Source organism: Mytilus galloprovincialis, chromosome 4 (assembly GCF_965363235.1).
Source record: "Mytilus galloprovincialis chromosome 4, xbMytGall1.hap1.1, whole genome shotgun sequence".
Taxonomy (NCBI): Eukaryota; Metazoa; Mollusca; class Bivalvia; order Mytilida; family Mytilidae; genus Mytilus; species Mytilus galloprovincialis.
Genome location: NC_134841.1, coordinates 36,781,701 through 36,853,789, shown reverse-complemented (window position 1 = coordinate 36,853,789; position 72,089 = coordinate 36,781,701). Strand labels below are relative to the sequence as shown.

General features: G+C 32.4%; 3 protein-coding genes and 1 long non-coding RNA gene across 4 annotated transcripts; all 4 read right to left on the bottom strand.

Annotated features, from left to right (window-relative positions):
* Positions 1-32,925: 32,925 nt before the first annotated feature.
* LOC143072042 (uncharacterized) lies at positions 32,926-38,757 on the bottom strand. Its single transcript, XR_012977022.1, has 4 exons — positions 38,582-38,757; positions 37,846-37,907; positions 36,551-36,620; positions 32,926-35,865 (listed from the first exon to the last, which is right to left on the bottom strand). It is a non-coding gene; the product is annotated as an uncharacterized LOC143072042 (long non-coding RNA).
* Positions 38,758-48,851: 10,094 nt separating this feature from the next.
* Positions 48,852-54,745, bottom strand: LOC143072040 (uncharacterized). The gene is made up of 6 exons (XM_076246817.1): positions 54,608-54,745; positions 53,915-53,984; positions 53,021-53,475; positions 52,347-52,406; positions 51,187-51,405; positions 48,852-50,586 (listed from the first exon to the last, which is right to left on the bottom strand). The coding sequence occupies exons 3-6, from the start codon at positions 53,466-53,468 to the stop codon at positions 50,405-50,407; spliced, it is 909 nt and encodes a 302-aa protein (XP_076102932.1). The 5' UTR covers positions 53,469-53,475; positions 53,915-53,984; positions 54,608-54,745; the 3' UTR covers positions 48,852-50,404.
* Positions 54,746-56,251: 1,506 nt separating this feature from the next.
* On the bottom strand, positions 56,252-63,747 carry LOC143072041 (uncharacterized). The gene is made up of 6 exons (XM_076246818.1): positions 63,605-63,747; positions 62,822-62,900; positions 60,527-60,875; positions 59,465-59,526; positions 57,080-57,197; positions 56,252-56,634 (listed from the first exon to the last, which is right to left on the bottom strand). Exons 2-6 carry the CDS (start codon positions 62,880-62,882, stop codon positions 56,586-56,588), a joined length of 639 nt encoding a protein of 212 aa, XP_076102933.1. The 5' UTR covers positions 62,883-62,900; positions 63,605-63,747; the 3' UTR covers positions 56,252-56,585.
* Positions 63,748-66,292: 2,545 nt separating this feature from the next.
* On the bottom strand, positions 66,293-70,547 carry LOC143070575 (uncharacterized). Its single transcript, XM_076244818.1, has 4 exons — positions 70,392-70,547; positions 68,919-69,060; positions 68,568-68,629; positions 66,293-66,849 (listed from the first exon to the last, which is right to left on the bottom strand). Exons 1-4 carry the CDS (start codon positions 70,444-70,446, stop codon positions 66,686-66,688), a joined length of 423 nt encoding a protein of 140 aa, XP_076100933.1. The 5' UTR covers positions 70,447-70,547; the 3' UTR covers positions 66,293-66,685.
* Positions 70,548-72,089: the final 1,542 nt, after the last annotated feature.

Below are 72,089 nucleotides of genomic sequence, written 5' to 3'. Positions count from 1 at the left end.
AAACCATTTAAACGGAAATATAGGTTTAACATTTCCATTATCAACTTCAATTCTGAGAAAAAAATCATAGAAACTTGATGAACAGATGTAGTTACGTGACTTTAATTCACCTAAAACGTATACAAGTACAGTGACCGATAGTTCACCAAAAACGTATACAAGTACGGTAACCGATAATTCACATAAGACGTATACAAGTACAGTGACCGATAATTCGATTTTTTTCATTAAATATTTAAAGTTTATTCCTGTTATCGTTGTGTAGGATTGAACATTAACCAGGCTTCTATAAATTTATATTGCCAAGTGAGATGTTATATTTTATTTATTTATGAAAATTTGTCTTGTACATGAGACTAATGATGTTCAAACATTAATCAACACTGTGTTTAATTGCACTCCCCAACCTTAATCTTAACAAATTTCATTAGTGTTTTCCTGTGAGGGTCAATTTTACTAATGTCTTCGGTCATTATTAGAAAGTAAATGATTAATTTGCTTGATCTGCACGACATCGCCACTGACCAGGTCAAGACCTTTCAATCCTCATAATAATTGTTTTCTCTCATATTAGTAAGACCTTAAGAAAGCGGAAAAACTTGAGAATAGAGATGCTAATAATATGGACCAAGGGAAATTAATCATGAGATTTTCTGGAATATTATTACCCTAGGCATATTAACAAATCGGATTTGCAATTGCCAATGCCGTTAATTTGTGCAATATATCATACCATTCTTCAATTCACCCTTCAGTTAAATCTGTAATGAATTCGTCACCTGTAACTCGATGATAGATTCATATAATAAAATAGTCATTAATGTTTTATATATTCCATGTTTCTCACTTATTTCAATAGTTTTGGTATTTGTCAAAACGTTTCAGGAAAATTGGAAAGTGAATCATTTCTTATGGCCTAGCAATTTCATATTACGGATAACTTGATACGAAAAGAATATCTCTGCATGCCAAATGAAGCAGATAACTGCTACAAACCGTAATCTAAATCTCTTATTTCTAAAAATATAAGACACATATTTGCAGACTTTATCTCATCTCTTTTATATGTTTCACACTTTATGTTCAATAAACTTTCCAATATGAAACCGAAATCTGTTTATTATTTGATCATTGTTGAGTCGCTTTATTCTAAGTCTAACATTGATTGTTGTCTGCTTTAACACACAATAGTAAATAGTCAATGCATAAGGAAATTTAGATAAAATATAAAACTGAATGTCCGACACTTAACAAATAATTACATACTATAGAAGACGTTATCAGTAAAGAAGTCACTGTGGGTTCGTTTATTTTCGTTGGTACCAATTTCCCTAGATTGAGGAAAACTTTTTTTGGTGCATTTTATTTTTCATGTTTTTGCCAAAGTTTGCATATAACCCTATAGAACAAATAAATTTCGTTGAAAACTTTATTTTTTTGGTTCGTCTACACCAACAAAATCAACAAAATTGATATGCTATGAATGATAATGAATCAACTGTTAAAAGAATATCCCGAAAGTAATAGCCATATGGATCTAAATAAAATAAGCAGACTTAGCAGTATATTGTTTCATTTAATTTTTTCAAGTTCATTTGGATAGATGCGATCAACATAATCACCAACTTTTGTTTGTTTCATGTCCTCAGGTATATAGCAGAGCATGTAGTTAGAGGATCAGAGGATAATGCTCTTTCCTTCTTTATCAAGTCTGCTTTATATAAATTAAGGAGCAACATGTCAAGAAGATGAGAGGTTTGTCTTTAATTTTTGGGTTCCAGATGTTAAACCATATTGTGCGCAGGGCATAATATAATATGTGGAGTGCAATATAGGTCCTAGCTAGACAAAATTTTTGCGCATTAACTAAGTTGGTTTGGTTTCTGTGAGAGGTCGTGTTTGATGTCTAGAGAGAATACACAAATCAAAGTATTCTCGTTTTTTTAAAGCCTTGGATTTATGACATCGTATAAGACTACTTCAAAAGACTAAAATATATTGCACTTATGGAATAAATCTACATGGAATGGCATACTTTTCTTTAGAATACGACATCAAAAAAAATGTAACCTTCTCATAAGAACACAATGCGCGATATTTGGTTTCGCCAAGGGATCCTCTGACGGTACATACCTCGGAACCAGGTATATTCAAATTACACACACTATTGAAACAGATGCAGTGAAAATAAAAAAGAAGATGTTGTATGATTGCCATTGAGACAACTCTCTACACTAGACCAAATGACTCAAAAATTAAATACTATGGGTCACCATACGGCCTTCAACAATGAGCAAAGCTCATACCGCATAGTTAGCTATAAAAAGCATCGAAATGACAAATGTAAAGCAATTCAAACGAGAAAACTAACGGCCTTATTCATGTACCAAAAATGAACGAAAAACAAATATGTAACACATTAACAAAAGTAAAACCCCTGAATTACAGGCTCCAGGCACATACAGAATGTGGCGGGGTTAAACATGAAGCCTGTTGAATAGTCTGATTAATTCACACGGAGATAAAGAATACATTACAGGTGAAATATCAACACATACATGAGTTTATAAAACAATAGAAACCATGAAATTTTATCGTTAGAAATACATAACAATTAGACTCAATCTACATACCAATGGCTACACGTTTAATGTGATAATGGAATTAAATAAGTGTCACAATTATATCATACACTTATACACTGGAACACAGTTCAAACAGATTATTGAATGACAATGGAATTCCTCGATGGAAAATCTACCGGTAGAAAACCAACAGAGATGACTACTTGCACTTTTTCTTTAAAAAAATCCAAACATCGGTAACAATATTTGAAGACTGTGAAAAAGTCGTCGATATACATAATATATATAGATTTATCTGTATACATTTGTGTTATTTGTTCGATTTTTTTTTAGGACTATCGGGAAGGGTAGATTGTTTTTATAGTAATGATGATGCTACAATAGATCGAAACAAATATGCAGTTGAAGAAAAGTCAATAAATATTAAAGAAGGGCAATTTACATTAGTCAACAGCATAGTTTTATCTTGATTGTTGATCAAATTCAATTGGCAAATATATGAAGTGATCACAGTACACAATATATGTATAAGATATTATGGGTATTTAAGATACATGTACTCTTTGATATGTAAACAACTATTATTCAGCTTATTTGTATGAATGCATCGGATTTACCATTTTTGAATGTTGCTACTGCTTATTTATTTATTATTTGATACATCCCATTCCGTAAGGACGGAGCCATGAACTCAACTGCCGGACGGATCACAACCTTTGAGGTTTCTTAGATTAAGATCAGACACTTTTGTAATTCTATATTTAAACCTGAAATATAAATATAAATATAAATCAAATAATTATGTTATTTATACAATGTGAATGGGAAAGTTAAACATCAGTTAGAGATCAAATCTCCCTGTCTCCTCCCATTTTATGATTATCCATTAGTTCACCCTCCAATATATTTATGTAACTTGTTGTTAAGCTAAAAAAAAATTAAACCCATCACTAACTCTTAGTGAGATAACCTTTGTGCAAACACAGAATGTGGTAAGGGTTCCGTTCGGAAGCTTTGATTTCAAGATCTAGATAAAATATTTCATTTTGTATGATTCCTAGCTCTGAAAGAGGTAATCCGATTGTCATCAGTTGTCAGTATAATTCACATTTCCGAATGAATTCAAATGCAATTTCCTATCTCCATATCGATACTTATTTGAAATATAGCTTCTGAACACTTTCCTGATACCTGATATGTATACCTCGGGTAAAAGATTTCAAAGGATAAAATTTGGCTTTGATGTCTTACTTGATGCATGTAGGAAGTACATAGGACATGTTTCTGAGAAAGAAAAAACAACACGGTATTTCCGATATATCCGTTTTGTGTGTTAGAATGTGACTAATCCATTTCTAGATATTGATTGGGGTTTAAGCTCTCAGTATGACGTCTGCCATGTTCAATACTTTACTCTATGACTAGGACCTAGAAAATGCTAGTTTATATCTTACATCGTTACACTTAATTAAACTATTTGATTATATTTCAAAAAATATCATTGATTTTTAGTTATCTCTACTTGTTAGAGTCAATAAAGACTTAATTGCTGAAGTACGGGTATCTGTAGATAAGGTTATGAGTTATTGATACAAATGACATTCTAAATTTGCATTTCACATTTACGAAAACAAATTTGAATTTAATATCAATAGGAAACTTTGTAACATAGATTCAAAACTCAATATAATAATGTTGAGCAACTTCAATTATATGGATTGAATCAAAATAACACAATGAAGAAATTTGCATACCTTCAATTATTTATACATAATTACTTTAGAAAACGTAAGTGCAAGCAAGTTAATTTATTGAAATAAAGCTGAAATCTATGTAAACGGGAAGTGAGTGTAATTAAGCAGTCGTGTCTTCAAAAGGTAATCGGATGACAGACAAATTTTATATGGTAATTAGGGTTTCTTTTTGTAAAAGTAATGATTTTAACACTGAAGTTTTGTCAAAAAAAAGAAAAAAAAAAACGTCCTTAGTTTTCTCGTTTGTTATTTCGGGATCTTTTATAGCTGACTAGGCTTTATGAGCTTTGTTCATTGTTGAAGGCCGTACGGTGACCTATAGTTGGTTGTTAATTTATGTGTCATTTAGTTTCTTGTGAAGAGTTGTCTCATTGTCAATGACACGGTTTTTACACCACATCTTTTTTCACATTTAGAAGAGACAACCTGATTATAAAAAAGGCCTTATGTTAAATTTTAGTATGCTTAAAGGAAATTCATGCGATTGTCAGAATACAGACCTAATGATAATGAAAATGGCATTAAGTTCTAATAAAAGTACGTATGCAAAAAGTATTAAATGTTAGATTAATTAAACATTTAATTGAAAGTTGATGTTTACTGATTTGTTCAGTTTGGTGTTTGATAACATGGCGTGCTTGAAGCTGAAAATGACCTTGGTTTTATCTTCTGGTTTGTGTTTAATTTTTATTTTTTATTGTTATGATGAAAGATGGAAACCCTTTGTACTTCGAAAAAAAATCTCTGAACAATTGAAACACTGATTTGGAATTCTTCTGTGGTATTTTATTGTCAATCAGATTTGTATTGTACAAACAATCGTGAGGTTCTTAACTTTTTAAGTTACCTTGAAAAATCACAAATGAATTAAGTAACCGTTTTGTCAAATAAAAGACTTGATATTCATGACTGAAAAAGTCGGAACATACCAAAAGGATATTCAAACTCATCAGTCGAAGAAAACAGATAACTCTATGGCAAAAAACGATAAAAAGACAGACAAATCCACAAAAATCTACAAAGAAAACACTGAGCAACACGTACACTGTCAAAAAATGGGGGTTATGTTGGTTTCAAATTTTACTTATGCATACGTTTAGAATTTCTCCTATCATCAGAGTTTTGTACTGACTCTGTACCTTCTCGTTTCTTTATATACATAAACATGCATGCTAATGACAAATAAAGCAAAATAATATACAAACTAGAAGAAACAACACATATATTGAAATATAAACATCAAGAAGTCAATTCAGAAAACTCAAGCAAAAAGAATCAGAAACCCCTGTCAATATTTCATGTTCTTTTAAAGGGTTAACAATTCTTGATTTACCTTAAAGAACACCACGACTCATAACACGCATATTTTTTAATGCTGTGATTTAACAGTAATAATCATACAAGAGAACGAAAAGGTTACAAGTCAGGAATATGGCCGTTGTTATATTATTGTTCGTTTCTGTGTGTGTTACATTTTAACGTTGCGTCGTTTGTTTTCTCTTATTTTGAGTGTAATTTCACATTTCGATAAGACGTGTCACGGTACTTGTCTATCCCAAATTCATGTATTTGGTTTTGATGTTATATTTGTTTTTCTCGTGGGATTTTGTCTGATGCTTGGTCCGTTTCTGTGTGTGTTACATTTTAGTGTTGTGTCGTTGTTCTCCTCTTATATTTAATGCGTTTCCCTCGGTTTTAGTTTGTTATCCCGATTTTGTTTTTTGTCCATGGATTTATGAGTTTTGAACAGCGGTATACTACTGTTGCCTTTATTTACAACACATTTTTCTTTACGTATGCAATACAAATGTTGCAAAAAGGGCGACCAAGTAGCACAAGTATCAATTTGTGACCTACAAAATATGAAAGAGCCAAGAAAAAAAGAAGCTCATAGTTTCTTAAATATTTTTACAAACTTGTGATGTAATATAACTAATTGAAATATTTTGATATTTGATATCCGTAAATGACCATGTGTTACAGATTTCAACTATTGCAGAGTGATGAAGGCTGTTCTCCCTTTGAAAAAAGAATCATCCTTTCTTATATCTATCATTATAGCCATTTGACAGAGCTGAGTATATTAAAATGATTATCATGGGTGTTGCGTATTTTTTATGCGCATCTGGTGCAGGAAAATTGGTACCGTTAATGTTATTACTACTACTAGATCGATGCCTCTGCTGGTGGACTGTTAGTCACCGAGGGTATCACCAGCCCAGTAGCCAGTACTTCGGTACTGGCATGAAAATACGGATTTTTTGTGTTATTAAACTTGGCTGTTACAAAATGTTAGAAATTATTATAAATTTAAGGAATGTATCTCCCTCATGCAAAGCTCTGATTCCTTTCACGGATTTGGCTATACTTTTTGGATCTTTTGGATTATAGCTCTTTATCTTTTATATAAGCTTTGGATTTCAAATATTTTGGCCACGAGCATCACTGAAGAGACATGTATTGTCGAAATGCGCATCTGGTGCAGGAAAATTGGTACCGTTAATGTTATTACTACCACGGGGTCGATGCCTCTGCTGGTGGACTGTTAGTCCCTGAGGGTATCACCAGCCCAGTAGCCAGTACTTCGGTACTGGCATGAAAATACGGATTTTTTGTGTTATAAAACTTGGCTTTACAAAATGTTAGAAATTATTATAAATTCAAGGAATGTATCTCCCGTATGCAAAACTCTGATTCCTTTCACGGCTTTGGCTATACTTTTTGGACCTTTTGGATTATAGCTCTTCATCTTTTATATAAGCTTTGGATATCAAATATTTTGGCCACGAGCATCAATGAAGAGACATGTATTGTCGAAATGCGCATCTGGTGCAGGAAAATTGGTACCGTTGATGTTATTACTAACACTGGGTCGATGCCTCTGCTGGTGGACTGTTAGTCACCGAGTGTATCACCAGCCCAGTAGCCAGTACTTTGGTACTGGCATGAAAATACGGATTTTTTTGTGTTATAAAACTTGGCTGTTACAAAATGTTAGAAATTATTATAAATTAAAGGAATGTATCTCCCTCATGCAAAGCTCTGATTCCTTTCACGGATTTGGCTATACTTTTTGGACCTTTCGGATAATAGCTCTTCGTCTTTTATATAAGCTTTTGATTTCAAATATTTTGGCCACGAGCATCACTGAAGAGACATGTATTGTCCAAATGCGCATCTGGTGCTGGAAAATTGGTACCGTTAATGTTATTTCAGATATTCACTTGTGTAAGATACAACATATATCAAAATATTTTGTCATCAAGTTTATCTGCAAAAGGGATTAAATATGCATGCATGATCGTTGTATACAAAAATTGATTCTATAAAAAAAGAAAAAAATAGCAATACACGTGTTTTACAATTATGCACACTACAGGTTTTGCATGAAAACAGTATTCGATTCGACGCTTACGGTATGATTCTAATAGTTGGATTTTCAAATATTTTACATTTCCACTGTGATACTTAAAAAGAAATTAAATTGATTCTTTAGTATTCTTCGTCGTGAAGTATTAATATAAAGTTCAGGTTTCAGCTGTTAGAGGCTGAATTGAAACGTGTGTTATTTGTCATGATATAAAATTTAATTAGGTTGTTAACACTTCGTAGATCAATGTATTGTAATTGTGCAACATTTTAATCAGTTATGTGTATTGAAGCACAAAAGACTCCTTTGTAAGGTGAAATTAGAGTTTATTTCACACGAATGCAAGATGACATCACCAACTTATTTTTTTTTACGAAAAAGAGAAAACCAGTCCTCACAGCTAAAAATATTTTAATGTGCGACAACAAATTAAACAGAAATCGTGGATACTTTTTAGTCAAATAAAAATTCTAATTAACCTTTATTAAGGTTATGGATAACTAAAAACAGTTTTAAAGATGCTTTAACATGATAAATGAGAAACTATTCTGCATAGGAAGAATGACATCAGTTTATGAATGAAACGTAAGTGATTTATACGTGTGGTTTTTTAAAACGACAGTTCAATTCTAGGTTAGAAGATGGTTACTTTGTGGAAGTATGTATAGCACATACAATTATCAATTATTAATAAATCATAGCCACTATTCATTCTAACAAGCATTACTATCTTTAATTTATGGTTTTATAACAATTGATTATTCTAGCACCAAAATGGTCTTATGGAAAACAAATAATAATAAAAAAAACATTACAGTAGATTGTATAGATACTTATCACAGAAATTTTATTTTGCATTTGAGGAAATAAATTATTGATGCTTCAACGGATGATCAAACAAGTTAGAGAGTTTGATTGTGAAAATGTTTTCTGCTACTGAAACAGGTGAATAAACTTCAATATGTGATGAATGATAAGGTATCGTAGTGCACAGTTATTTCACACTGAAACAATGAGAATTTAAATTACCAATATGTATATTCTACTATCAACACTATCGATAAACGTTTTATTGTTCAGAGGAGAATGTATAAAACAAAACCATAAAGGTCTTTGTTTCATTAATTTATTATTATAGATATACATATGGTGATATACAGATCGAATGTTCAATTGTTGTCAGACAGTTAGCTTAGTGTTCGTTTAAATGTACAGTGGACTGTTTTTTTGATATGAATAGAACTTATATAATCTAATTTAAGAAAGTAATGCATTTTCAGTCAGCAATCCAACCTATTATAAATGCAATTTTTAAATCAAATACTTTCTATGTGACGTGAACACTTCACAACTAGATGAAGCTTCTACCCGATGTTGAGAAAGTTCTTTATCAGTCAAAAAACTCAGGGTACCTATATGTTGAATATGACCTACCGAATAAGACTATTTACCGGGTTTGAAATAACATGTATGAGTAACACGATGGGTGTCACATGAGGAGCAGTATCTACTTACCCTTCCGGAGCACCTGAGATCAATCCCAATTTTTGGTGGGGTTCATGTTACTTAGTATTTAGTTATTTGTTGTGTCATGTGTACTATTATTTGTCTGTTTGTCTTTTTCATTTTTAGCCATGGCGTTGACAGTTTATTTTCGATCAATGGGTTGGACTGTCCCTCTTGTGACTTTCGGCCCTCTTTTGCATGTAAGATTATTTAAACTCATTACTATTCAGAACATGCGCATTTATCGAAGAAAGTCAGTGTAAGTGTATCGTCAACACAGTTCTAAAGTCCATCAATCTTTCAAGATTTATCTTTATTGTTTAGTTCATTTTTTGTACGAACAAATGGCGAAGTATAGTTGAAGCCATGATTTAGAAAACCCCGTTAATGCTTTAACATATACGATTAAACCAAGGGTTACTTGTGGAAAGGATCGAAATCTCAAAGTATACCATTATTATGAGAATGATTGTTTGAGAATATCTTCCACAAAGATCGATAAGTTTCACTTGATTAAGCAAAGAATTCCGTCCTTTTGTTTTTGATATGATCCGCACAGGAACTACTTAGTATCTCCTCATACCACAGTGCATTCATATAATTCTAAATGTCCTCGATTACTTTTCTTTTAATGTTTTGTGTTTTTCTCATTTCATTTTCATTTTCTTTTTCTTACTGAACTGGTTTTGTATATACCAAAATTTAATCAGGTAATTAAACTCACCAAATATACCAGGCGTATTTTGTGCGATAGACGTGCGTTTCGTCTATAAACGACTTATAAGGGACGCTCGAATAAAACAGTAAAAAGGGTCAAATAAAGTATGAAGTTGATGAGCATTTGGTGGCCTTCAATTCCGAAAGGTTTTGAAAAATATAAGACAATTCATCAATACCAATGCTTCATGAAAATGGTAATTAAATGCTTAGACATGTGAAAATTACTGTTTCCTATCATATAATGATGATGTTACATAACCTATTAGGACTCAGCAGCCAATTGTACATGTTGTATAATAGTAGCACATTGAGTTTCAACATGTTGGTGTTATAATTTCAAGAGCACACAAGTTCACCCATGGTGTTGTTTCTGCGTATTGTTTAGATGACAACTGTTGACTGTCTTCAATTATATTGTCCTTGTCCCCATACAAAGAAGGACGGAAGATACCAGAGGTACATTCAAACTCATAAATCGAAAACAAACTAACAACGCCATGGCTTAAAGTATAAAAAGACAAACAGATAACCGATAGTACACAAAATCTATTATAGAAAGCAAAAGTCTAAGAAACAGGAACTCATTCAAGTACTGGGGGTGATCACATATGCTCCTGGAGGGTAGGCATATCCTGCTCTACATTTGACCCGTCGAGTTGCTCATGTTAGTACACACCCGGGTATATTAAGTCTAATTCGGTAGGTCTTCTTTGTGAAAAGGGGACGGGATTATTGTTCGGACACTAGGAATATATCCACTTGGATACGGATATTCAATCCCGGTGAACCAACTCGTGATGGCGTCCGTTAAATTTACAAAAGGATGATTTCGACATCACTATTTAGAACTCTTTGTTTAATAGCTGCATTGTGAGCAGCGACCCTCTACCAAGGAAATAATGATAGGAAATACAAGCCCAGGAATATCGTATCATTTTGGAGTTATATACTCCGTATGTAGGCGCTGCTTGAATATTGCTACATAGAAATTGAAAGTTTCAATTGGAATGCTGAATTCCTCTCTTTGCTTTCAGGCGACCCTCATTGTCAATTTCTTTATAAATATTTTGATATGAGCGTCACTGATGAGCCTTATGTAGACGAAACGCGCGTTTGGCGTACAAAATTATAATCCTGGTACCTTTGATAACTATTCTAGATGTAAGTCAAGATATGTGGCAGACTTAAATGGTATCTTCAGTTCAACATAGTAACAATTTATTTTTCAGAGAACAACATCTACATAGAAGAAAGTAAGTTACAGGCTACTACTTCTTATTTCTTCATAAGAAGTTGCTGTATGAACTCAAGAAAAGATGATATAAAGGCCGAGTTCACTTGAAACTCTCAAGTTAACTTTATTTACTCGGGTTTCAACAATACGATTTTACTTGAACCATTCGAGTTAACCCTCGTACTCTGGTTCCAACCCTCACCGAACCAGGGTTAAACTCGAGAAACTCTTGAATGACGTCAAACCAATGAGAATATTTTTTTTTCATGCTTGGTCAGGGCCTAACCCTAGAGTTACTTAGACTTGTTCCGAATATCAACTCGAGTGCGTTCACGTGATAATCTATTAACTCTGAAGTCGATTGTAGAGTTTCAAGTGAACTCGGCCAATGTGTAATACTTTGATAGGGCAACAAACAAAAATTAACGAGTTCATACGTCGATATAAAAGTCGTAACCAAGATGCACCTGCCTAAACAATATGTCAAGTTTTAATCGCTCCAAGACTGGAACAGCTATGTATTCATATAACAGAGACTTTCGAAAACCCAAATTCTTTTGATAATTTCAATTTAGTTAGTAACAACCAATTATGAGGTCTCTAATATGACACATTAATAAAACTCAATTGTTTTGATATTAAAACCTTCAAATTTTAAAAAGAAAATTTAAAAAGGTTGTATCATGTTCTTTAATTGGTCTGGTTTTATTGTAGAAGCATAATGTTCAATAAAGGCAACAATAGTATACCGCTGTGCAATAGTCATAAATAGATAAAGCGGAAACAAATCCGGGTTTCAAACTAAAACAGAAGGAAAGACATCAATTTAAAGATGAAAACAAAGGAACAACAGAAACGCTGAATTGCAACAAAACAATCGCCAATATACCAGTCAGTTAAAAATCCACTTAAGAGAGAGAAAACGCGTGGTCTTCTTAGACAGGTGGTCTTTTAATACAGGTTCAATTTATATGAAATGTACTTCATGTTTTTGATTAAAACATGTTGTCTCTTGAGCAGGTTTGAATGTACATAGAAACGGACTATTTGATAACAACTGTCAAGTTCCTACTTGGTACAGGACATTTTAAGGAAAAAATGTGGGTTAAAATAGTTTTTTTGAAACAAAGTGGTCTTGATGTTCTGCAGCAATCTCAGACCTGTTTCAACTTTAATCATTCATGTAGCAAGAATTTAACTCTGTATACTACTAACTTCTAGTTAGAGTTGTCGGAAATGTTTGAAAACAACACCGATTTTTTTCATTGATCGAATCCATATGATTTATATTGACAAACCTCAAGTACTGTGTTATATATTTATAACATGTAGCTAAACATTTGTACTATAACTGTTGTTAACAAAATAAACGGAGCCATTACAATCATATACACATGTAGACCATTAACATTGAAAAATACATTTCAGTTGATACTAAGGAAATTAGCACAGTAATGTTGAGTCTTTGTGAATAATTAACATCCATTTGCTTCCCAGTTTGAGATAAGGAATATAACATGCTTTTAAGCTATTTAGATGCATAGTGTAATTATTTTGTCAGCTCAAACCTTTTTAATTATGTAAGACTGTCTGTTTTATGTACCAAATTGTCTAACTTTGAAAAAAACGATCTTATTCATTTCTTATAGCATCAATTAATTTGTGTAAATGTAAAAACATTATAAAAGAATATACGTTATTTAAGAATTATATTTCAAAAACAAAATGAAAATGACGATGCAAAGGGGTAATAAAGGTCTTCCTTATTCTAAAATGTGCAATAGGAAACAGAGACTACAGGAAATGGAACAACAAACATTGTGTGTCTCCTAAATATAACTATTAAAAGATATGACATAGTTTTACGTCATATCAAACATTATGTCAACTGTTTTTTTTTTTTTTTTTTTTTTTTTTTTTTTTTTTCACTCGTAAAAACACCTTGTTATGTCAATTGTATACCTAAATGAACAATTATAACTAATATAGTATTTTGGAACATAACACTCTCCTAATCCGCAGTTTGATTTGATTTGTAGCTTTCGGTGATACGTTTAAAGGGTATGTTTTAGGGCTTATGAGAAAACATTAATTTGACGCAAATTATATTATACTCTTATCCAAAATTACGAATAAAGAGTTCAAAACTTTGAAAATTAACCTGTGTTTAGTGTTAAGATTTGACATTGACGTCATTCGAGTAATAATAATGGAAGATTGACTAGTTTAAGCAAAAAGCACGCTATTTCATTGCAATTTGCTTAATTGAAATATAGCACTGTATAATTAGAATACACTTTATTGTTAATTTCTATTTTGGGATTGGCTTTTGCATGTGTGTCTCAAACAGTCAAAACTGGTGTAAATTCGTCATTTGATCGACAACATTGTTTTTAATGTCCGTACAAGGATGTTTTACGCTTACTATAATGAATCGTGGTTTTGTTGATGTTTACAAAAACAAAAAATCAAAGACAATTTGAGATTTATTAAGATTTCTGGCTGTTAAGCTCCAATTATGCAGTCCATTTACATAGTATCATTGTTTGTAATAATAGGAATTTTCATTGAGTTTAGTGTATGCATGATAACGATTTCGGTGCACAAGACATTTTGCTTCAGGAATGTCATTCAGAAATGGCTTATCTTTTTTACTAAGCTTTGTAAATGGACTAGAGCAACTTCACCACACACAGTACCATCTATTCGGCTTTTTTTGTTGCTATAAAGCTTTTAGACAGGTTTTTGTTTCTTTGACACATTCTCGATATCCAGTCTCAATGTTTTAATATAACTACATAACGTCCATACTTTTTAAGCAAAGCAGCGATCGACACAAGGCATCACGAACAGCTAAAGGTGGGTTAGACATTTATGTTTACATTTAAATATTGGCGTAGAAATTTATTGATATGAGTTTGTATTATAAACTTTACAACAATCAAGCTGTGAGGTATTCTTTCCAAAGTAAGTTGTACAATGTGTTACCGTGATACCTTACTCATTTCATGTAAATGCCAATGCGTAAAATTAAAGTTTTTCTTTGTACGCAATTCTCGAATAAGTAATTTGTGCAACTTGGAAATTAAATATATACGACCCAGCAACAGCAGTTGTATAAGCAATTAAAATTAATGGGATTTATCGTAAAATAACAATTATATAATTCCTTCAAAGATTAGGAACAGAAAAAGAAGTGGTTTGATTACAAGATACTTGTGAACATACAAATTTATTATCACTTTAAGATTAAAGTGTCTCAGACTTCTTTAGAAAAAAAGCACATGAACGTTCCTTTTCTACATTCTCTATGGATTGAGCGATAAATATAATTTGTAAAAATCGAAAACTTCTTAAAATGTTACTGTTCTTCATTGTTTAATCTAGCAGTAATGAAATGAAGTTTGTTATTTATGGATACCATGACTCTCAATTGCAAACTGTTATTTTAATATAACATTGAAACGAAGAAATACAGTTGAATAAAAAAAATCCAATTTTTCGGAAGCATCAAACGAAAAGATAAACGTTAGTTCTAGTAAACACAATGCTTTTAATTTTATTTAAAGAAATTATTTGGATGAATGATCGCTTTGTGATTTAGTAAACTATTAATCTGTTATTGTTTACAACTAACTTCACTTAAACTAATTAACTAACATAACTTTGAATATATATTTCACAGAAAACGACAGATATATTCTAATTGTCGTAGCCACAAGACCGTCCTTTTTTTCTCGAATGTGACCTACCGAAAAAGACGTATCCCTTTAATTGTACTCCGACGAGTTACATGTGGACCAGTATCTCCTAACTATATATAGCACCTGTGATCACCCTATAGCATTATCAGTTCTTTTCCGACCTATTATCAGTTTGATTATTCCACTGGTATGTTTGGCCGCTCGTTAAAGTTTGCTTATTTCAATTCCTGTTAATCACCTTTGTACTTGGAATTCTTTCTTATTCAAATAAACAGTAGACAACGCAAACATAAATGTATAAAAGTATTACCCGTATGTTTACTAGAACTAACGTTTATCTTTTCTTTTGATGCTTCCGAAACATTGGATTTTTTTTTTTTATTCAAATATTCCCATTCTTCTAGAGGTCACACATATATATGTTTCAATGAAAAAGAAAACTCATTTTTCAGGGCAGCACCAAACAATTGGAAAAAAGGAGTTTTATAAATAACATAATAAAATAATAATAAATACTTTGTTTGTATATATTGAAAGACGAGTTTGAATGTGATTTCATCATCAGGAGGATATCTTACCTACAGATATATAATTATTGTAAAAATTAGCACCGCTTTAAAATGTGCATACGGGAGATTCTTCAGATGATTACTGACACCTGCGTCATAACAGTATAATAGTTATAAGCAACATTATAGAATGGTAGTAAAACATTTTACGAGATAGTTACAAATATTTTAAAAGTCTAAAAAATTCAATAACGTTCAAGTAACTTAAAAACATTGGTTACATCATAAGAGTACATAAACCTTACAAGTTAAAAGATAACTGATGGTTTATATGATATATCGCATGAAATATATCTGTCAAATATTAAAAGACATAAACATTAAAATATTGGCACTTAGTTCAAAATTTTATGGATTTCAATTTTTTGAAATATTTTAACATTTATTTAGTAAAAATGACATTTAGACATAAAGTCTGAAAGGCATCATGCTTTTCCAATCTTGTCTAGATTATTATTCTAGTCAGCATAATGCAGGTCACCCAGATTAAACTACATGAATTGTAGTTGAACTAAGGGACGCTACTCTGAGAAGGAAATTGTGGGTGTATAACTGAAAAAGGCTAACATCACGTGAACAATATGTACAAGTGTAATGTAACAACATATCAATCTTACATATATCATTTGTTATCTGCCTCGTTCGTTATAGCTTTTTATTTATCAATAAAGTCAGACAATTTGTTTTAACAAAACATTTGAAATGTTGTATTGCTTGCCCTTAACAAACACAAATGATTGTTACAAGTTAAAACTACAATTTCTTCAATATTAGATAGGTATAATATCTATATTGGTCGTCCGTTTAGATATGATATAATTGTGTCCCTATTCATGGACTATTAAAAGCACATTTTGAAAGAAACTGAAACTTTAAGTTTCTACTCAAGTTCTTTGGAAGATGTATTTTTATTTATTTTTTGTTTTGTTTATTAATTTGATTTGTCAGATGATGTTTCACTTAACTTTTTAGTTCAAGCTTTCAATATAATTACTATTTTCATTTAATTTTGAATATAAAAATTGCAATTTCTTCTGTTAAGTATTTTTGCAAATATTTTTAGTCATAGAAATTTCTGTATAATAACCCAATAAAACGGTGTTTGTATTATATATAGAAATAATTAAGAAAAAAACGAAATTGAATATTAATCAAAGTTGTCTAAAAAGCATTTAACTTGAAATATGTATTAGTTCTTCTATGATTTGATCGGCTTGTCCTCGAATAAAATGATATTAACAAAATTTAATGCTTCGAAGATTTGATTTTAAAGACATTATTGGAACTAAATATTATTGAATCTCTTTAGAGATTCCCAGATGACGTATTTCTATGGTGAATTAACAGAGTAAACGATCCGTAGTGATTTTGTTTTACCCTAATGGATATATTCTTGAGTCAAAAGTACTAGACGAACAATCACCAAGAAGATGACAATCAAAATCACACAAACGAGGTTTTTTGAGTTCGGACAGGTATTTTGGTTTCGAAGTGGTTTTTTTTCTAGATTAACAGACTATCGGTTTTTCCTGTAATCCTTTTGTATATTTTATGTTGTGCTGTCATGAGTTGGCTAAATGAAAACACAATTTTACATGTCATTGTATAAGAAAAAACTATCGGTACATCTCAGATCTTTCAATTTTGAAGATGTTTTATGGCATTCACTCTAACGAAATTCAACCTGTTAAACTAAATTTTACAAATAACTAATACTAACAATGGACAATGCCCTTTTCTGCAAATAAATATCTATATCATTACCGGGAAGCTTAATACTACAATTTATGATAAAAAAAAAGATGATTTTTCAATCCTAACGGTATTTATTTATTTGTTATTGTGACGTTCCCTTGTCACCATATTATGGTATGGGTATATGCCATCTTGGTCGGTTTGCACTTGTATGTCTCACCGTGTTAGTTTTTAACGACAAAAATCTATGTATTACTGAATAATTATTACACCAGGGTTTTCGATATCACAAACTAGTCAAAACATCTAAAAAAAATTATCATCTGTACAAGGACATTATTCGTAAATATAAATCAACATGCAGACACCTTGTATGTTCAGTTATTTCACGTCGGGTGCCGTATACGGTGCAGGAAATGCTTACCTTCCGGAGCACCTGATTTCACTTCCGGTCTTTAGTGGAGTTCGTGTTGTTTCATATTAATTATTTATAACTGTTGATGTAAATGTCCTTTTGTTTTTACTCCTTGGTTTTGAAAGGTATTGTCTAATTTAGTAACGTTTTCCCAAAATATAGTTACAATACTGTTGTCAGGTAATATTTTGGCTTTAATATTGATTCACGTATAGGGTCTTTGCATCGAAAGTAAACAAATTTATTCTTAAACTAGTTGTTGACATGATACGGGTTACGTTCTACTCATATATTTTAATAAACCCCTAACGTCATGGGTTGTACTTGATATTCATATGAAGAAAACACAATGTTTCAGTCAGTTTAATTAAGGGCTGGATATAGTATGTCAGTAACTGCTAGGAGTCCTTTGTTAATTAAGGTATCATTGTCATTTTGTTTAGTTTCTTGTGTTGCCTATATTGACATGGGACTCGGACTTCTTTTAAACTGAGCTTTACTGTGCGTATTGATGTGTGTTTGTTTTTCTACATTGGCTAGAGGTAAAGGGGGAGAGTTGTGATCTCACAAAACAGATTTTATCCCGCCGCATTTTTGTGCCTGTCCAAGTCAGGAGTCTCCGGTCTTTGTTATTCTTGTATGATTTTCAATTAAGTTCATTTATATTTTTAGTTAAGTATGACGTCCATTATCACTGAACTTGTATAATTTTTGTTTAGGGGTCACTTGAAGCACGCCTCCGGCTGCTGGATTTTCCTGCTGTGTTGAAGACCATCGGTGGTCTCCATCTGCTTTCTGCTCTGTGTGTTAAAGAGACAAGAACCAAACTAAAGCGCAGAAAACACCACAAGACCACAAATGGACCATCGCAAGGAGAAATCCCGCACCTGGAGACGGGAATTAGCTGCCCCCTTAGATAAAAATGTATACTATTTCAACAAAATGAACGCCACACTTGACTCAGCTGGAACGTATAAATGAACTAAAATTAAAACATACAAGACTTACAAAGGATAAAGGTTCCTGGCTTAAAACAATAAGGTGAGGTTAAACATGATCTGTGAGACATTAACCCTCATCTTTATAGCGGAAAGTAAGGTTAAAGGATATAGCTTACTTCTTATCTTTCTACCTAAGAAGTTCCTGTATGAATTCAGCCTTTTAATAATAAAGAAACAAGTCGACAAGAAGAGGCGCACAATTGGTTCCCATTATAATTCCGACTGTCTGCTGAAAAACATGTTCTCCAAACATAACAAATATCTTGTCAATCTAGAAATCAAGCATCCTGATAATGTCTGTTTCAGAGAATTTTTTGTTTGAGTTAGAGTGATTCGTTAAACATTAAAATATTTGGTTCACCTGTATCCATGAAATCAACGAAATGTGATAGCAAACGAAGAATATTGATTCCAAAGCATAGTAAATTGTGAAATTACAATGACACTGTTTGTTTTCTGTTAACCAGTGTAATTCCTCTAGCTATAACCACTAATGGAAAATGAATGCAAAAGTAAAGTACGACATTACATAACAAGCCGTTTAATTTCACTTAGAATCCATACTTTCTGTATCATTCAGAAATAAATTACATTGTCAAGTACCAATTAAATTTAGTTTTAAGGGTTAATTTTACGATTTATAAATACGGTTTGTGCAAACGAACGGCTCCAGGCAACCAATATTCTTGAATTATTGCTACAAGATCATTTAGACCTTGGGGATATATTATTTGTAACTGCAAGTCGTCGACATGATTTGAAAGGTGTGATGCAAGTGGATTACAGTGAAATTTCTTTGAGTCTGTGTAAAAGTTAAACCATTGCCGTGTTGATATGAAGTATGTACAAAGATTGGTAAACGTATGCGTTTACAAGTTTTTCCGACACAATTATACTTGGTTGACCATTAATGGAATGTCTGTGTCACAAATGACCCCATGATGTATGCTCATTCCGTCGTACATAAAGCTGCATATTGTCTTCTTTTTCTTGTAATGGTCGAGTTTTGACCTGTTATAAGAAACAATACAGGCGTCTTACATTTTTAGTGTTAAAAAAAAACTTCCTAAAAATACCGCTATACCTTCCATTTTGGGGGGGTTATTTTGGGGGAGGGGGGTCTTTTTATTCAAGATTTTGTCTGATCCACGACTTTTGTTAACCTAACTGGAATATTCTTATATATTTTCTTTTCATTGTTATATCGCTTTGTCTACCACTTTAACTACCACTTTGTCGATACCTCTGCTTGTAGATTATCCGTTTCTGATGTTATCACTAACTCAGTACTTCAGTTCTAGCATATATACATACGAATATCGTTTTATTAAAATTCATCTTACAAAATTACGGAAATAAGAAAGGAACGTATCTCTCTCATTCAAAGCTCTGTTTCATTGTTTATATTTTGCTTATTAAAATGCCTTTCGGTTCAACCACACCCTTCGGCATTTTTATCGAGTTTGAATTTTCAGATGTAATGTCCTCGAGAAACAAAATAGAGAATTGATTGTTGAAATGCACATCAAGTGCAGTACACTACTGATATCGTAACGGAAACAAACATATCACCTATATTGTTTTCAAAACGTATACGAATTATTTTAGTAGGATACAAAACGGCTATAAATCTTTTAAATTATGACATATTGGTTAGTGTGAGTTAAAATACAGACTCAAAAATACAATAAAACTCACTATGTACTGATTCACATACTAGTATGTATAATACCTGTATAACATCAAATTGTGGTAAAAGATTAACTTTATTGTATAGCTTTGTTATAGACTTCATGTATATCGGCTGGCACATACATGTTACAAAACACTTATACACGACAAAGTATCCCTCTTTAAAAACCAAACACTTAAATAAAACAAGCAAAACACAATACAAAACACAAAATAATCTCAAAACAAATTAATACAAAAGAAAACAAAGCAGAAGTAAAACCATAAATATGTTACACTTTAAAAAAAAAACAGGATACTTTTTGTTTTGAATTTTCCTCAGAGTTCTGTATTTTTGTTAAATTACTTTTTGCTCGCCTATCTCGTATATTTTTTTTACATTAAGAAATTTTGGAAAACTAGTACATATGATAACAAATTACAATGCATATAGCTTTGTGATTTTTGACAGTCATGCTTAATCAAGATAAAGCTCCATGAACCTGTGTCATATGTATCTGTTGACGTTTCGATTCAAAATTGTGTTATGTCTTATCGTTTCTGGTTAAAACACTGTAGTTTCTGTATATTTCATGTATATCAAATGTGTCAATATAGTCGAGTTGATTTTCATTTTCCATGGATAAGGTATTGTGTTAGTCCAAATAATAATGACGTCGTCACATTATTTGTCTAGAATAGACTTTCAATAACAACATAATCATGATATTTGTTTTATTTAGTCTTTTGGAAATAATAGTAAGAATTTCTAGATTATAAATTCGTTAACAAATACGTCACTATGCTCTGTTGTCATAATGGAAGATGCTCGTTGTTATTCGTAGGTTTATATGTTGTAACGGCTATTATATTGACTGTCCCTCTCGTATCATTTGCCCGTCTTCTATCATATTATTTATTTCTGTGTTTCTCTGTGCTGAGTGTTCTTGCACTTTTTTGTGCTGCATTTTTTTCACGGAGCGATGTAATTTTAGCGATATTTTTACCATTGCCATATGAGTGGGAGCTTTGGTGAGCTATAAAACCAGGATCAACCCACCATTTATTATGGTTTCAGGAACAAAATAATATCCTGTACCAAGCAGGGATATTGCAGTTGTTTTCAAATAGCTCGTTTCTATATGTATGTTGGCGTTTGTTTTGTAGCATTAAAGCATGTTTCTGTTGTTCCCTTGCTTTCCTCGCAAGTTGATGTGTTTCCCTCAGTTTTAGATTGTAACGTGGATTTGTTTTCCCTTATTCGATTTATTACTTCTGGACAGCAGTAAACTACAGATGCCTTTATTCAACAATGCAGTGTGTACCAATTATAAACTAGATGACAACTATATATGTTTTATTAAAGTCGCATACTAAGGGTGAAGCTATGAAATTTTTTATTGTCAGTTACTCCTGTTTGACAAATGTGTTCAATGTCAAACGAAGCTTAAAAACAATGGTCATTCGGTAGATTAACTTCATTAGTTTAAGGAACAAAAAAATGTAAATTGAAAATTATTGTACCCACTTAGGAATTGAAAATGGTAGACTTTCAACCTTTAGTTGCGAATGAATAGTTTTAGTTTGATGAATATGATTCAATTGAATCATCTGCAGCTTCAATGATAGTTTTGGTTCATTACAATGGACATTCAACCTTCAAACATAATTATTTTGACATAAAGCCGATAATATTCATTGGCGGTTACTGTACTAATTGCTTTACCAAATACTTTAGTAAGTAAATAATACAGCTATAAATATTTGACGGACATTTACAGATGGAGCATAGAAATGTGTTTTGATCGAATACCAGAGTCCTTCAAACAATCTGAATTATTGATAGCCATAATTTATTTTTCTCTGTTTATATAGTCAATCATGTGTTGATACAATTATACTCATTTATGATTATTACTATGGAAAATGCTAATATCAAATTCTAAATAGGAAACGCTTACTTAAAATTTTATTTAGTACGAATGAGTTCATACATAATGATTGAATTTCTTTTTTTTTTTTTTTTTTGTACCGAACCTCTAAGTAAGGATATACCTCTGCATTTATCCTTAGGTTACGAACAAATAAACACGACAAGTAAATACCTTGAAAGTTACAGTTAATAACATTTTAGTTTGGTTGTTGAACAAAGATTTATCTGGTTGGAAAAGTATGTGTTGTTCTTTTGGGGATATTGGATAATGAAAATGTTTAAAATATACACGTTTGTCCATTTATTTAGACCTGTAGGAAATTATCCGTTTATTGGCTAATCTGCTAGCAAATTATGTCACTTAATTCAAGAATAGGTTATTAAATTATCGACCCACGTTTGTTTTTAAAAAATAAAAAAAGAAGTGAATATCTAGCATACGAAGTTGGTTATTCGAATAACAATCATTATGGCAATCGCTTCCTGTTTGCTATTCTTTACTTGTGTTTGATTTATCCTATTTACAAATACTGCGGATGGAAAGTTCACATTTACGTGAGCAAAACTTACTCCCTGATATTTGCTCACGTTTTTTAGAGTACGTAAATTGAAACAAATATGTATAACTAAAGCCCAAATCACACTAGACCACGATTGCACCACACTCACCGCGATCTAAAATAAATGCAGATCGTGGTGAGCTCTAAGTATGAGCGGCATAAAAATGTAAATTTTCGTTTCAATCACGTTGCCACTACGTCCTCATTACGCTCCTACAACGATCATGCTACGATTATACCACATTCTCACCACAATTATTCTGTGACCTCACTAAGATTAACACGATCTTTCTACGCTCATCACGTCCTAACTACGACCATACCACGATTTTTCCGATTGCAACACGATCTTACCACGCTTCCACTGCGATTAAAGATCACTCTTACGACCACCATAATACGTTCATTCTGCGATCTTACCACGCTCCTATCAATAACGTCAACATTGTGTTCCATATAAGTACTGTATCATTCCTTCTATTTCTCATTGATACGTAGAGTTTCTCGAAAATACCGCAGTCATGCATTCTAAATCTACGTAAGGGTAGAGGTAGAGGTAGAGAGAGATCTGATAGTAACGAATCCTGATCCAGAAGATATATGTCGGATTGACCAATCTAACATGAATCACAACTTATTGCTGTTCCATCAACGATAGTAGGGATGACACAGATGTGTCAAGAATGATTCAGCCGTTGGATATAAAGGATAAGAGGTCCAAATTACATACAGACAAAGAAAAGCTGAAGAGCTTTTATACATTTTATAAGACAATGACAATGAGCATGATAATCGAAGTATTAACGTAGTCGGGTAGTAAGAACAGCATGATGAGGGCGGCATCGGCATGCTTAAATCGTACTATGGTCTTTAGCAGCATGGAATAAATGTGGTAGAGTCGTAGTGGAAGGGTGTTTAGGTCACGGTAAGCACGAGATGGTCGTAGTGAAGTCATAGTAAAGTCGCTGTGAGATCGTAGCACAGTCTCCCCGAGTAGAACCGCGCTTTCCCGACACTGTCGCTACGATGGTACAGCGACCTTTGCGATCGTAGCACGACCTTACTGCGATCTCAATACGCTTCTAGTACGACCTGATTTCACCACGACGGCACCACGATTGTTTTGAACATGTTCAAAGTTGGCCATGCTTATCACGGTCATGAAGACCTCACCACGACCGTACGACGACCTTACTGCGATCTGCACGATCGCACTACGATCGTCAAATTTTTCATTTTTTTTTTCACAGATCTTAGAGCGATCGTGGCCAAGTGGACTGAGGTATAACGATGTTCACGGACGTTTGGCCCTAATCGCGTTTATTAAAATAATACAAAAATCTAAATTCTTTAATCGAATCAAATTATCAAATATACTTTTGTTTGGTCAGACATTCAATTGCGACTAAAGTTTATCAAAATTAGTTTGTATAGATTTATCTAACTTAATCGTAAATTTATATTTTGTAATCTCAGACTTTCATCACCTCATTAGTAGAACCGGTTATATGTTTCACTGTTTTACAAAAACAAAGATACATACATGAACATCTTCTGAAAGATTGCCATCATCATCTGTAATATTTATATTCGACCAAGAATTGATTTCATTAACAATGTGACAGAAGGGCTTAAGTGATGATAAACAAAGATAAATGACAGATAATCCGGCTCAACCATCTGAAGCAAAACATCATGACAAGTATAATAGATAAAGATCTGGATCTTTGTCAAATCAGCAGTTTTTGAAAACATTCATGGTTTTATAGTAACACTTTAACAGTAAACAACAGTACTTTCGATAACTGTTCGAGTCTTCTGCTATTGTCTTATCACTCAGATAACAATGATATATTTAGAATAACAGCGAGAGGGGGAAGATGTGCCCGGTGATAGAGAAATAGCATATGCGTTAGATAACCGTGTACTATTCAGCATACTAACCGTGTCAATTGCTAGATTTTTGTTTTCTTCGCTAAGGGAACAGTAAATATCAAATATCTCCAATTTTACGAACACAGTTTAAGCAACAATTTTTAAAAGTGTTGACAAATAAAGTTATTAATTTGAAAGAATGACTGACGTCATTCAGTGATATCACGTGTTAATCATGAAAGATAGGGAACTTAGGATCATATGAATATGTCCTGGGGAAACATAAAAATAAAAGGTTTTGAACGGAATATTTCCAGTAATCTGTTACAATAGCTCTGGGAGATTTATAGGTTTGTGAATAAACGTGTAAACTACAAGTTATCACATTAACAAGATAATTATGTATTGCTCCTTAGATACATTACAAGTAAACTCTTAGCCGATAAAACACCTATTATATTTGTAGCGTCAACCCATAATTCGGAAAATCAGTTTTTGTCATGCAATTCTTGTCTTGTAATGCATTACAATTTGTATCATTAAGTGTGAATTGTGTTAGAATAGATCAATGTACGAGATTTAGGACGTATTTACATTGCAAAAGCGATCCGATCACGCAGCTGAAGAACCTCTATTTGATCAAACATGTTAACAAAGACATGCAAGTTAATTCCGTGTCACTGCTATCATTAAGTACAAATGGCCTGTATACTTTTGTTTATAATTTTCTTTTTCTTTTCTTTTTTTCTTTTCTTTTTTCTTTTATTTTGTTGTTTCAAAAAACTGAATTGTTTCCCTTTAATTAATCTCATTTAGAATTTTGAGTAGTGTAAATAGTTATTTGAGGTAGTTTAACATAAGGGTTATTCAATTATCCTACCCACGAATGATTGGAGTTTAGGACCATGACTCCTATTATTACGAGTGGAAGAATTATGCCCAAAAAGTAGTATCAGATTGGCTGTTTATATTCATTCATTCAAGTACTGTTGACGTCTGTGTTTCTTTAAATGTTAGTTTCTAAATATTATTTTGTAAACTGAACGAATTATAAAAAGTTAGATTTGCTTTATGCCAGTGTCACACATTGGCGTATAGAACGGCGTGCATCAGACGTACATAGAAAATTTTCAAAGTCGATATACGTTAGTTGCACGCCAGAAGAACGTTGCATAAATTTGAAGTTCGACGAAATGCAAAGGTATACGCTTGGTGAACACTATAACTCCATGACATTTTATGCAGCATAAAAATTTTCATACAGCTGAAGCGTTTGTCTAGCGTATACCTGTACGCTACACGCACGTAATACATACGCTACAAGCGCGTTGTAAACGCTACAGATAGATACATTTGAGACACATTTAGGGCATGCTGTATACGCCTCAAGATCGTTCGACTTTAACTTAAACGTATGTGGGTGTGTTTGTAACAAAATAACCCTAATAAAACGGACCCAGACACGCCGAAATCACGGATTATCGTCCCAGATACGATCTGGATGCGTCTCAAATACTATTAGACTTTTACCCTTCGTAGCCTGCATTCCTTCATTAGAAAAACGCCAGGCCTACGCCAGACATACATTACTTGAATGCCCAAAAACGCTTAGGTACGTTTCTCGCACGCCCAATACACGCGTAAAACTCGTTGTGCACACGATACAGATATGATTGTAAATAGTTATCAAAGGTACCAGGATTATAATTGAAGATTGAATATTATGATTGACAGGTTGAATGCATCCACAATTGTTAGCGTATTGGCAGCGTACATGATTTTTTAACACGCCCGGCGTACGTCAGAGCTATACGTTGATGTGCAACGCCGGTATTAAATTCACGACGTTTAATTCAATTTTTGTCTCTCAACCTAATAATGGTTAGGAATGCTATAACATGATTTTTTTCACATGCACTTTGCTTGAATAGAGCAATACCATAACTTTTGAAACTGATTTCATGTTTTTAATTATATGTAGATACATTTGACTGTGTTCTTAATATATGCAATCATAGATATTATTATATATATAAAGTTTACAGTTTAATACATTCTTTATCTGTATGTAGTTGCTTATAATGACTGGAGGATAGTTAAATACGTAGCTATGTATTTAATTGGCCACCAGTCATAATAGATCTATTTCTTTTAGTAACACTGTGCCTTGATAAAATGCTGTAATGGGACAGTACTATTTTTATTATGCTAGTTAAAGCCACATTAAAGAGCTATATCTTCCAATCCAAAATGATATGTTTCTTCCCATAAAAACCATACGTATTTTTTTCAGTGGTAGTTAAAAATTTCCTGATTATGTCAGTCAACCTATTTTGCTGAAAATACCTGATAAAGGTATTGTTATACACCTGCTTAAAGAAGCGGGGGAATAATTTAATATGTCTACTTGTTGCACCCTGTATCTGCACAATTACTCCTAAACTTCACCAATCGTCAGTACTAGTGAAACTCTGCAACTTGAAGTAAATGAATACTAAAAGTTGAACATGTCAAAACAAAATAGAGGAGATAACTGTTGACATTTTTTTGACATTTTCCCTTTTGTGTCTGTTTTTCTTGTTCACACATCGTTGTCAATATAATGAAATTTGATGCGATTGTCATACAAGTGAGAGGGTTGGCAAGCTTTAAAACTAAGTTTAAGCCACCATTTTCTATATAAGAAAAATGCCTTTCCCATGTGAGGAATATGACAATTGTTATCCATTCGTTTGATGTGTTCTAGCTTTTGATATTGCCATTTGATAAGGGACTTTTCTTGTTGAATTTTTAGCGGAGTTCAGTGATTTTGTGATTTGTGATTTTACTTTTTTTTACTTTGATTTGTTATTGCTCTCTGAATATATTGAACATTTTGCAACAGAGCATTTAGCAAACAATACTCATACTCATATTTTAAGAATTAAAGTGTCATTTGGTCCAGATGTTTATACAGCTTCTTTTTTCTCTGGTTATATTATGATAGTGTTTTTAACTGGCTGTTTCTGTATTGGCACTAGTATAGATTCAAGGTTTGTTGTATTGGCCTCGAGACTCGTAGGGTCGAGGGCCAATACAGCTGACCGATAATCTATTCCAGTGCCAATAAAGAAACAGCCAGTTCATAACACTTTTATTAAATAATTCAACTTTTTAAATACAGACTGATTCTGAATGCTGTATTACAAACATCAAATGTGAATATAAGGCCAATATTCAATACGGACTGGCAATGATGTGAGTATAGGGCCAATATTTCCAATACGGAAAAAAAGCAATGTAGATCACGTGATTTATGTGACCAGGACGACGTCACCAGTACGACACATGCCGTTTTGGTAGTATTAGCGCTATTTCAATCGTATTATTTAATAAGAACTCTTATTGTCGGTCCTTGTTCTAACTGTAATTCTTATGAGTTTCAATTGTACGTGTTACCACAGCTTCACATTTATGTGTCTTATTGACATATTTTGTTTCAACCTATTTGAAATCGTACACTGAGTATCGTTTCATAAACCAATAAGAAAGTTAGATATATTTTTTTTAGCAGCGAGTATAAACCAAAAACTTATTATTATTTAATGCAGTTTTAAATGCAGTTAAGAAATTAATAGCAAGAAAATTTTGGAACATTTTTATTAAACTTTCAAGTGTATTTATTTTTGCTTGCTGACCATTTCTGCGTATCCTTTAAATATGAAGTATCATAACACAAAAGATATTAAAGTATATAAATAACACATAGTTGAGAGGGTGATAGAGCAGATTGTTACATTGTACCCCTAGAAAACATTGTCAACCACGGCGAACCAAAGGTTGACAATGCTTTTTTGAGGGGTACCAATCTTCTCAATCACCCTCTCAGCTATGTGTTATTTAATTTATTATACTGAATGTCCTATTATTATTGTCTGTTACAGACTAATTTTATTTTAAAAGTATTTTCTATGAAGTCACGTACATAACAACGTTACAGGTATTAGAAAAAATAACAAAAGTGAGGCAAGATATTTTATTTTTTTTTATTTTTTTTTATTTTCAAATTATAAAATCTGTGCAAAAACGTAGAACTTAAGCATTGTATTTATTATAATTACTTGATGTAAATTCAATTTATTGTCCTTTAAATTATCGATTTCTGATTGGTCCGGACGAGAGGGTGACATTCAAATAAATTTTCACCCGCTCAGCCATGTGATAGAGTAAATTAACACCCTCATATAAGCCAGTCAAAATATGGCATTTTAACATGAAGTATCATAAAATACTCATATTGACCTGAGTTCTTTCTTATTTATCTTATATTTTATCAAAACATGAGGAAACAGCATTTCGACCGACCTATAGCATCATTTTCAGGCAATATTGAACCCTCATCCATGCCAGTAAAAATTGTGATCGTACCTTTAAATGTCGTTCAATGTATAATATTACCTTCCCACTTACCGCATAAATTCCCCATTCAATTATTTTACTTTATTTTCATTCAAAAGGTTTGATTCTTTATGAACTGTTTCTTGTGTATTTTGTCCCCTTGACCATTATTAATAAGGCTGATATTAACATGAAATGAACATGACAGCAATAAGATAAGAGGACATTTACATGATTTAGTACTTAAAAATATCAATATCTACAAAAGAGTTATATTTGTTTTCTTTGAAATTGATTATTTGTACTGTAATCTGATAAAACCTAGTACAATTTTTTATGGTGGTCAAATAAATAATTATTCAAGTTCTCACTGCAATTATGTCAATTAATCTATTAAAGGCTGTTTAGTTTCGTGGAAATAATACGGTCATATATATTGACCTATTGTATACAAAAGTTGTAAATATACCAAACCAACGAATAAAAGATCTATAAACACCCAATTTAAACAAACATAATGGTAAGACATGTATAATATGTCTCTATTGGAACACGAAAAAAAACATCTATTTTCACATTGGTTACGAAAGTAGTCCGATGGATACCGTCTTTCAAATAGTTACCAACCACAACTATCACTACACGATTAAAGATCCTCTTTCCAGTACACGAACTATCAATACATTTTATCAATCACTGCTTCAGACATTGTGTATACTAAATGGTATATCAGTATAAGACGTATACGACTATGGCTTCTTGTACTTCAGAAAACAGAAGAGAAGTGTTTTGATTATTGGGAATTGTCTACTTTGACTAAAACATTGAAATAAAAGGCATGTTCGTCTGCTTTTGTGAAAAGAAATATAAACAATGACTTTGTCAACGGTAATAAAGTCGAAAAGACAGTCTTCTTAACGTCCATGTTTTCAAGAAACTAGTTCGGTCAATGATCTTTTAATCTCTATTCGTTTGATTTGTTTTCTCTATGAACAGCATATGCAATTTTCCCGATGTTACATAAATATATAAACCTATAAGCAACCAATTTTAATACAAATGATATAATTCCTTAGTGACATTTACTAGAAAAGGCAATTTTGGTACACACAAATATTTCTATAATGTTTGCTCGACATCTCAAAAAACATAATTCCGCAAAGACCTCAATAGGAAATCAAATACAAAGCTCTCTATAGTGAAAAGGTTTGGATTTTATATATTTCAGTTTATCATCTGTAATTGGTATATAAATCGTAGGAAAATACATCTGCTAAACTCTTTAAAACCGGTACTGCATAACATATCATTCTATGTCGTTACGTGATTTGAACTAATTATCTATCAAACGAAAAGTATCAACTTGACAGTTTATTTACCGAAATAGCAATGTTTCAAGTGTAAAGTACAAACTACTTCAGCGATTGACAAGATTTTATTTTGAAAACTACAGCTCTGTAATCATCCGATGAAATAGTGTTGAATCGTGAGTGGTACATGGATTGTATATATGATAAGTTTGTTAACAGCAAATACCACAGTAGCATCTACGATTGAATTCAATGCGACTAATGTGTTTGCTGTTGAAAGATAAGGATAGCCTTTGTAAATGCAAAGTAAAAAAAACTACTTAAATTGAACTAACAGAACAGAAGTTCTAAATTTGTAGTATATCCAGTCGTAACAAAGACAATATATCATATGTTACATCCATCCCATCTCGAGATCGAGAGAGAGAGAGAGAGAGTAATCCTGATATTAGTCATATGTTGTATTTATCTTCTTCCGTAATAGTGCTGCTATGCTCTTTCTGATTATTTTTTAAGAGATTTTTCTTAATTTGCAAAATTTAAATGGGATAATTGTGAGATGGGATTTGCTAAAAAAAACCTCGAAAACCTGCAGATTGAAGCTGCAAGAATAGTAACTGGTGTGTCTATATTCACAAAATCTGAAAATTTGTATAAGGAAAATGGGTGGACACTGACTGGAGAAAAAGACGAAAATTACAAATATTTTATAACATTCAGTATAAACAAGCTCCCGGATTATCTATGCAATTTTGTTTCACCCAGTGAACAGAACACACATGTATATCCTTTGATAAATTGTTCATTTTTGTAGATTATGCCTTACTAAATAATTTTTTATACCATCAACTGTTAAATAATGGAATCATACCGATTTGTCCCTTCGAAAATCTTTCTCAAAATTAAAATCCAATTAAAAGGGCCAAATGCTATAAACAAAGATGTACCTAAGCACTATATCTATAGACTGACCGAGGAAACTAAATATAATCCTAACACAATTCAGATGCTATTTAATGTTCTTAATAAACGCATCATAGATACCCGGACTAAAATTAGTATATACGCCAGACGCGCGTTTCGTCTACAAAAGACTCATCAGTGACGCTCGAATCCAAAAAAGTTAAAAAGGCCAAATAAAGTACAAAGTTGAAGAGCATTGAGAACCAAAATTCCTAAAAGTTTTGCCAAATACAGATAAGGTGATCTATGCCTGAGGTAGAAAAGCCTGAGTAATTCAAAAAATTTGTAAACAGTTTTATAAATATATTAACCATATCAATGACAATTCAAATCTCCAACAGCAGTGGCAAAGACACAGTGGTTGTAAATAAACTCATCATAGATATCAGGACTAACTTTAGTATATACGCCAGACGCGCGTTTCTACTCCAAAAGACTCATCAGTGACTTGTTCATAGTCAATATAATTGCTGACCGTTCTTGGTTTTGTGGGAGTAACACTGATACTGTACACCATTTCCTTTTCGACTATTCCTTAACTACACACCAGAGAGAAATTCTGATGAACAATCTAAGATGACTCCCTGATGACCTTATACTGTATGTTAAGTTTCTTATATCTGATAATCCGAACCTATCAGATGAACAAAACATCCATAAATTTAATACATATAAAAAGATATGGTATGAGTGTCAATTAGAGACCTCTCGATCCAAGTCATAATATGTAAAAGTAAACCATTATAGATCAAAGTGCGGCCTTCAACACGGAAACTTGGCTCACACCGAAAAACAGGCTTTAAAGATATATAAAGGGCTCCAAAAATGACTAGTGTAAAACCAGTTAAACGTCAAAACTAACGGTCTAATCTATAAACAGAAAACGAGAAACACTTATGAACCATATCAACAAACGACAACTAATGAAAATCAGATTCCTGACTTAAGACAGGTGAAAAAAATGCAGCGGATTTTAACGATTGAATAGGTACCAACCTTCACCCTTATCTGAAACAATAGTGTAACATAACAACTAAGAAAGACGTGCATTAGAGTGGAATAAAATGTCTGGGAAATTCACTGTTATATGATGCTACAATTGTATTTGTTGTACATGTACATTCACGTCATCATCTTTAAAATTATCAGTTTTTCTGTTTTCAGTTTTTCATTATTTTTTTTTTCAATAGATAGACTTGCATATTCTAAATTATTGCATGCTCAAATTAATATTATTTTGTAATTTATTGTTACTCGTAGCGGACTTCATAAGTTTATAAAATATGTTTAAACTAATAAAACTTAACTCTTTTTTTATGAGGATCATGACATGGGGATTTCATTTTGCCATTCCTTAATGTGTTATGGTCATTTTTTTACCATTTCTTTCATAGTTTTCTCTTTACATCTGTATCTAAATAAAGGCTACAGTACTATACTGCTGTTCGAGAGTCATAAATCGATTGATAAAAAGCAAATCCTGGTTACAAACTAAAACTGAGGGAAACAGATTAACTATAGGAGGAAAACAACAAAACAACAGAAACACTGAAGTGCAACCAACAAAACACGACAATGCACTTCGCCCAGAAACGAACTATAAGATAACAACTGCCATTTTCCTGACTTAGTACAGGACATTTTAAGAAAAAATTGCTGTTGAAACCTGGTTTTGTGGTTAACTTTTAATGCAATGTTAAATATAACACTTAAATGACAACATTACATGACAGGACTACAGTACAAATAAATGCAAGAACATATTTTTTTTTTTAATTATCTTCAACATTTTTCCTGCTACATCAATTATATCTGGAAGTATGCAACTAAGTTTTTCTTTTGAAAATATGAAGCGTATTTTTATTGAAAAATCAGAATGTTGTTGCTTTTTAGGAGTCTGGTTGATTGTTATTTTCATCCATTTTTCTGCGATATCGTTTACGTCTGGCGTTTGATGTTTTTGATTTTGGTGTATTTGGTGGCATAGGATTAAATTTTGCCGATGACATAGGAATATTTTGTATCTTGATATTCGTTCCAGAGAGGACTTTTATAATTTGCCAATTTGAAGACAGAGTTTCTGTTGGTTGACTTTGGTTACCGTTCGTTATGCAATCTGGAATCAGTTTTTTCACAAATGTTTTCATTGCTGATTTCAATGTACCACCATTTTCTCCTGCACCTTGAAAATCACCTATTGTACTTTCTGAGCTCGAGCTTTGAGTGTCATCTAAGGTATCACTTATGCTTTGAATGACGGCAATATGCTTATCATGCAGTTTCTTGAATACTCCTATCGCTTTGCAGTAACTCATATTTTCGATGACAGGAAACAGGTCTTTTTCTTGCACCTGATAAAACCCTATCAGTTCGTTATCATCCAGTTTGTGAAAGATGTCTTCAGTTGGATATTTATCATCTACTGCAATATCTATCATGGTATGAGATTGGTCTTGTTCTGTGTTGCTGACCGATTTTTCTCTTTCTGTTTGCTCTCTGATATTCTCAAAAATCTGTTCTGGTGCTGGTTTTGACATCTTATTGGAAGGTTTTGTCTCATTGGCCTGCTGTTGATTTGATGTAAACATTTTATGTGAAGCTGTTGTCTCATCAGTCTGCTCTGGTGATGATAAAGGTATTGATTTCACAACTTCACTTTTATCTTTCTTTTCATTACTCCTCTTTTTTACAATTAACATCTCTTTCAAATTTAGTGACCAAGTATGAATTTGATCTGGTGCTGGGTAGCTGTTCGGTTTTTCTATATCTGTTTGCTTTCTGACATTCCTTTTTTGTGTTCCTCTGGTACAATATTTTTCAGTAACGATTTTGCATACTTTTTCACTTTTGCTTTTAGGTATATAGCAACATTTACCAGATGCCTTATGTAGCCTGGAAAATCGGTACATTCTCTTAGAAATGTAGCGATCTTTACAAGATGTCTTTTGCAGCCTAAAAGTTGGAAACTTATTCTCCCAGGTTACTCTTTTCAAAGCTAATTCTGAGTTCATATCTAAAGCTCCACCATTTGCTGTTGTCTCAGCAGTTTTCTGTGGAGCTGATTTAGACGTTGATTGCGTTGGAATATCTTTACTTTTCTCTTTCTTTTCATTTCTGATCTTGTTTAGAACATTTGTCTCTTTCATATTTCGTGGCAATGTATGGATTTGATCTCGTTCTGGGTATTTGTCTGTTTTTTCTCTGTCTGTTTGCTGTCCTACATTCCTGTTTTGTTTTCTTGGGGTGCAGTATCTTTCATAAACCATTTTGCATACTTTATCACTTTTGCTTTTAGGGATATAGCATTTTTCACCAGATGAAAGATGCAGCCTGGAAAATCGATACTTTCTATTACTGGCGTAGTTAATTTTACGAGAGGTCTTTTGCAGCCTAAACATTTTATACTGACTTTTCCATTTTGGCCTTTTAGAACCTAATTCTAGGCTCATATCAAAAATTTCATTGGAAGCTGTTGTCTCACCTGGTTGCTGTGGTGCTGGTTTAGACATTGATTCTGTTGACATAACTTTACTTTTATCTTTCTTTTCATCTCTGCTCTTGTTTACAATTAAAGTCTTTTTGAAGTCTTGTGGCAAGTGCTGTAATGGTGGAAGCAGTTTGTGAGCACCAGGGCGATTAGTGAAGGGGTGGTCTTGCATACATGTTTGCTCTTTGTCAAGTAACAATGGTGGTAGTTTAAGAGTAGTGTCAATTAGTTCTTTCGCGTATATCGTCTTCTTGGTAGGTAACAATTGTTGGCGTTTCAGAGTCTCTGAGTATGACTCTTCCGCGTATTTAATCTTCTTGTTTAGTAGCAGTAGTGGTAGATTTACTGGAGACTTTTTCTCGTATTTCATTTTCTCGTTACCAAGCAATTGTGGCAGTTTTACTGGAAGAGGAATTTTCGATCTCTTAGCATGCTTTTGGAGCTCGTTCCTTTGAGTCTCCTCCTTTCTAGAATAATTTTCACTTTCTTTGCTTTCCATAGATAGTTCAAACATATCATACTCAACTTCAAATTCATGATTTAGGAAACTAAGTTCTGATTCGGACCTACGCAATGTGCAGCAAGAGTCAACACACTCGCCGGTAATGCACTTGTTTGATTCTAGTATATTTTCATGGATTGGTGTCATCACGTGTGTTCTACCAGTTCTCCCGATATATAACATGGTGTCATCAATAATGACAGTGTTGACTTCGATCATTTGTCTTTTATACTTGTTTAAGCTACCATTTGATGAAATCAAAAGTTCCTCGTTGAACAGTTGGTAATATTCGCGTTTGACGTCAAGAATGAACTGTGGAAAAGGATTTGGAATTCTTGAGCGGTTGCTCCTTTCAATTGTTTTGTAAACATTTTTCAGGGTTTTCTGTTGACGAAGGAAAAACTGTTTCTGTTTCCTTAAGTAATGAAGCCTATCTTTCATGGCAATTTGTAGATTGTGCATGCATCGCTTCATGACATGTCTGTCAGCTTCTATAAAATCGATCCATTGCTCTATTTCTTGTCTGAGCCTGTTCTCGGAAAGTTTGCTTGGTTGCATGTTTTGTAGTTTGTTTGAGGTTGTATGGATTGCTTCCTCTTTTTCTTGAATTAAACATTTCCAGTTGGCAAGCAATCTGAAATGATGTTTTATTTTTGTTCTTAATGTTAATAGATGTTCAGCGATTCGCTACATAAAACAGCGCTTCTTAAACATGATTCTAGTAAATAACGTTATTTTTTCACATAAATCAGTTATATAGAACTGGACTCTTATCACACCATCAGCAAGTAGTGGCCAAATTTACTAACCCATTAAAACATAAAGTATGGTCATTCCTAATTTACGATTCTAAAGTGGTGACAATACAAATACGAATGCAAAACCATATATATTTTTTAGAAGATAACCTTATATGTTGTCATGTGTCATCCAATGACTTCCAGTCGAATTCCAATGTAGTGTACCATTATTATCATGCTTTCCTTATTTTCTTATATTTTTTTTAAGTTATAAGCCATTTGGTCTATATGTACTCGATGGTATTATGTTCGTTTGCCTGATTTTTTTCGTCTTTCTGTGCTGAAGGTATGTATCAGTGTCTCTTGTTTAAGTTTTTGTAAATTTCCTTTAGTTTGAAATTTCATATCCGTTTTGGTAGGGTTTTTTTGTCGAAGATATACCATTGTCGTAAGAATGTGGCAATACTATACATATTGCTGTACTTTATGGTTTTGGGACTTTTTTTTTAACAGATAATTAAATTTGATATTCAATTTTGTCTCATATTCCATATTTGTTTAAAGATAAACTAGACTTACTCGTTCCCTGTCCTGTCTACGTATTCCACTGTGTCATACTCTATCTCAAACTTCTGGCTTCTTGATCCGACTACAAAATACACAAAGCTTTGTATTAGTAAATGATGTGGTATATTGATCTACATTAGACAATCGACATTTTGCATTCAGTCTTATCCATTGTCATCGTTTATTTCTGTTCGATTTTGCAATTTGAATAAATGAGTTGGGAATATATCATAACGAAATGATGAAATAGCACCAAAACTAAAAGCAAGATAAAAGAAAAGACATACAGAAGTCAATATACAGGTTAAAAAGTATCTGTATAATGTCAAGCTCCGAGTTAAGAAAAGTTGTTCACAAAAAAGATGCACTTAGAATTGTCATCCACACTTTACCGAAAGGACATGAAGTATAGATGACCATAATCTATGGCTAGGTTCTAGACATAGAACATGCATATCAGTGGCGGTTCAAAAAGAGGGGAGAGTTCCTGGGGTTTGAACCCTTTTTTTACGGCATTGGTCCCTTCCCATCTTGGATCTGCCAATGCAAGTTATAGGACTGGGGATGACACCATGCTGTTCTATACTGTAATACTTGCTGCTGTATTTCGGTATCACTTTTATACATCAACGTTATGTACGATATTTTTATGAGTATTTCAAATCATATTTACAATAAGTCTTATAACAGCACGGAACTACATGTTAATAATTCGAAGACGATATTTGTAATTAATTTGTACGAAATATGATTTCGTTTTATTGTGCACCTTTATTGTTGAGTATTATTCCTGATCGAAGAACAAAGTGAGAAAGTGAGATAGTATGTTGCTCAGTATACTTCGGTGTAGAAACATGTAATTATGATCCTTATATTTTTTCAAACACAATTTTTTTCGGGGAAAAGGGGGGGGGGGGGATTAGTTAGCAGCACACTAATCGAAGCAAAACGATTATACTTTGAATTGTAACTGAATACTAAAATACATGGGGTAGATTCTGAACTACACGGAACGCTCTAGCGTCTTGCAAAGCCGCTCCGTTGCTCATTCGTTACCTTATTTCAAAGTCTATTTAAAGCTTCGACAAATTATGTACCTTTCCCCAGGTTAACATTTCTGACTAATTGTATAATTTGTTTTTGGGATAGTCAGATTTAAACAAAATCAAATCGCATAAACGCATAGGAATTCCGTTCTAATCAAGCTCCCCGTAATTGTTTTCAAAACGAACACTTATTATTCCAGGGATAAAATAAACTGAAGAGGGAATAACACGCGACGAAGTGGCTCCTTATAATAAACTTACTTCTTTCTGTCGTCTTCTTGTGCACAGTCTGCTTTGTTGGTACCATATTTTCGACTTTATCACTACAAAAGAGAGAAAAAATAAGTTGGAAGTTTTCATATTTTTTTCCAAGCTGAAAAAAGAAAGGAATCACCCGTATAAAGGAAGGATGTTTTGTATAACGGAGGTATTAGGTTTTAATTTGGGGTCAAAGAGACTGTTTGCTAGACAAATACGGAGATATAGTACCTCGTTGACCAATAGTTCAAGATTTCTTTACAGGACTATATTGCTAATCAGCCATTATATTTATTATTATGTTTTGTAATGATGCTAATAAATTGTCTACTTTGGACCACAGTTTTATATAACCGAAAATTTACACCGTATTTACTTTTTGTACGTTCAGATCTTTTAAAAAAATCCGATCATTATACTAAGATCCAGGAGTAGTGGGTTTTGAATCCAAATGCCACTTTGACTTAGTTGCGGTCAATGTTTAAAGCGCTGCTTTTTTTTTCTGGAGGGGCATTCTTATGTTGCAATAATTTGATTCGTTTTCTAGCAAATTATATAACTTTAATTCAACTACCCTTGCAAGGCTGCATATGGTTCTATTTATACAAATTATAATGGTAATAAAGAAATTTAAACAAAACATTTCGAACATTAAGTACAGTACAGTTCTATATTTCTTTAATATACATACATTATCAACTAGCATAATCTAAACATTAGTAATGTTAAATATGCTTACCGATCCTTCTTCGTTCTTTCTTCCATAATTTTTCGTATTCACTGATTGAAATAATTCAATATATGTTTGCTTCTTTTATAATCACTGCTTACTGCGACAGATGAAACTGTGAAGTGAGGAATAGGAGGTGCCGTCACTTTGACAACGTTTCTTCTATTATGACGTTACGCTACCTCGACCTTTACAACACATGCAATCTTTTATATTGCAACGCACATATAATAGTCTTACGTCTGTCAAGTTAGTTTTGTAAATTTGGTACATTACTGCAAAAGTTTTTTTATCTGCAGACAATTCATCTATCAGTAATATACAGAAGATACGAAAATTGGGCGCGGATTCAGACATTTAGGAAAAGGAGAATTCTTCCCCCGGACCCCCTAATTCATACGCCAATAAAAATGAATTCTCGCAAAAATAAGTCGATTACAATACCATGAATAAAAAGAAAACCGATTCAAAATACAAATAACAGTTGAAAACATTACAAAGAATGCTTAAGGAGCAGCCCGAATTCCACCGAAACGTAATTGGTGCCGTGATATTATGACAATATTTATAGGTTCCTAAATTTTATAAAGACAAACAACTGATTTGATTTCACGCAACCGTTTTGATTCCTTTTAGGTCTACAGTGCTTTGATCTGATTAAAAACTTTCGTTGGTTCTTTCGTCCGTTGGTTCGTTGGTTTGTTGGTTCGTTGGTTCGTTGATTCGTTGGTTCGTTCATTTGGTCGTTCGTTGGTTAGTTCGTTCGTTCGTTCTTTCGTTTGTTCGTCGTTTGTACGGTCGTTCTTTCGTTGGTTCGTCGTTTGTACGTTCGTTCGTTCGTTTGTTCGTTCGTTAGTTCGTTGGTCGGTTGATTGGTTGGTTGGTTGGTTCGATCGTTCGTTTGTTCGTTCGATCGTTGTTCTTTCGTCCTTTAAACAATTATTATTTAATATATACACAATTTGAGGTCTTCATAAACAAAATGCATCTTTCATATTTCATTCTTGCAAAATTGTCATTTAATAGTTTATTTACAGCATACGGTCATTGCTAATATAAAAATATGTTCTTCTTGTATAATTTAGATTGGCGTATTACTTTAAAGCTCTAACGGGAGGATGGTACTCGATTTTAATATGATGAAGTCATAGTCTTTCGGTCAGTTAAATTGATGTCTAGAGCTGGCATGTCAGTGACTGCTACATGTATTAGTTCTTTGTTAATTCATGTTGATCATTGACATTTTGGTAAGTTACTCCCGTTACATATTTTAACATTGGACTCGGTTTTCATTGGAAACGAGTTTTACTATGCGTATTCTGTGTGTTTGTTTATTCAAAATTGGCTACAGGTATCCGAGTGGGTTGAGATATCGCAAAACGCGCATTTTTTTTTACGCCTGTTCCAAATCATGGACCTCTATCCCTTGCTTGTCTTGTTTAGTTTAAGATTTTTGTTCATTTATGATTCGGAGTTTAGTGTGTCGTCCATTCTGTGAACTTATTATACATCATTTTAGGAATAAGCTGTAGACCGCATCCGGATGCTTAATTTGCTCGCTGCATTGAAGACCCTTTGGTGACCTTGGGCTATTTTCTGCTCTTTGGTCGGGTTGTTGTCGCTTTGACACCTTCCCCGTGTTCATTATCCATTCTATAAGGAGACAACCTTCAACCAGAAACAAATGATGTAAAATATAACAACTGTGTAGGTCAACGAACGACCTTCAGCAATGAGAGCAAAACCCAAGATATTAGAGGACTCGAAATGAAAAATGCAAAATAAATTATAACTAGAAATCTTACTAAAGCTTATGTTCTTTAAACGAAAGTTTATTTTTGTGAATATTGGCGAAAATTGTATTTTCATTTCTGGGAACTTTGATGAAAATACGAAATTTAATATGATACTTATTTCATTAATTAAACAAGTGTGGACACATATCAGTTTGGATAGTACAGTTGGGTGTTTGACAGTGTTTTCTGACAAAAAGAGTTCTCTGGTTTTCCCCATAGCGTTCTATAATGAACGGCTGTGCCCAGTGACAGTCAACTTGTACCAAACACTGAAAATACCAATCTTATATTCAATATTGTGTTTTACTATTCAATTAGAAGATGTGGTATGGGTGACAATGAAACAACTCTCCATCCCAGTCACACTTTGTTTAAGTAAACCATTGTCAGGTTAATCAAGACTGTAATGTAGGAGAAACTTTAAATCAATGCTGACCGTTCATATATTTTATTTAGCTAGACATTGCTTTTAAAATTAAATCTACCAACGTGCTATGATTGCTGCCTGTATATAATGTGTACATTCCTGTAAATGAATTTTGTGCATGTGCAATGTTACATTGGAGGATTCCCTTTCAACATTTTAACTTTGAAATAACTTCTATGTATAAAATAGATTAACATTTTCAAAAAAAATATCTGTTAATGGAACACAACTGAATCTGAGTGTGCTCCAACGCTGAAGAGATTTACGTAAAGAAGCAAAACATTTGGAAGAATTGCCTAATAGTCCATTTGCCAATTACCGATTCGATTCTGTTATTAGATATAGGAAGATGTGGTGTGAGTGCCAATAAGACAACTCTCCATCCAAATAACAATTTATAAAAGTAAACCATTATAGGTCAATGTACGGCCTTCAACACGGAGCCTTGGCACTCATCGAACAACAAGCTATAAAGGGCCCCAATATAACTAGTGTAAAATCAATCGGGAAAACCAATGGTCTAAACAAATCTATATAACAAACGAGAAACGAGAAACACGTAAAAATTTAAATAAACAAACGACAACTACTGTACATACAACATTCAATTACTTCCCTTTGTCTATTTTAAACTGCACATTAAGGACAAAGAAATACACAATTAAATTATAGAACTTTTCGACATTCCAACAGTTATCAAAGGTATTAAGTTTATAATTTAATACACCAGACACGCGTTTCATTTACATAAGAATCATTAGTGACGCTCAGATCAACATAGTAAAGAAACCCAAATAAGTTCAAGGTTGAGACAACTTTGTTAAAGTATAAATGTATACAAAATACAAAATATGACTTTTTTCCGTCTTACTGTCAATTCGGCTTAGACTGTTTTGAAAACATTTATCTGGAAAAAACACGGAATAACGAAAACTGTAAAAGTGCATTTTATATATTCGGTTTTATATACCTTAAACCGAAATGCCAACACATTGTTTTTTCTAATGAGAGTTGTTTCCACTAGACATATAAGCTAAATTTAATATTGTTTCTAGACGTGACAGTTGATCAATCAACCAGATTGAAAAGTCTATCCAGCTTTAATCCACAGGCTTTTATTCTATAACGTATTTCACAAAAAAAATATCAATCGAGGTTTTTTCGTTTGTCACGTATGTCACTTTGAAGGTTTAAAGGATTTGATTGAACATATTAAATTCAGACAATAATATGTCAGGAGAACCAAAATTGTATGTTACCAGTCAAACAAAGCTAACAGTAGATTTTTAAGCTGTCGATGACTGTGAATTATTCATGGAAGTTAACATTTTAGAAACTAATTGAAACCGTTTAATTGATACGAATGTCAACGCTGTAGCGAGTCTTTGAGTTTATCAAACAGCAAACAATTATTTAAAATTAAGTCTATTTTTATAACAATGTCAACGTAAGGGCATATACTTTAAAATAGATAATAGTTAAAATAAGGTTACTTTGTCTTTTGATTACGAACTGTGCAATTTATTATCCACAACAGTTATGAGGGTTTGGATGGGGTTAAATGATTAAAGAATAATGCCCTTAAAAATGAAGATTAGAGAATAACGAGCAAAAAAATGAAGATTAGAGAAAAAAGGGGTTAATTGTTTGAAGATTAGAGAAAAAAAGGGTGAAAATTAAATGTTTACAGAATAACAGACCCCCCATCCAGACCCTCAGTTATTAGATATTATTTCGTCGGAATTAAAAAAATATATAATTAACGAAGATATAATCAGCTTTTACAGAATATACAAAAAACATAAATGATGCTATTCATCAACTGCTTACAACAGTTTGCTTTTTATGTAGGAATACAATCCAATAACGGATGATCCATGAACGATAGGTGATTCTTCCCTGGTATTGCACATTGTTTTAGAACATACGATCCGTTTCGTTTCATTCCTACACATATGCTTACTTGGGTGCATCTCTTTCATCCTATACCTTCATACTTATCCTACCTGTCCTAAAATATGTTACATCTTCACTCTTTACCAAAACATTTAAATAAATAGTGATAAAAATGTATGCTACCTCACGCATACTACACCAAATCGTTCAGAATGTCTATGCTTTACATAAGTGGCGAATCCTAGTCACTCATTCGTGTGATGTAGGTCAAAAACATGTCACAGACTTGCAAAATTGAGATGTCCGTGTACATAAGGCAGCATCATCAATAAATGACACTTTCCTTGTTTTCTATCATAACAATTGATGTACGATTAATCGAACTAGACAATATAAAATAGAGAATGGAAATGGGGAATGTGTCAAACAGACAACAATCCGACCAAAAACATGTATTGATTGTCATAGCTAAAGATTGATGCCAATGTTTTAGTTTCTAGGGAATCAAATGTAATCCATGTGTTTTAAAAATGAATTAAAGATAAAGTAAGGATTATGAAATGGTTCTAACCAGTTCACATTTTGCCATCAGTGTTGCCACATATGTTTTTTTGACGTTTTTGAGCATACAATATAAGAGTTTGTATTTATTTTTGAATTTCCAAATAATTTGACTTCATTGAAGATAATGTCATAAACATTGTGTTACATACTTACATTGTAAATGGAAAATCTATAATCATATTGTTCAGACACGTAATGTTTGATCGGACTGTAGTGCAGACTTTGATTCTTTTAATTACGTGGTAAATGGAACAGTTAATAATTGTTAAAATGTTCGGTGTATTGAGATTGCGCATACCTCCCTCTTGCAATCAACCTCATTGCAACAACTCTTTGAGGTATTCCTTACTATAGTTTACTTGCTCATGTTATCCCTGAAAAGTATACATCTTACTTGAAGTCCAAGTTTCATCCTGTTTTCGGTCAAACAATTTTCCAAAAAATCTACTTGTATTTATTAGTTTGTTTTGTCATTTCTTTCTAATACTAGCGAATTTTCGATGGCAGTTCTCAGTAACTGCAATGTAGATGTAATACCTACTCATGTTGAACATGCATAAATATGTGACGTTGTTCAAAAGTATTGTGGTTACTACAAATCCGGTAAATGGTCTTATTCGGTAAGTCACATTCATGAAAAGGAAGGGTGTTTGTCACATATTGTACAAAGAGGTCTAACCAGAAACCCCTTGGGCCTAAGAAGATTGGCTGCATTTGCTATTGAGTCCTAATAAAATAGTAATAATAGTTCAAAGATTCAGCAATATGAACCTAATAATATTAACCGTACGTGTATATAACGAATAATGTTCGCGAGAAAAATATTGTCTTCCCACGTTAAAATGTGCACGACATGATATTTTATGATTTAATTCGCATTACACACATGGATGACGAGGTCACTTTTGCAAATAAAGTACCACGCTCGAGTGTTTTGTACTGACTTTTACATTTCCTATTGATTTTTTAATTTCGTCGTAATTAATTGTAAATTTTCTGCTTTGTATAATAAAAATTTCAACTAGGATGTGTGGGGTAAATATGTGTTTTCATGAGATTATTAGATTTGACTATCATGACACAATTGAAAACTTGTTAAATAAGCATGTCTGTTTTAATGTAGATTAAACTATGCCGTAATGCGTTTTAGAGTGTAGTCGGCAATAGGCACAGTATTTCCCAATCTAATTAAAAACCGATCTCTCATCGCTCCCGTTTTCTGATATGTCGCGTGGGAGATCTAAAGAAACCCGCTTTGAGGTCCCATGTGAGTGAACTAGAAGTTATGAATTTATAATGATATGCAAATGAGTTGAAGACCTATCAATAAGCCAATCAAAAAAGTTTATGAATTCTTTTGACTGACGATTTCTTCGTAAATAAAATGAGTTACATCCCTTTACCTCACGATAAACTTTCAAGATCGTGGAAACTCATTTTCATTGGTCGAAAAAGACACACCTACGAGGTCACTCACATGTGACCTCAAAGCGGGTTTCGTTAGATCTCCCACGCGACATATCAGAACGGGAGCGATGAGAGATCGGTTTTTAAATAGATTGAGTATTTCCATCACGAGTTGCAATTTAAATTTCCAGAGGCGGATTAAAGGGGGGTGCCGAGGGGCCAGCCCCTCACCCTTTTGTGGGAAAAAATCTTTGATAATATAGGAAATCACAAATAAGAAACATGACTGGAGCAATCCCCCTGTTATGCAGACATGAGCCACCTCTTATGAAATGTCTAGGATCCGCCATTGATTACGTCAAAATAAATACACAGACTTTGTTGATCGCATCCATCCCATTGAACAAGAAATATAGTATACAGCAGATTAGATTTAGTCTGCTTCACTGCTTGAATTACAGCTAGAAACTGAATATAAGGGTCGACTGAGAACTAATCTTTACGAAATCCATTCCCATTATTTCAATTTCCCCATTGTGATCTTTCCATTCATCTGTAGAAACATTCACCAACAGCAGGCTTATTTTGATTGAGTTTTCTATGTTGTGATGTTATACCATTGTTTCAGAAAAGGGAGAAGGTTTGGCACCATTAAAAAGGTTTAATCCCGCTGCAAATGTTTGCACCTGTTCTAAGACAGGAATCTGATGAACAGTAGTTGTCGTTTGTTTATGTAGTTTATACCTGTTTCTCGTTTCTCGTTTTTATATAGATTAGACCGTTGGTTTTCCCGTTTTTTTATAAAGTGTTATTTGGATGGAGAGTTGTCTAATTGGCACTCATATCACATCTTCTTATATCTATTATGAAGTATATATTTTCTTAATTTGTACGATATTCAAGGCCTTGATCACTAATAATGACTTCACTGCACTAATAGTTTCAAGTGGTAAAGTTGAAGTCGCGATTTGTTTCGCCATTTTAAAATATCATCACAATGAACACTTAACCCAGTTTTGTTTCAAACTTAAAAACAATCATTTGCATGCACAAGCTGTTAATATGTTTGTAAACTTTTGCTTAAGAGCTATTTTATTATTTCTTTCAATAGGTTACCACTTTGGATTCATAAACCCGAAAGGATTGAATCAAGACCTGTCAAGAAGCATTAGTGCTACAAAAAAAGTTCAAAGTATATTGCAGCGAGCAGAATGGAATTTATGTTTGGTTTTTATAGAACTTTTAGGGTTACCTTAAACATATATGCATATATGGAAAGATACAAGTATACTCTGTTATTGTAAACCTTTTACGAAAACATGCAGGTGTTTCATATAAGTGTTTATTTTTAACAGGGGACATTCTTGACCCTGTATTAATACAGTTGGCAGTCAACATATTAAAAAAATAATGGAGGAACCTGGAATCATTGTGTTTGTCAAAGACAATTGCAAGATAAGTACCTTCATTATCAATTTCAAGTTGGAGATTTAGATATAAAGCAGACATTCCTGTCCCGTTTTTAAAAAACGGAGTGCAGATGAAAGAGTCTTCTTACTTCAAACATCTATCATGCACAAACTATGATTTTCCTTAGAATTCGCTTAGTGGCACATATTTCAAAATCAGATGAAGTACTTGACTGTTTCAACTATTAACCAATGTGTAGGTGTAAGAGAAGAAAAGTGTACTTTTGGGCAAGATTGTAACTATTTGATGCCTGTGTCTGTAGTCTTAGTTGAAACGTTTAAAATATAATATTAAAAGAGCATTAGATAAAATAAAAAGAAGATGTGGTATGATTGGCTATGAGACAACGCTCCACAAGAGACCAAATGAAACAAATTAACAACTATAGGTCACCGTACGGCCTTCAACAATGAGCATAGCCCATACCGCATAGTCAGCTATAAAAGGCCCCGAAATGAAAATGTAAAACAATTAAAACTAGAAAACTTACGGCATAATTTATATACAAAAAATGAACGAAAAACAAATATGTAAGACTTAAACAAACGACAACCACTGTATTACAGGCTCCTGACTTGGGACAGGCACATATAACAGAATGTGGCGGGGTTAAACATGTTAGCAGGATCCTAACCCTCACCCTAACCTGGGACAGTGTTGTAACAGTACATTTTAAGAACGAGCTATAAAATCAGTTGAAAAAGGTTTAACTCTGCAGATGGATACAAATACAAATATAACACAAGAGTGGATGTTGCCGGGTACTTGTACATGTATATCCCAACAACAAAAAGACTGACTAATTCAAAGCCACTAACAACTAATAAAAAAAAATCATGCATCTAAGACTAACTTAAGTTGTTATTTCTTGCCAATCCCGTCTATCGGACTTTTACATTTTGATACTTTAGTAATTACCCATCATATGTTATCCATTTACATTGAATATATTAGTATCTTGTGAGTACTAATGTTTCAAAGAGGGGAATGGTCACGACATGTAAAATGCGGAGAGATAATAATTTTTTGCTCAGTTTCTGACACTTAGTTATCACAAAGAATTGAAAACATTAGGAACTGAGTTTAAATTATTTTACAATTGACATTTTGCAGTGCGTGGAATGATAATTTCGTGTAACAAAACCTGTCCAATGATGTTTTGTGTTTTTATTGATAGATGTTTATCTAGTACGCCTAGTGTTAAACCACAACTTCCTTTCATAGCACCCTACAATCTTTGGAGACTGTATTCAAAAGTACCAATGATAGACTTCTAAAAGGTAATTCTATACATTTTGTCTATTGTGCCGATTGTCCATTTCATTGTGCCGATCGATCATTATCAATTTCATTGTGCGATGGTCCATTTCATTGTGCGAATGTCCATTTCATTGTGCAGATCGAATGTCAATTTCATTGTGCCGATCGATTGTCAATTTCATTGTGCCGATTATCCATTTCATTGTGCCGAATATCCATTTCAGTGTCATTCTGTGGATATTCTCCGTTGACAAAATTGACATATCCTTATCAATTGTTTTTTTGATATTTCGATGGAAATAATGAAAATATGACTTCCGTCTGTATTATTTTCTTATGTTATTAGCATTTACTTAGCATTTTTGGAAATGACATCTCTCACTCCAATATCTGGAGAACAATTACGTCATAATTTTAAATTCACTGATATTTCATGGTCCCGTTATTAGTGCTTGATATAAATACTTGCCACAAGATTGCATTGGGAAATTACTGACCGTGCAAGGGCTGTATAGCCAGTCAAGGTCAATAAAAACTTCCATTTGTTTTTTGTAATTGGGAAATTTTTGACAATGATATTCACAATACTCCAAATGAGTGATTAAAATACTTGGGAATTATTTTTTGTCTCTCTTTGTATATTATATCAAAATTTTCAGACATTATCTAACACCTAGGAAACAGACCCTCGGATGTCAGTCGGCATAATACTCCGCCGTCCATAATGGGTTTTGGAGTGTATACTGACGCGGGCCGGGTATTTACATAGACAACAATGTAGACAGTACAGCGTTGGATTGGTTGGTTTCTGTTATATATGTAACGTTACAGTTAACATAATATATAGTGAAAAAACTTTTATGTGTAATCATCGTTCCGACGTTTGAATAAAATTGTGCACTTTCAAATAGTTTGGCGTCGAGCATCCCAGATACATAATGATAAATGCGCATCTGGTGCTAAAGAAATGGTACTAGCTACTGTGTTCATGATATCTATAGGGACTAAACAGTTCACCAGCAGAGGTAACGAAAAACTGGTTTAACACCTTTATGTATTGACTGATTTGTTTTCCATACTAAACACTGGACCAACTTACAACAAACTTAAAATGAACCATCTTTTATGGTGCCTTTATTACTTTTTAGTTAAAATCCTAATTATATTACGATACATTCACCACCATCTAAGCAAATTGAACACACGCGTTACCTTCAACTATTGTTGAAATCTTGAAACTGTAATTTAGACTGTTTTTATGTATTATATATATATTATCTTTAAAACAGAATGGACATACATAAAATTAGGTAACTAAATAAGCAAATTTAATTAATTTAATTGGTTGTTTGGTTGGCTGGGAAGCTTTTTCATTTTTCGCGAAGGTCAATTTAGAATATTTTGACAAGGTTAGAAAGAAGTCAAATTCCTAAGGAACTATATGAAGTAAAATAACAACTTATAGTATAATGTATGACTTTATTTGGATATAAATCTGAAAACAATATTTACATAATATTATGAATATAAAGAGCTGTTTAGTATACGTCAGTAAGGGAGCAACTTAGTTGCCGACCACAAAAGACATTTTGCGGACTCTATAATATACTATTTTCATATTACTAATGACTGCTAAGTTTATATTTTTTCAACTGGTTACCTACACTATGGACATCTTGGTACCAAGTCAAGTAAGAGCAGTGTAACACAGTAAAATCAAGCTTTTTAATCGGTACAATTTGTAGGGGAAATTAACCGCCTAATGTTTTCTTTACACGAAAAAATCATCGGAAAACTGTAGAATTTCCCCTCAAATTTCAGCGATTATAATGTCTGATTTTACTCATTTTGGTTGCTCTTTCTTGACTGAATACGAGGATGTCTTAGTTACCACAGGAAATGCAACCTGTCGAACAATTTTTAAATCCGGAGTCAAAAGTTGGTAATATGAAAACAGACTATTGACAGGTAATTTTAGTTTGCAATATATATACAGTAAGGCAATACAATACGCACCGAATATAAAAAAGAATGCACTGCCAGTACATAAATTTAACTAACTCTTTCAACGAACATTTAACTCTCAAATGACATTGCAAAGCTTAAGGTTTATCATTAGTACAGACACATCAACGGGTCCTTCGTTTCTGTATCAGTCTTCAGTTAGATTGGTAACTTTTTTAAATTCTAGTTTTTTTTCACTATTATTCTTTTTTCTTACTTTTTGTCCTATTTTTCTTTCTTCTTTTTTTGTTTGCCATTTTATTCTGCTCATTTTGCCTATTATTTTCTATTTTGCAAACCCCATCCAGACCCTCATGAACATGTGGCGAGATATTCTTTTTCGAAAGAAGGTGAATTTATTTGGTTACAATGTACCAAATAAAATTACATGGGCGCAGCCATTTTATGAAGGGAACATGACATAGAGATAAAAATAGATGGCTCTCTGTGATTGGTTGTAATATCTTTTATATATTTTTCTTCTGGAAAGCATTATGAATGAAGTTTCATTCAAGCATAAATTTGTCCTTAAATGTATAGTATGAAGGGCCGGAAATATTTTTTTTATGTTGCTCAAAATTAGGGAAATTTTTCTGCGAAATCGTCAGGTATCGTGAAAAACCCCAAAATTCACCAAGAAAAGCCATGGGACCATATATATTTGAGTGCGGTAAAATCGCAAATAGATATCGAGCTTCAATTAGACAACAGCAGTTTTTCCATAATTAGTTTATTAAAAGCGCCTTTTAAGGAGATAATTGCTAAAAATAGCATTGCCGGCAATGGGGCCACCATTTAGTACTTTATATCCATTTTAACATATGCTATGGCGGGGAGCACACCACAGTGTGTGTTTTTTTTTTTTTTTTTTAAATAACCTGCATAAGGTGCGTTCGAGACTTAAACTTCAGACACGTCAAGACTAAAAGGTGTCAAAACAATGACTTCCGATTGTCGATGTTTTGATAGATGTTGTACGCGAGATAACTCTGTATGCATGTATAAAGTTCACACAATATTTCCTCTTTCATCTATAAAATCTGTATCCACGTTTGGCTTTACGGCTTTATAAACAAGTAATGCTGTCAATAACCCAATGATACATAGTGCTATGATTATGTAGTAAAATAAAATTTCAAATATGGTAATTTCACAAATGGCCATTTCTCCGTAAAATACTGCGCCAGCACCTGTAAAATAAGTGAAAGTTGGAAACAATTTCTTGTCTTTGTCTATAGTAAGTCATGCAGGTGTTCAAATTTAAACCTCAGTTTTATGTGTTAGTATTTATTTTAACTAAATAATCAAATATATATATCGCGTGAAACATGTACTGGCATCTCACCGAAAGAGGACGTTGTGTACGATTTGAATGAAAAAAGCGCTTCTCTAGCTTTTTGTGATACGTTTAATGTATTTTGATTAAGGGAACCTTGGCATTTTATAACATTGCATACAAATATATAAAATGCGTTACACAATGTGCTAGTGAACTTATAGATATATACTGGTCAATAAATTATTTAGGGGTGAGAGCGAGCGAATAATTGACTGGTCCCGTAAACATATCGTTGTAGGTCACTAGCTCTCTAGCTCCCTGTGTAACGAATAATTCATTTGATTGGGTAACATTTTCCAATGGTTCTTGACTTATAATTGTAGCTTTGTTCAACTGTCATTTTTTTTAAATTTTGTGCATTAATTGGGATTTACCAGTTTTCCCAACAATTTAATCATTTGTTTACAAAACTTATTTCATTTTATTAAAATATTAAGTGGTATAAACTTACCTAAAAAGACAGCACAAATGTAAAGATAATTCAGACCACTGTCTATAATGCTAGATTCAGATAAAAACAACATGGCTTTAGGTCGTTTCATTTTTGTTTGGATAACAATAACAATCTGTAGGAGGTATGATAAAGACTTCAACATGCCGTCTCCACCAATCAAAACCAGAGCTACTGGTACCAAAGGCTTTGTTGTGCAATTCCCAGAATACTTAATCCCTAAAATATAATTAAAATAAATCATACAGAAAACCTTTCTAAAAGGTGAACTATCAATTGATTAGAGGTATTCAGAAGGCCATTATTTGACTATTATTGCGTCTTAGATGTATGATTGTTTTAATAGTTGTTATTGGCTTTGAAACAGCTGTCAGTAACTGCGAGTATTCTCAGACCTGTACTTGTTGTTTTTCTTTTTGTTGCTAAGATGTACAAATGTACAAGTACCCGTCCACGTCCACTCTGTGTTTTTATTTGATGCAATTCTATTTGTATCCATCTGATGAGTAAGCCTTTATTAACTGATTTCTATAGTTTTTCTTATGTTTAACAGTTACACTACTGTCACAGTTTAGGATAGGGGTGGCACCTTCAAACTAGTTTATTATAACACCGCCACGTTATATCTGTACCTGTCCCAAGCCAATGCCCTGTAATTAAGTGGTTGTCTTTGTTGATGTTTCTCATATTTGTTTTTTCGTTTATTGTTTTGCTTAGTTTGTTCTTATGCTTTATCGTTACATCACTGTCTAAGGTTTGCTGGAGGGGTTGGGGCCAAAAAACTAGTCCAAATCCGCCACAATTTGTATGTGCCTAGCCCAAGTCAGAAGGGTAATTCCGTGGTTTTCTGTCGTTGCTGTGTTTTTTATTTGTTTTTGGTTCATTGTTTTGTACAGAAATTCGATCCTCAATTTTCTCGTTTGAATTGTCATTTTAATAGCCGACTATGCGGTATCGGCTTTACTCATTGTTGAAGGCCGTACAAGGATCTGTAATTGTAAATTTCTTTGTCATTTGGTCTCTTGTGAAGAGTGGTCTTATTGGAAATCATACCCCATCTTCTTTTTTTATTTTATATCTCGGAGCATTTTAAGTCTATTTTGTATTTCTAATTAATGATCTTACCGAGACAAGAAATATAATATAACATTAACACCTACCTAGTGCAAACATCATTGTGTGAATAGTAAGTGAAAACAATGATGGTGCCACCAGAAATCCTGGAATAAATAAGAGTCAGAATTAATTACATTGTACAACTTTATTTCTTTTGTTTAATGCTGTATATTTTTTAAACAAACTACTTTGAACTTGATTTTTGTAGCTGTCGGCATTCTTTAATGCATTAATAATAAGTATAGTTTAACTAATATCTCTAACTTCTGTAGTTATATTTTATAACATGTATAACGAGACATGGGGATTGAGAATGAAAGAGCAAAGAAGTAAGAAACGGGAGTGAAAATAAAAAATGAAAATGAAGTTAGACACCGACTTACTTTTAGACTGTTAGACGATTCATGTGTTGGTTTTTTTTTTTTTTCTTTTGCTTGTCACTTTCATGCATCTTCAATTGTTCATTCTATACTTCATGAATTTGAATATAGTATGTTATAAATCAAATGCGAGAATTTTAGTTAAATCGGTAAACATGAATTTGACAGCTTTTGCCCCTTTGCTGTTTAAAACTTTTACACTGAAATGTATAACGCTGCTTAATGTATATTAGGTTTGGTTGATATTTTTTCGAATTTGATTCAAATCATCATATCATTTAAACTTTACATTCTTATTAAACAGTATCAACTAACAAATACTAAAGGAACATACTTACCCGGCCCTATTTTCCCTACTGTGATCCATGCTATTGCTTTTCTTGATGAATCTAAAGCCCTAGAAATCCTTGATTTAGGCTTTATTTTATTTGTATCGTTTTCCTCACGACTATCATTTTCTTTTGGTTGATGTTTTATTTCTTCCGCAAGTATTTTGTCATCTTTTGTGGCAGCTAAGGACAAAGTTGGAGGTCTGTTAGAATGTCTATGATCTGTTGATTTACTAGTTGATGGAACTTGTTCATCTTTAACTAATCTTTGCGACTGATTCTCAGATTCTGGAGTTTGTGTTTTTTCTTGTGTTGCATCTGCATCTGTCTTGTACGTTTGATTTGTATATGAATCTGATGGTTCATTGCTATCGCTTTTTATGTTCTCTGACAAGTCTTGCTTTTTGGTGTCTACGGTTGAAGCAGCTGCTACACTTTCTGTGTCGTTTTGAGACATTTCTTCTCTTGAAAACACATATATAATACAGAAGTTTTGTTTAAATTAATATAATCATCATTGCATGTAAATGTTATTATTTTACTTCTTTAGAAAAGGTTTAAACTGAAACCATTTGAAGATCGCGGGACATCCAGTCTGTCTGCTAGTCTTTGGTACACACATATCAGTATTCTCATATGTGGGAATTTTTAAACAAAAACCAAATATATATATATATACAATTTTCCGCTAACAAAGCTTCAATTTCCAGCCGTCTGTATGATGCAAGCCATGTCAATAACATTTTCTTACATTACATGTATTTGGGTGACTAATATTACGTTATATGATATATCGAAATATGCTACTACATGTTTTTTTCTGAATTATTTCTAAATTACTAGTGATGTAAATTAGATATTGAAAGCATATATATGAACTAAAAGTAAAATTTAAATACTTACTTGACACTCTCATAAAATATGTACAACAATCTCTTCCTGTTTACTGTGTAACGGAAACAATGTTAATTTTCTGAAATATTGTTAACACATTTACATACCAATTATAAACGATAAGTACAAAATTGTGTATATTCAAATAAGAGTATAGTACGTTCAGTTGTATATTATAGTTGACATTATCTACAGCAATAAACTTGATAAACCAGGCGATTTATTAATTATGCAGTACACTTTAATGGCTGTTGGGTGAAAATGTCACACTGTTGAATTTGAGATTTATATTGCATAGGAAATGCAAGATCGCGGATCGATAACTAAATCCAGTGTAAAATGTATCATTTATATTTACATTAACATTATTGTTCGGTCGTCGGTAAATGTTTAAAAAAAAATATAAATAGAAGAAAATAAATCATTGATACCTAAATAATACACATATGATTTTTTGTGTAATTTTTTACCAAATTGATCAAAGAGTACATTAATACTATTAACTTTTAGTATTCTAGAGCATACATATATACCATTTGGTTATACTATACCAGGTATCCTTTCCCATTAAAAGTTTCTTAACACATTTTGTGTCATGTAGTTTTTATGTTCATAGACACGAGTTTATAGTATAGGTGGAATGGAGAGACAGGAAGCAAAGAGAAGGGAGGAAAAGATACAGAAGAAAGTCATAATCCTTACCTTTGAGCTCGACTAAATCCTTATCTTCATTAAAGAAAGTATTTCTATCTATTTATTTTAGTTTTTTACCGCATTTTAATCATATCATGTAAACGTTTACTTCCTTTTTTCGTCGGTTTACGCATTTATCTTTAAAAATCTCATTATCTGGTGAAATTTAACCACACTACAACCGCTAACAAATCAATGGAAACATGAAAGAATAGAAATTAAGGTGGTGTAGTTTTAAAACGAAAATCTTCCTTGTATATAAATGGAAATGTGAATTTATCAACTTTTAACTTTTAACTAAATTGCTCAAAATTCAACAAATCTGGAAAAAAAATGTGTATTAGATTTTTAAAGGTTATTTATAAGCAAATAAACTTGTATTAGTAGCTTAAGAACAAAAATATGAAAAGGTCCAAATCGTGGCAGGAAGTCCTTTTATTAAAAACAACTGACTACTATTATGTACATTCAACGACGAATTAATTCTTTTCTCAAAAGACAGAACGTAAATGTCTGTCAAAAGTTATGAAGACTAGTGAATAAAAACGACAAATCAGTTAACTAAATGGTGCAATATATCTTTTTCATTTAAAAACTGTTTGACAAACAACCCTCCTTCATTAAACCCGAAGTTGGGACCTTATTGAGTTATTGGGCCATTTTTCTGCTTTTTCTAATTTATATCCCTTGAAGTTCTTAAAATATTTTTGAAACTTCTACGTATTTGAAAGTTATCATTATTGAGTATCAATGGTTAAAAATATTCATCCTCTCTTTGAACTTTTAATGTCTTTGAATACATAGTTTTGATTATTTAACTTAAACAGTTCGCACATTTTATTGTCTGTCATGATTCTTTGCAAACTCAGATGTTTTCATTCATCATAGCTTAATTATATGTAGACGACAGATGTTTCCAGACATCCCGTATTTACGTCCCGTATTATTTCACTTCATTACTAGTATATTCTCTGGTGTGTCTGGGTATTCACAATCACGGTTCATTGGGATATTGTAGATTTATATGCTTACCCTTTTTTTCTTGTGTTCTTGTTTAGTATTCGCTTATAGTCGTGTTTTGAATATGAGTGTCTTTTTAAGCAAATAGGATGTTGTTGCCCACATCCGAATTGGTACCCTTGACGCCATTTAAAAGTGGAATCAGCTGTGATTGCATGTGCTTGTTAGTAACTTGTGAGAATATGTGGGTAATTGAGAAAACCGGTATACCAAAAGTTCATCAAAACTGGATATTACTTTATACATGATTGTGCAAATACAGTTTTCTCAAACTTTTTCATGTATCTAATTTAAGAATAAGGATAATAATATTGTACATGTAAGCTAAACGAGCATACTATTAACTAGAGTCTACATGAAGTGGATATAAGCAATTATGAGTCACTGGCCTTCAACAATGATAAAACCCCAAAAATGTTTATAAGGCTATAAAAGGACCCGACAAGAAAATGTGAAACAGTTCAAACAACGAGAAAAGTAACGCCATAAGATCAGCAGAAGAGGGAATTCACTTCTGATTCGTTTCGAGAATGTATATGCATATCCTGGCATTGCTGGCCCTTTTTCTAACCCTAGGACATGATGAATGATGAATGAGAATGAGTAAGTTGCAATTAAACATCTAGACACTAATTGATTGTACATAATATATATATATATATCTTTAAATATTTCAATTGCATATGCAATACAGAGTATATAAATAGTAACAGTAGTTTGTTCAAAAATGGTACACGGATTATTTTGTTTTACTAAAACACTTATCATTTGAAGTCAATTCTAACATTATAATTCTGAAAAATCATTAGTTCATCGAAAAAATAGTTGTCTCTCTTTGTATGTTTACTTCTGTATTATTGTTATATAATTATGCACCCAAACTCGTGATGTCCAGGAAGATTCAAACTTGCAACCGTGCACGCATGCCATTATCCATTTTTCAAAACAGTAATCGAAGATACCAGGTTCATATAAATAACCGACCTCTTGAGTATATCTCTTCATATGTGTTAACTCTACAATAAATAATATGGATTGTAGTATTGCACATAAGAACTGGTAATCAAAATTGATGGTTTTCGGTATTTTATCTAAAAATGAAAACTTAATAAAAAAAAAAAAAAAAGGACATTGATTTTTTTATCTTTTCAAGGTATTATTGTAAAAAATAGTTATGAATAAGCTGAAAAAATGTTTTTCACAAGAACAATCCCGGTTTCACCGTCTGAGGGTTTCGTCAACATCCCATACAGCTATATATATAAATGTATAAATTTGTTTTAAAGTCCGTTAGGTATTGGGACGTTGTACTCCTCTTGTTGTAAAGTGTTTTTCTTTTTTTTTTTTTTTCTTTTTTTGTAATAAAAACAAATATATATGTCCAGATTGGGTTGATAATGTTTACTCGGTACTTTTAGTAACAAAGCACTTATATTAAGTAAAATAAATTCACTAACTCACCTTTTTACTTTGAAAAATATATTAAAAGCTAATAACAACCCTGCAAGCAATAATAATGCTATTAAAGCAATAAATCCGGAAACAAGACCAGTTCTAACTTCTTTCTTTTCTTTATTCACTGAAAAAATACGTGTTTACCTAAAGAATATAGTAACATTTGACAAATGATATCATTTGAAAGAAAAAAAAATATGTATTTTGTTTTTAATCGATGTAAGCTGATGTGAACTGTTTGTTTTAAGTTTTATAATAAGTATTATAAAATCAACTGTTTACAAAACTTTGAATATTTGAAATACTAAGGCTTTCCTACCTCAGGAATAGATTACCTTAAAGTTAGCTGTATTTGGCAAAATTTTTATGAATTTTGAATCATCTATGCTCTTCAACTTCGTACTTTATTTGGCCTTTTTAACCTTTTTTTTATTCGAGTGCCACTAATGAGTCTTTTGTAAACGAAACGCGCGTCTGCCACAAGTATAAAATTTTAATCCTGTTTTCTATTGTGTCAGGGTTTATTATATATTGAAATTATAATGCAGAGACTGATAAGTCAAATTTTTTAACAAACAACGATGTTATCATGGCACTGTGCTCGCTTAAATAGAAGAATGAGCATTCAGAACGATCACATCCCATCAAACATTGGTTCCGGTTAGAAAAATAAATTCTTTTGAAGGGAATCTAAAAAGCTTTTGATGTACTAGTAGCATATACATACACCAGGTATATTTCTAACACCAATTATTGGTCAACAGAGCCTTTCGACTAATACATCTTCGATGTTTTTGTGTGTTTGTGTTTTTGCGTCTTCTAGTCAGAAATCAAGGCTATTCTCTTTATTTACCTCTACTAGGTTCTAGTATACAACCTACTAGGTTCTAGTATATAACTCCAAAAGTATTTCTCTTTTGATGTCCATTACTATTATGTCTTATTTTGATCTAACAAGAAATGTGATGCAAACATGGTAGTACTACGGTTTACTTTGTCACTATGCTAACAATATTTGTTTGCGTTCAGTATATTCATGCAATATCTCCCACCAAAAGCTGGAGCAGACAACACTCGATACAAGTAACTTTATGATTTTCGGTGTGTTTCGGTCAAGATCAAACCTAATTTGCATTGGATAAGACAATTTTTATTTTGACTGTATATCGGCATGATAACAGGGCTTAAATCGTAGCTCAGGGAATCGGTTATGAGCAAATAATAGAAGTAAGAAATGGAGAGGAGAAGATACCCAATCAAAACCGTTAATTCAATAAAAGAGACAAGTTAAAAAAAAAAAGGCGAAAAGACAAACAAATGTTACAGTCAAAAACACTTCACCAAAAGTTAAACAGGAACCTTCCTATACTTCCTATATGTAATACCAGGATAAGCAGTTTTTGCATCACTAGTGGCATCCGTCATGTTACTTATATTAATGCAAGTCAAGATTCGATGAATAGTTGCTTTCGATAGGAAATAGGATGGAATTGTGAGCGAAACATATCAGTAAACTGTGGTCATCTGAGATACAAATATTCCATAATGGTCTAATAAATTAAAACTGTTTTTAAAAGAATCGTAAATTTCGTGTCTGCATTTTTCATGTAACGATAAATGATCATCTTAAACTTGAGGAAACATCGTTTTAGATAAATTAAATGTTCGCGTAATATTTAAGAATTTTAAGAAAACACAGTCATCCCATCAGAATTAAAGGTTTCCATTTATAGCAAGATTTTTCTAAATGTTGTCGCTGAATTTGTGTAATAAAGCAATTAACTGATAAAAATGGTGACTTGAACATAAATAAGGCCGTTAGTTTTCTTGTTTTCTTGTTTGAATTGTATGATTGCCAATGTGACAACTCTCCACAGAAGACTAAATGACATAGAAATTATAAGTTATTATGTCACCTTACGGCCATAGACGATGAGCAAAGCCCATACCACATAGTCAGCTTAACTCATCATGCCATTATTTTCAGTAAGGCTATTATTGTTGATATCAAAAGACAATCGATACTACCCAACCAAATTAAAACGTCTGTACGCCATTCAATGTCGTTATCAAAGCTGTTATGAACATCATCCTTTTTGTAGACTAAAAACACTAGTCAAGCAAAAACAAGTACGAATGCAGATATCTATTATAGCTTAGATCTGACAATCATGATCATAAACATAAGGACGCCTTCAAGAAAAAGAAAGTAATTTTAAGGATATGAGCCTGAACATATTTAGTAAGATGACGCAAAGTAACGTGGTTGATTTTTTTCGTTAAGACCTTTACAGGATATGTTAAAACAGCTGATAAAATCATATGCACTGCATTGCCAATGACTTCAACAATATTTTTTTATTCATTTATTTATTGCACGGTGGTGCTTACTTGCAAAAAGTATTTCTAGGTTTATCATTTCGCATCGGTCACCAGTATATTTAAAAGTACATCTGAAATAAAACAAGGAGCATTCATATACATGGAGGCAATTTTTTTACAAGATCTTTTTTTCTTATATACATGAATGCAGTCAACTTGAAGACATATAATGAACAACGTTGGAGAGTTATCAATATGCTGGAGTTTCTTGTTGACAACATATTTGGTGAATTTGGAGGTAATAGATGTTTTTAAACAAATTGTCGGTATTCCTATGGGATAGAACTGTGCGCCTCTCCTTGCCAACCTCTTTTAATAAATATATGATTCGGAGTTAATTGAGACACATGTCACAAACAAGAAGATCAGGGAATCCAATCAACAAACACGGCTTCCTCTGCCTCATGTACCAACTTCACCTGCAAATGGGATATACATTTCCCAACTCATTCGGTATTCATGAGTTTGCAGCTGCTACGTATACTCAGACATTATAAAACTTCACCAGTGTCTGTTCAGAAAGTGGATGTACCAAGGGTATATCAAAAAGAAGGTCTCGTCTTTTCCCTAAAAGAAACTTCAGCGGAAGATAACAAGACCTTGCTGATAGATATCCCGTATAAACTTCACAAATAATACACAATGGTCTTGAAGTATAGATTCTTTGTACTGGGTTTGTTTATCAACTTAAAAATGTGTTATAGCAATCTTTTGTTCGTCTTTGTAAATGATATTGGCATTGTTTATCAACTTAAAAATGTGTAAAAGCATTCTTTTGTTTGTCCTTGTAAATTATTACTTTTACTGTAAGGTCTATTTTTTTAAGTGTCTATTTGGCGTGGTTCGCTACTTGTACACCGAGACTAAAAATGACCGCACATTTTTTTCTTCTGTTTACGGTTACACTACTACAACAGGTTCATTTAGACACTGCATTGTTGATACTATACGTCATTTTGTCAATCACACCCCATCTCCAAACAATAACTAATAAGATAAGTTTGTCAAGAAAAATACCAAAAGCAAAAGCATGTCTGAAAACGAACAGTTAAGTTGGTTATTTCTACTCACGCGCATCGTATTATTCTAAATCCTACATCTGTTGCAAGGCACGATCCTCCGTTGAAGCAAGCGACTGTCTCTGTTTCATTTTTTGTACAACTTAATCTGTGATTGTCTGGAAGTGTTGTATATTCTCGTCTTTGACCAGTTGTTTTGTCTGGAAGAGTTGTGAGTTCTTTTCTTTGGTCAGTTATTTGGAACAGAAGTGTTGTATATTCTTTTCTTTTGACAGTAGTTTTGTCGGAATGTGTTGTATATTCTCTTCTTTGGTCAGTGGTGTTGTCTAGGAGTGTTGTATTTTCTTTTCTGTGCTCAGAAATTTTAAATTGAGTATGTTTGTTATCATTATTACGACCCTCTAAAATATAAAAAAAAATCAAAAATTATAACATAATAAATGAAAACGTAAAAAAATCTTTTCAGAAATTTGATTTTTAATTGTGGAAGAAGGATCATTTCGCCTGAACGAAATTAAGTAAACCTTGTATTTAAAACTACCCTTTTTAAGATTATTTCAATTGTGATGCTAGCTAAAATGTTCTTTCTTTTTGGTTTAATAACAGAAACTGCGTAAATTTTACCACAATACATTCATTGTCACTTCTATATACACAACCAATTTGCAGAATCATAGTTTGAAACAGGAAAAAATGTTTCTTTAGTTTATTCACCATTTAAATTCAGTACGGATTTATTCTTGATATTGATCAAGTTTGTGAACTGCTTATGACGTAACTGAACGAAATTGACAACGATATGAAAGTGTACATGTAGAACGTCTAGATTTCTTATCAGGTTATGTACTTTTAGTATGATAAACTTTTCTGTAAGCGCTAACATAATTCTTTGCTACAGCAATGTTAACTGGTTTGTTTGTACTTGTGTTTTTACATTTATTATACATTGTAGACTGAACTTCTTTTTCCATGATACTAGCTTTTGTACGTTATTCATAAACCTTTATCTGACCTGTTTAGAGTTTAGCTGGTTCGGCGAATTTTAAAGTGTGTAGGATTGTGATTTCAAAAGACTGGTGTTGCCCTATGATACTTCCACGTGTTAAAAGGGTGTTTAATTACATATTTTTGTAAGTGCTGCATATTATATATGCTATAGTAAATCTTTTAAATTCATGGGGTTTGACTGCTACTTTACTGGTACAAACCTTATGTACATATCTTCCTTATTTAATTCATATCATTTGACAAAATTGACAGATATCGACAAATTCTCAGTTGTAATTTCTTTCAAAACTAGTTGTTGTATTTTAAATCATGGACGTCAGCCAGTTAAACTAGCTATATACATATAGTCGTTAGCCATTTCAAAATGATGCCCACTGTTTTTTATTTTAATTAATACACCTGCCTTCAATTTAACAGACAAAACCTACGAAAGCAACTAGTTTTTATATTTGTTTGTACAACAATTTTTTTTAAATTTATCTTTGTCCTTACGTTTTTATACAGTACAATAAGATAGATTTAAAGGGAACTCTACCCTCGTTTGGAATTGAAACAATTCAGATTGTTTTCATATGCCCGTTTTTGTAATATAACCTATTAAACAAATACAATTGACAAGAACATTTATACACCTACTTTGCATTACTAAAAGTAAAAAAAATCTGTATTTCCCCTTTTCCTTTCAATTTGTTATTCTTAGTACATGTATATAAATCTGATAAGAACTTTTTTATGCGAGCCTCAAATTAAGTTGCAATTCAGAACAGGAAATTGTATCTTCTAGTATTGCCATTTATATAATTTATCTTTTTACCAGGCTTTTTATCTTATAGGTTTTAGTCATGTTTTATATATTTTTTTACTAAAGTTCCTATTCCGAAATGTTAATCATCTCTGCTCTTAATCTTTTCGGTGCCTCTTGAATGTGTTTCATATGCCATTTTGTTTTGTGCTTCTCTGTTACATTTTGTATGTTTTTTAGTGATTAAGATTATAACACAATGTTGATTGCTATATTTTTTTTACATTTTTACCTATCAAGTCTGTTTGTTTTGTTCACACATCGTTGTCAATATAATGGAATTTCATGTGACTGTCATACAAGTGAGAGGTTCTGCTAGTTATAAAACCAGGTTTTATTCACCATTTTCTACATAAGAAAATGCCTGTACCAAGTCAGGCATATGACAGTTGTTTTCCATTCTTGTGATGTGTTTGTGCTTTTGGGTTTGCAATTTGATTAGGGACTTTCCGTTTTGAATTTTCCTCGGAGTTCAGTATTTTTGTGATTTTACTTCTTTTTTTTGTAACATTTGATATATAAAGAAATAATATATACCTGCACACATCCAAAACAACATCCAACATGTCCAATATGTGAATATTTGAATGAGCTGCATGTTTAAATGCTATTTTTTCTGGGGAAATAAAATAATTATATAACTAACTTAATGCAAAGAACGTACAACATAACAATTTGCATTATAATAATATTTAAAACTATTTGCAATATTTTGATATTCATCAAGTATTGTGTATACGTGATCAAAGTATGTTATATATTTTGTATACAAATATCGAAACGTGAACGAAATGTTGAACCATAACATCAGATAAGATCAAATTACAGATATATATACAAACCTTGACATTAAAGTTTTTACATTTACTTTGAATTTAACAATTAAATACTTCGAATTCTTCTTTATGTTTGCAGTGTCAATACCGTCTAAAAAAAAATTCGTTTTTCTTTATTATGTTTATTCAATCGAAATTCATCCTGTGCATTATACGAAATCTCTCATGTCTTTCTGTTTGAGAATTTGCTATATGATCTCTTCCCAGCTTCCGATGTTTTATTGTAGGATTGCGTGATATATATTATATACCATCATCAGGTTCAGTAATGAGCTTGCCTTTAGTTTAAGAAAATATATTTTAATGCACTATTACTTATATTTTTACCCAAAAGAAAACAAATAGAATGTTTTTACAAAATGCTGAAGAAAACTTGTATTTTTGTATATACCGTAATTGTATTTTGAAAAACAACTAAAGTTTTTAATCTTATATCAAAATCAAGCAAGTGTTAATAATGTTATCTGTAGAATACATTACTTACCAAAAGAATATGTAAGTCATTTCTTCTTCTAATCGCAAATCATTGCATAAATATACATTATAGATAATAGTCTGTATTTCCCTAAGTTTTGCAATAGGTTCCTACAAGTTCAATCTATAGATAATACATGTACAAGCTGACTAATATGACAGTCGCTTACGTGTTTGTTAATCTTATGGTTCCTTAAACTTGCATGTACAAGATACTGAACACATTTCATTAAAGAGGAGGAATGAAAATTGAAAGCCCGTGATGAATACATGAGATAGACCAATCAAAGTGTATGCAATTGACTAGAAATGAGTATGCTCGTTCAACTGTCAAATGATTTATCATCATTAACTTTTGTTATAATGCATACGAAATCAATAGAAAAATAGTTTTTGAGTAAATAAATACTGAACTCCGAGGAAAATTCAAAAATGAAAGTACCTAATCAAATGGCAATATCATAAAGGAGAGCATTTATTAAAAAAATCTGGAAAAAAAATAAAGGTAGATGTCAATGAAATATGCTTCTATTTCAGCCTTATAAAGAATGAAATCCCTTTATGATCTGAGATTTCTCATAAACATAGATTATGGTCTCAAATAATAGTGGTAGTTACTATTAAACAAATATAGAGAGTGAGTTCTATTTTCTATTTGAACCCATACCAAATTTGTCAAATGCAAAGTAAAGTCTTCCAAACACGGTCGAAAAATATCACAGGTTAAAAAACAAATTGTAGGAAGAGATGATTGAGAAAATTAACTATAGAAAGATGAGGATATTACTCTGAAGCAACATTTCAACATCATATATGCATGGAGTGTATATCTCCAACTTAGAAATTATCCCTGGGCTTGCGCTTGAATCACGGTGTTGATTGAAGTATGCAGTTTATAGAAAAGTGTCTGAACCAATGTTTCTTAAGGAGAAGTTTGGAAATTTGTGTCAGATTTTCAGACTCCTTGGTTTTTTTACTACGATACAGGGTAAAATATTTGTCCCATAAAACCCACTTTTCTTTTCATAAAAGTCTTTATAAGTGCATAACAGATCATTTTTCAAGTATATTCTTTATGTTTTTTACAATTTGAGACCCGAATAATGCCAATGCAAATGTAAGGTAAAAGTACGAGTCAGGTTTTTTCCATCCATTTTTTAAAACTCAAATATCTCAAAAAGGAGCTGCGTGACCTATCATTTCTTTCAGCTTATTTTGTTTCTTACCTGGTGCGCTTTTGGCTTATAGTATCAATTTTAATTTCTTGATTTTTTTTAAATTTTCAACTTAGTACATCCTTGAAAGTAGTTGAAATGGAAAGTTTTATGAACGTAACCATGTCATAAAAGAGACTGGTATTGAATTTCTCTTTCATTGATCACCATGTAAAATTTTATTATCTGCTGCTTTTACATTTAGCTAACTTTTCTATATTTTAATATTTATAGGCATCAGTAGTTTACGATGTTCATTAAAACTTGTAAATCGATTAAGAAAAGCAAATCAAGGAAACAAATAAAAAAAATATGTAATCGCATGAATTCCTAAAGAAGCGAAACCGGATGCATCGACAGGGTTACCGTCTACTGTTATAAATACATCATTAGCCATGATATCTACACTAAGTCACATTGTCACAATCAGGCATAAAAAAAATACAAGTAATGACGACTATATTGGTATCTAAAAAATATACAATATTAGGTCAATGTCAGAAAAACTTTAACTTTTTTGTATAAGGCTGAGAAACTGGTTTTGCGCCGAGTACAACAAAGTTTATATCTTTTTGACATTGACTTAATCTTGTTTTTATACTGCAAGTGAAATTAATACATTGATAAGTCAGGAGCCTCTGGCCTTTGTTAGTCTTGTGATTTTGAATTTTAATTTCTTGTGTATAATTCGGAGTTTAGCATGACGTCCATTATCACTGAACTAGTATACATATTTTTTAAGGGGCCAGCTGAAGGACGCCTCTGGGTGCGGGAGTTTCTCGCTACATTGAAGACTCGTTGGTGGCCTTCGGCTGTTGTCTGCTCTATGGTCGGGTTGTTGTCGCTTTGACACATTTCCCATTTCCTTTCTCAATTTTATTGATAGATGTTTTTAAATCGTAACACAAACGATAACTTATTTTCACCCCTTAATGAACCCCTGATTGTGGAGAAAGTGTTCCATGGTGAAATTGACATTGCACAAATTATAGCTGTGTTACTTTATTTCGGAAATAAACACAACTAGTTGCAGTGTAAAAAAATAAGATGTCGCAAATAAACACTGTTGTTGTCTCAAACTTGAGATTTCCTTCATTGATATAGGTTAATCGGTTTTGGTCGAGTTCGTGTTATTCAGTCTTATGTTCTCTTGTAGATTTTTTGATTTTTGATTATTTTTATAGTCTTCCTGAATTCTTCTAGGTTTTGTGTTTTCTCTGTTTTTTTTTTTTTTTTATATTTTCCTATTTAGAAAAAAACGCCGGAAGTATGTTTGCCCCATCGGCGATTAAAATCATATTTTCTGAATATTTTACATTATATAATAAAAATTAGGAAAATGGAAAGATGTGTGCGAAAGAAGCATTTTAAATTCTATTCTAGTAATAAACACCAAATAACGGCATAACCATCTTCATATTGAGCTTGTTATAGTATCCATAGCAACCGTCATTCTACACGTTCTTAAGATAAAAACTCAAAAGCCGTTTTCGGAATTGTTTAAGATTTATTTGCACGTATTCCAAAATTTATAACAGTTGTTCATTGATAAGAAAATATGCTATACTCAGACAGCCAATCTGCACTAAAATGTTGACTTCATAACATAGGTATATCAATGTCATGGAAAGAAAATTCTACTTTTTTCCAATTATAATCTTTCAGTGTCTAATTGAAATTGTACTGTCTAACACTGATCTTAACACATATATTTCTCCTTTTGTTACTGGCTGTATTTTATGGTTTATACATGATGCAAACTTGTAAATCAAAGATAACAAAGTTTTATATTTGGCTATCATCGTATGTTACTGTTAGTTTCTGTAGTTTATATCTTTGAGAGTAAGCTATTAACTTGGTTTAATTTCATCTGTTATTTACACCTTTAAAATTTCTTCCTCCGGTTTTATATCTGGTAATTCTGTCTCTCTCTTATGTTTCTTTTTGCAGATTAATATAATTATGACTACAGTAAAGAGTAACACAATGGTTATAATGCCAGCAATCAATCCTGCATTCGTTGTTTTCTCTTCTCGTTCTCCTGTGAAATAGATTAAGTGTGCATATCAAACGGACTAATATATATGTATTATCTCAAGTGTGATTGAAACACTTACTGATGATTTTAAAATTTATTTCCTCAAAAACTGGTGTATAGAAATATGGCCACCCCTTTCTTCATTCGACCGGCATTAAACCCTTGCTAAAGTAGGACGTCCGTTTGTTTAAATACGAAGCCACGTACGGTTCGAATAGTAATTAATGAAATGCGTTGTGTAGACCGCCTACGCTGCTCTATGCACGATAAAGAACCCTTGCAACAACACTCTGAGGGTCCTAAGTTGCTAAGTTGCATGGATAAATTTCTGCCCAATTCCAATTGCAACCAGAGGCGGATTTAGGAGGAACCCAGGGAGCCCGGGCCCCCCTTTTTGGAAAAAAATTTGGTTGCTTATATAGGGAATCACTGAAGCGTGACTGGAGCGGGCCCCTCTTAGGTCAGTCAGTGGGCCCCAACTTATGAAAATGGATCCGCCACTGGCAACATATAATCATGTTGGTGGCTATTCAATTTCCTAAACTTTTTTTCGGATATAACTACCTTACAGAACATGTAGTAAATGTAAAATGTTTTTTCGTCCAGAATAGGCATAGATAATTTCATTTGACGGTACGCAAACAAACAACCAACATAAACTGTCAATTAATTTCATTATCAGGTAATTCCTGGAGTTCATGATTATACATAATGTGTCAAAGAAACAACAAAAACCTGACCAAAGAGTAAAAATATAATCGAAAGCCACAAATATATTTATACCCGTCATAATTCGAAATTTTCAATCAATTTAAAACAGTAATGAAAATTTCAATATTGCTTTTAACAATGATTTTGTTTAAAAAAAAATTTAAACATAACTTAATATATACTGCTATAAAATGATACATTTACAGTCATGTGAACTTAACATTCTACATCCTGCCGATACTGTTTACTTTTATTTTGACATTGCACAATGTTATTCCTACTGTAATCACTAGCCAGTCAACACTAATATTGAGAGTTCGAACCCCTCTCGTGTGGGTGAACACGACTCCAACCTTGACTAGAGTTGTCAGTTTTCCAAATCGAAGGTCAGTTGTTTTCTCCGGGCACTCCGGATTCCTCCACTAATAAAAACTGCCCGCCACGAAATAGCTCAAATGTGGCCCTTAAAAATGGCGTTAAAACACAAACAATCCATCAATCATATTTCACTGGTGGCTATTGTTTTTATGTTAGCTGTTTTTGCTCCTTGTGTTGATCTTTTAAGTAAAGCCGATTGCAACTGATTGTTTACAGTTTATCCTTATTTTGTGTTCTTACAGCCTGTCCCTAGTTCGCAGAGTTGCGCGCTCAATTGTTTTGTGGCTGTCCCAGGAAACTGTAGTACAGTGCTTGTTGTTCATTCATGCATGTCATATTTGTTTTTTCGTGTTATGTAGGCCATTCGTTTTTTTTTTTTTTTTTGTTAGAATGGGTTCATCTTTTTAATGTAGCCCGGGGCCTTTTTGTGCCGATATAAGATATGGACGTTCTTGCATTGTTGCTTTTAGCCGATATAAGATATGGACGTTCTTGTATTGTTGCTGATAACACGGGGGTCTATAATTGATTTCTTCTACTCCAATTTATATTTTGATGATAGTCGTCTCATAAGCATTTATACCACGTTTCCTCATTTTGATATATATATATAGATGATTAATGAAACTTACTTTTAAAAATGATATTGATATCTATCATTTCGCAAAATTTACCAGTATATTTTTTTACACATCTGAAACAAAAAATCAAGGTATGTACAACAAAGAAATTTTAAAATAAAAACAAATAAATTGCATTTTGCGATTTCTAAAAGACATCAAGTTTACAGTAACGTTGTATTAAAATGAATAAATTCTTTCAAGAAAAACATATACTGCGTCACGACACAATAAAATGAGCAACAGGAACAATTTCTTTATTGACACAAAATAAAATAAAACATTTATTATGCTCATTAATGATTTTTACGGACACTGGAAAATGAACGCCGCATTTTCGTATTTGTACGTTAATATACTTACGCACAGCGAACAAATCTATCTTCTATGAAAGTTGCGAAACATGTCCCTCCGTTCCGACATGATATGGTTTGTGTTTCATTTTCTGTACATTTCAGTCTGTGATTAACTGCCATTTTAACTTCATCATGTGGAGCATTTTGACCTTGTGTATGAATAAGACGTAAAAATAAAATAGTGACTCATTCGTAGAAATGTCAAAATATCACCCCCTAAAAACACTCTAAAATAAGTTGATAAAATTCTTAGCCAAATGAAAAGTAAACCATGTCCCTAGTTTCTTTAAAGAAAAAAAGTATGATAACAAAAATACCGAACGCCATTGAAAATTGAAAACGGAAAGTCCTATATCAAATTGCAATATCAAAAGCTTCAACACATGAAACAAATGGAAAACAACTTGGTAAGGCTTTTCCTTATGTAGAAAATGGTGGATTAAATATAAATTCCAAGACTGCAACAATTATGTTTCGATATTTCTCTTCCCGACACAGTTAAATTTAAGTATTTGAAGCGTGATGCTTGTCGAGTTTTTTTTAATACATTTGATTTAATGTTGAGAATGAAGAAAAATCGTTCACACGAGTTGTAGTGATTGAATCTGTTTCTGTTATGACATTTTTTTCCCTTCCTTTTCACAGATTTGCAGAAAATTGTGTTTTTATATGTGACGTCTTAAGGAATGGTCGCCTTTTTCGTGATATCAAATTGAAAAATTCATAAGAAACCAAGAACATTAGTCGTCATAATTGAATTTCTACTAATCATTACCTAGAACAGATATTTCACTGGTGAGGAGAAATATCTTTCTTACACCAATCAAGAAATGTGAAAAAGCCCAAAAGTTACAGAACCATGGTTTCATAGCTAACTAGCTACAAACGAGACAGAAGCTACTAATGGGACATTCAAAACTAATACGTCGAAGGTCGACAAATCAAACGACGAAAAGATAAACAAGTCCACAAAACACAACATAAAACACTTAAAACTGATCAAAACTAGGGTGAGAGCAGGTGCTCTGGAAGTGTAGTTGGCTTTTGTCCCAGTAGTGGCACCTGTCATTCGTCAAACTCGAAATAAAACCAACTAACAAGAATTGATCTATAAGGTATAGCAAAGGCCTGCCTTAACCACTTCGAATCCATATGTTAATAATCAGATGTAATCATATGCAAATATTGATAGTAAATATAGAAACAAACAATGTAAGTGTATACGAGATCATGGTTCTTCGGTGATAATCATTAAACGATTGTATCAACTCGTTGACAGAAATGAAAGGCCATCATTTAAGTTGGTTTCGTTCTAATACTAAAATGCTTAGAGTGAGGTATACAATATAAAAAAAACTCATTGCAAAACTTTTCAATAACACATCTTGCTGTAAAAAAGTCAAGTATTAACTTATTAGTAGCTGCATCGATAGTAATATGCATAATCATTTTAGTAAAAATAAACGTAAAGTGACTTTACCTGTACAGTATTCTATCAAAATAAAACAAGTAAGCAGAATTCGTACCAACAACATCTCTAGGGGGTACCCTATCTTACCGCCAGGTAAATAATTATGATAAAAAACATATCCGGTTGACAGTTTTTAAGTTATATCGTTTAATTTAGGATAATTTAAATGGCAAGGCCGTGAAAATTTGAAATCAAGATAACGTAGATTAAGTTACGGGTAATAAATTAACTCATAACGTCTTTAACCAATACCCAGTATAAAATGTAATTTAAGTTTATAATTCATATTATTTTTTTATTCTTAGTTCATTTAATCAGTGAACCTTCTCTTTTCAAAAAATCTTAAATATTTATTTTTACCTTCCTTATCGCATGTATTACATGATAAAAACTCGATTTATACAGGTAGACATGAATACATTTACAAAACTTTAAACTAATAAACCGGAATATTTGCTGCTTATGAATGCCATACAAATGTATTATCACTGCAACCTTCGAGAATATGACTGTCCACATGATAAGGAACTTTGGCTATAAATACTTTAAAAAAAAAAGGAACATGAATGACTGTATTAGACTTACAACAGGCCAGAACAACCGAAATAAAATTAATATGTTTAAACTAACAACCATCTCCGAAAAGAATAGACGAATACCGGTAGTAAAAAAATCCTTTATCTACCATACATGATAATTTAAATGACATTTTTTAAAAATCAAAACATCTCTCATTTTTATTTTGTTGGGAAATGCATGCAAATGTATGACATAAGTAGACACTTAAATAAAGGCAACAGTCAAATATTGGTGTTCAATCGTCAAAAATCGATTGGGAGAAACAAATCAGGGTTGCAAACTAAAACAGAGGTAAGCACATCAACTATAAGAGGAATACATGTGTGGCAAAGTTTTCAAAGATATCAGGGCAAATACATTAATTTAACTCTATTCAGCTAATTATAATTCTGAGTAAAATACCTTTTACACAGCTACAAACTTAAATGTTTCAATGAGAATTTTTAATTCGCATGTTCAAAACGTATCATGTCCATCCTGATATTTTTGTAGTACACAATAACATAACAGGTCAATGTTCTAACGACAATTTATCAATCTGATTAGTGATTCTTTAATTTTGTAAATACAAGCGCGGATCAAACTTCATATCGTTATTACTTTTAATGTGGTACTATCATACAATGTAAGTGTATATAGCTTTGCCTGTGTGGAAGAAATAATAAGAGTCATGATTTGAGTATGTTTTCAGATATAAACAAAACAAATGTTGGCTACTCAAGTTGTGTATCATATTCAAGTTACATACCAAGCATATAATTATCATTTGGAAGTTATTACGAGTCTTTTTAAGTAAGATCTTTAATTCATGGGAAAGGTTCTAAAACATCGGCCGGCGGGGGCAAATCATACCTCACATGCATTTGTACATTCTGTTTGAAACCTTTACCAGCATAATGACAATTAAAATATTAAAACGTAATACGTTTATGAATACATGTTTAAAGCCAAAGATGAATATAATATATATTGAGGCCAACTCGGATTTGTTTTTTTTTTTTTTTCCTAATCGATTTATGAATTTCGAACAGCGGTATACTACTGTTGGCTTTATTTGGCTTCAACATTAAACAAATGCATATGTTCAAAAGAAGTAGTGATGTGATAATTGGATTGGTTTAACAACTT

Coding starts and splice junctions, on each gene's coding strand:
- LOC143072040 (XM_076246817.1), bottom strand. CDS start 53,468: ATGTCTCAAAACGACACAGAAAGTGTAGCAGCTGCTTCAACCGTAGAC. Junction 52,407..53,020: donor AGTAGGGAAAATAGGGCCGG/GTAAGTATGTTC, acceptor TATTTATTCCAG/GATTTCTGGTGGCACCATCA. Junction 51,406..52,346: donor CACAATGATGTTTGCACTAG/GTAGGTGTTAAT, acceptor ATTATATTTTAG/GGATTAAGTATTCTGGGAAT.
- LOC143072041 (XM_076246818.1), bottom strand. CDS start 62,882: ATGCAGCTCATTCAAATATTCACATATTGGACATGTTGGATGTTGTTT. Junction 60,876..62,821: donor GTTGTTTTGGATGTGTGCAG/GTATATATTATT, acceptor TTTATATTTTAG/AGGGTCGTAATAATGATAAC. Junction 56,635..57,079: donor ATATTTTTCAAAGTAAAAAG/GTGAGTTAGTGA, acceptor TATTTATTGTAG/AGTTAACACATATGAAGAGA.
- LOC143070575 (XM_076244818.1), bottom strand. CDS start 70,446: ATGTTGTTGGTACGAATTCTGCTTACTTGTTTTATTTTGATAGAATAC. Junction 69,061..70,391: donor TTTGATAGAATACTGTACAG/GTAAAGTCACTT, acceptor TTCATACACAAG/GTCAAAATGCTCCACATGAT. Junction 68,630..68,918: donor GATAGATTTGTTCGCTGTGC/GTAAGTATATTA, acceptor TTTTTGTTTCAG/ATGTGTAAAAAAATATACTG.